The sequence below is a fragment of the Diplotaxodon limnothrissa genome, linkage group LG7 (assembly GCF_057381915.1).
Source record: "Diplotaxodon limnothrissa isolate DT_005_m linkage group LG7, D_limnothrissa_male_GT1.1, whole genome shotgun sequence".
Lineage (NCBI taxonomy): Eukaryota > Metazoa > Chordata > Actinopteri > Cichliformes > Cichlidae > Diplotaxodon > Diplotaxodon limnothrissa.
Window position 1 is genome coordinate 57,263,636 of NC_140602.1, and position 66,615 is coordinate 57,330,250.

The 66,615-nt window shown below is 40.1% G+C and overlaps 4 protein-coding genes across 4 annotated transcripts; 2 read left to right on the plus strand and 2 right to left on the minus strand.

The window, feature by feature from the left end:
- Nucleotides 1-5,403: 5,403 nt before the first annotated feature.
- mzt2b (mitotic spindle organizing protein 2B) lies at nucleotides 5,404-11,331 on the minus strand. Its single transcript, XM_085358507.1, has 5 exons — nucleotides 11,277-11,331; nucleotides 10,890-11,075; nucleotides 10,648-10,808; nucleotides 8,234-8,371; nucleotides 5,404-5,797 (listed from the first exon to the last, which is right to left on the minus strand). The coding sequence occupies exons 2-5, from the start codon at nucleotides 11,063-11,065 to the stop codon at nucleotides 5,649-5,651; spliced, it is 624 nt and encodes a 207-aa protein (XP_085214633.1). The 5' UTR covers nucleotides 11,066-11,075; nucleotides 11,277-11,331; the 3' UTR covers nucleotides 5,404-5,648.
- Nucleotides 11,332-11,695: 364 nt separating this feature from the next.
- Nucleotides 11,696-21,400, plus strand: trim23 (tripartite motif containing 23). Its single transcript, XM_085360010.1, has 11 exons — nucleotides 11,696-11,818; nucleotides 12,442-12,604; nucleotides 13,015-13,136; nucleotides 13,226-13,504; nucleotides 13,596-13,778; nucleotides 13,860-14,075; nucleotides 14,224-14,358; nucleotides 14,476-14,605; nucleotides 14,727-14,837; nucleotides 19,247-19,371; nucleotides 19,450-21,400. The coding sequence occupies exons 1-11, from the start codon at nucleotides 11,720-11,722 to the stop codon at nucleotides 19,627-19,629; spliced, it is 1,743 nt and encodes a 580-aa protein (XP_085216136.1). The 5' UTR covers nucleotides 11,696-11,719; the 3' UTR covers nucleotides 19,630-21,400.
- Nucleotides 21,401-21,923: 523 nt separating this feature from the next.
- ppwd1 (peptidylprolyl isomerase domain and WD repeat containing 1) lies at nucleotides 21,924-27,919 on the minus strand. Its single transcript, XM_085358508.1, has 11 exons — nucleotides 27,760-27,919; nucleotides 27,540-27,642; nucleotides 26,595-26,698; nucleotides 26,318-26,438; nucleotides 25,751-26,198; nucleotides 25,475-25,665; nucleotides 25,103-25,292; nucleotides 24,835-25,016; nucleotides 24,671-24,752; nucleotides 24,405-24,587; nucleotides 21,924-22,107 (listed from the first exon to the last, which is right to left on the minus strand). Exons 1-11 carry the CDS (start codon nucleotides 27,890-27,892, stop codon nucleotides 21,964-21,966), a joined length of 1,881 nt encoding a protein of 626 aa, XP_085214634.1. The 5' UTR covers nucleotides 27,893-27,919; the 3' UTR covers nucleotides 21,924-21,963.
- Nucleotides 27,920-28,386: 467 nt separating this feature from the next.
- On the plus strand, nucleotides 28,387-59,840 carry cwc27 (CWC27 spliceosome associated cyclophilin). The gene is made up of 14 exons (XM_085358509.1): nucleotides 28,387-28,573; nucleotides 28,702-28,798; nucleotides 29,210-29,322; nucleotides 29,434-29,577; nucleotides 29,740-29,838; nucleotides 29,924-30,027; nucleotides 31,953-32,022; nucleotides 32,188-32,267; nucleotides 32,358-32,400; nucleotides 32,477-32,652; nucleotides 45,513-45,616; nucleotides 53,788-53,897; nucleotides 54,001-54,104; nucleotides 59,444-59,840. Exons 1-14 carry the CDS (start codon nucleotides 28,532-28,534, stop codon nucleotides 59,604-59,606), a joined length of 1,449 nt encoding a protein of 482 aa, XP_085214635.1. The 5' UTR covers nucleotides 28,387-28,531; the 3' UTR covers nucleotides 59,607-59,840.
- Nucleotides 59,841-66,615: the final 6,775 nt, after the last annotated feature.

The window sequence follows — 66,615 nt, forward strand, 5'->3', positions numbered from 1 at the left end:
CAGGACCTTTCCATCTTGCCATTGAGCCAAGAATGAACTCCTGTTTATTCCAAAGCATTCTAGAGTCATCTCTCCGACAGGTAAAGCGCAACCAAAACTGGATCAAGCAATAATCCCAAACACAGCAGCAAATCGACAACAGAATGGCTGAAAAAGAAAAGAATCAAGGTTTTGCAGCAGGCAGTCAAACTCCAGACCTCAACCCAGCTGAAATGCTGTGGCGGGACATTAAGACAGCTTTCTATAATTGAATGCTGTTGTAAAGAACAGTGGCTCAAAATTCCTCCACAACAATGAGAGAGACCGATAAAGTCATACACAAGGTGATTATTCTAGTTATTGCCGCTAAAGGTGGTTCTAAAAGCTTTTGAATCATGGAGTGTTTTCACACACAGCGTCTGCTCTTTGGCTTTGTTTTTGTTAACTGATCACACTGTGCAATATGTCATGTGTTGTTCATCTAACTTAGAATTCATCTAATTTAAAACTTTGTAAGTAGATAATTCAATATCCAGTCCTGACTTTTTACCATCACTGTATCCACTTGTCTAAGTTGTAAAGATCTAAGTTGTTTTTTGTTTTTTCTTGGCTTACTCTATCCACAATATGCTCAATGGGATGAGCAGAGATGCTGATGGTGTCAACATTCTGGACTGGTATTTAATACATAAAAATATTATAATATTACATGTAATATTATCATGTTCATAGCATATATTATTATATTACATTAGTTATTATAAATAAATAAATACAAACTCAAAATTTATTTTGTGGATTAAATTATCTAAAGGTTCTTCCACTGACATGAAATTAATGGTCGTCTCCCCCTTCAATAGGAGTTTTACAGTACCTCAGTCAAGTCAAGAAAGCTGCCAGGTAGCAAGAGAAAGAGTTTTATATCAGAGTTAATTTACTGGATAGTGTTTTGTTGGCATTCTCCCCAGAATTTCTGTTTTCCCAAATAGAAGAACTTGAAGTCTTGTTAAGCCAAATTGTTATTTGATGATGGTCAAAATAGGTATAGGTAATAGATGGGAAAAGATGACTGTAAATCTTTGGTGACTCATACAAGAATAGAGTAGAATCAGCTGACATTTTCTTGTTAACCTTATATAAACAGAAAGAAAATCTGTGGGAAAAGGTGTAGCTTCGCTTTGCATAAGAAGACAGAACACAGACAAAGCAGCAGGGAGCCTCTGATTTTTTTTTCTCTGCACTGTCTACCATATTCTGACTATTTTGTGTTTTTTGTGGTTTTAACTTTCTTCAATTGGTTTGACATTTTATGAACTCACAGCAATTTTAAAGTAAGATCAACTCCAAGTCACATTTTAAGGTGGTCAGTTTAAGTGATTCACAATGGATACGTTCTTGTGGGGGTTTTTAAGTGTGTTACCTCTTCTTTAAAGCTGCTTTAACATCACACCTGAGTTTTCGTCCTAGAATACAAAAGCAGCAATGCAAAACAGTATTTTAAGATACCCTTTACACTATATTACACACACACACACACATACACACACACACACACACACACACACACACACACACACACACACACACAGAGACACACACATCATTATCTTTTCTCACTTATCTCTAGTGGTATCTAGCCATGTAGATACTCTTGTATTTGAAATATCTTTCACTGACTTTACTGCCTACATGCAGAAACAATACAGGTGAACCTGTCTGGTGTTCACATTCAAGGCTGTAGCTATAATTGACAATACTTAGGTCATGTCCTTGAATTTTCTTTAAGGAGTATGGTGTTTTTAGTCATCCCAAAGAAATGTATTTTTTTCTTTGAAACCACATTTTGTCTTGTCACATGTTATTGCTCTATGTGTGACAGGATAATGTCACTTCAAGGTCTTTAAGGTCTATTTTTTTATCGTATGCAGGAATGCAATTTGACTGTTGATTTTGGAGGAGGTTTCCTGGAGAGAGGTACTGAAGGTAATGTAATTACTTTAAAAAGGGAGATTTCTGAACTCAGCTTTTCTAAAAATAGCAGCTATTGCATAGCCTACACAGACTGTATATAAAAAATGGATGCAGCCACGCGGATGTGACCCAATGGTCACCATTTTTGGCATTTTGAAACCAATTGTGACTAATAATGTGGGGTCTGACTGTGAAAATGAGACACTGAAGGCTCATTGGCTAATAATTATGACTCACAAGGAGTTAGTCAAACTGAGTAGTCACAGTCCTGATGTGTTAGCATCATTTTTCAGACCAAGAAAATCCATCTATGTTTTACTAAGATTTTAAAATGTGTTGCAAATCGCAACAAATTCACACCATAAAGTGTGGCCACATTGTGACATTCTTACAATGCTCAAAGCTGAAAAAGCAGTCATCAGTGTTCTAGGAATCTCAGGAGATTTAGGTGTTCAGAAGATAGAACAGACATTTCCTGATTCGACTAAATGGACAAATACGTTGTTTTATAACTTGGACTACTGTTAACACTATTACTGCTTTTGGCAGAAATAACAAGCAAGAAATAAAGCGACTTTTATGGTCCTCTAGTGCTGATCCAGCTATAAGAGGAACAATGATGGAAGGGGAGGATCAGTGGGAAAATGTTTAGCTGCTGGTTGAAAGACTATAGTGCGAGGCGGGTATAGAGAGTGAATGGAGATAGAGACAGAGGATAGAGGGAGGTGCTGGTGGTGGTGGTGGGAGGGTGCAACAAGATGGAGAGAGACTGCCTGCACATACTGTCAAGGCAGTTAATATAAGGTGTGGAGATAAGGCCCCACAGACAAACATTGACCAAATCAGGCATTTCAGCAGCGCAGCCTGAACTGTCAGTCAGCCTGAGAGACAGACCAACAATCAGCACTCTACCTCTGATAAGGGCTCTACTGGGCGCGTGCAGGAAATAGCCAATCTGCAGCCGGCCTGGCAAGGAGGGAGGATGGCGGGGAGTGGGATGATGGAGAGCAAAGGGGTTAGAGGGAGGGAGTGGATGTATAGACAACAAGTGAGGGGAAAGTGGCCTATAAATTTCCAGAGAAATGTGGACCGAGAGTTCACGGAAAGTGATAATACCTGAGAGAAAAAAGGGGAAAGAAGGAAAGAAGAGAGAAACAGGATATTCCTGCGTACCACACCCAAATCCTTTCAGAGAGAAAGCGATTCAGTAGGGAATATAAGTGACTTGGTTAAAAAAGAGAGGGAGAAAGAGAGAGAGAGAGAGGGAGAGACAAGAGGTGTGATATCGACTCTTAAAATAGCGTCTCTCCCCAGTTTTTTGTCACCTGGGAACAGCTTGCACAGAGAATGTGAGAACTTGGTTTAGACCAGCACCTTACATTAATGATTTGCCAACAGCTTTGACTAGCTCATTCTTCAACATGCCATTCGCCTTGCCTCGCACACAATAGCATCATTTCATCCTCTCTATTGATTAATGGAGCATATAGTGTGTGCAGGCGCTTGCACGTGTTTGCAGGCCTGAATGTTTTTCAGCGTGCCTGAGTGACGAATAACGCTCCCTATTTAATGAAAGGCTCTGTACAGGCTACGAAATTCCCTCATAACAAAATAAACACATCCAAAATACTGGAGCGGATGCCAATGGAAATCCAAGTCAGTTGGAAGGCCACTCCTCGTATCTTGGATCCACACTGGCCCCTGTAGGTGACATCGAGGCACTGCAGGCTGGCAGCAAGTTTGAAGAAATAAATTCCCAGCTGTTTACCTTTGTCAAACACATTTAGGCTCCTCCAAGCAAAACAGTAAGGAGCCCCAACAGCTGGCGAGTATTTATTTTCAGAAGTGGAGTCAGAGGGGTGTCTGAGCTTCCTTGATCATGAACCAAACTGCCATTACCATGACCACTGATAACAGTAGGAATCGTAAACAAGCTAATCACCGAGGGCCTATTTGTATTCTCGTTTGTGTTTGCACACGCTGATGTGCAGGGGGGAGGGCGCAAAAACTAGAGAACAGGCGAGGGTGGCAGGGGAGAACGGGGAGGGTCTCCGATGGAGGGTGGAGTGCGTGTGAAAGGGTTAAGTTCCCTCCCTGGCTGCATGCTGCTTTCCCTTGCTCTGTCAAGCCCCATTAAACCTGCTACACCACAGCAATATGGTGCCATCAATTACAGGCACGCTGCCATCAATGCAGAGTGCAGAGGAGAGGAGAGGCAGGAGCACATAAACAGGACAAACGGCCACATAAAAGACATAAAGCCCTGCAGCCTGCCTCTCTCAAACACACACAAACACTCTCTCTCTCTGCACCTTTTACCTTTTTGAGGTGTCATTCTGTTTCTGAATGAGTCTGGGTTTGTTTCAAATACAGATGGGAAAGAAAAAAAACTGCACAATGCATGCATTCCTGACTCTTTCATGATACTGAGGCAAATTTATGAAAAAGGCTAAAAACTATGTGAAGATTTAGGCTCACTGTGTTAACTGCAGTGTGCTTCTACTGCCCCCGTGTGACAGATGAAAACCCAGTCACCAGTACAGAGCCAAAATAAAAGTCCAAACTTTTAAAAGCGCATATTAACTTTACAGCACTCCATGCTCATCATCAAAACACCGAAAGATCCAAAAGCAGTGAGAAATCTTCAAAGTGACACAAATCTGCATTTCATCTCTTTTGCATGTCTCAAATTCTTTGCTGCATTTCTCTCTCGGGTTCAGACAAAGAACCATTTGTCTGAGATGGAAAGCCATTTTTACTGACCAGCGAAGAGAAAAAGAGCCACTCTTTACCTTTGGGTGCCGTACTGTCTTCAGTACAACAGGTCAGTGAAAGACACTGACAATGTCACAAAGCAACTGAAAATCAAACACTGGGAAAATCGTGAAGATGCAATGTTGCTGTGCACCACATACTGCTGCTGCTGAGAGGCATACCTCTGCACTCACTTTAAACACCTTCAACATGTCTCTGAGAATGAAATCGGCTGAATTTGAATCAGGTATCTTTTTTTTTTTTAAATTACATCAAATACAAGCAACTATTCCAGTACATATTCTTTGCATGCTATAAAAATGTGGAATTGGTGTATGTTGCCGCAGAGTAAAAGAGACAAATCTGATAAGTAAATTGTTAGATTTTTTTAAAGATGTGATATAAAAAACAAAAACGTTCACGATGAATAGACATTTCTCAGTAGAAAATATTCAAATTAAAACATTTATTTTTGTCTTCTTTTGTGTCTCACTCGTTTGATAGCAACTGGGCAAAAAGCTTTACCCACCAAAATCTGACAGAGTAATAAGGAGACACACCGCACACCCATTTTGAAATAGTTAGAATCTTAAAGAACTGGATTAGGCAATTTTTTATTTATTTATTTTTTACTTCTTTTTTTTTACATCAATGACACTTGATTAAGCGATGTAGGCAGCTTTAATTTTTCAATACAGCAGACACTCCCTCATAACATATCTTACAGTTAATTGTCGGTGTCTGAACCACATAAAAAGATTAACACTGATTATTTACACCAACCATTCATCTTTTAAAAGGAGGAGGAAAATGATACCAGAACACCTATATTTATTTGTAATCTAGGTAAACCAGTCCTTTAAGATGTAAAACAGAGAAACGTACACACAAGTTAAACGTAAAGTAACCTACATATTTACAAATGGCCTCCAACTGCCAGAGTTTTAGGTCGAGTTTATCTGTGAGGAAGAACTACTGCTGCCGGAGCTCTTGGTTTTCTGCCCTCTAGTGGCACTGGGCTGCCGCTGCACTCTCTGGCTGGAAGCCTCCCTGCTCTTCTCACTGTGGCTGGTACCGGCTTTACTGCGCACTCCTGAAACGAAGCAAAAAAGAAAATGCACTCAGGGAAAGGAGGAAATAAATGTTTAGGTAACTGTTATAGGACTGCTTCGCATATACCATGCAATATGGCATTTTAGAAAAATAAAAATGGAAATAATAATGACGGGGAATGAGAAAGTGCAGCTGATAAAACAGCTAGTTTTCTTATATACTTGACACTAACTATGAAGTGGCGAGAAAGTGCCCTCAGAAATTATGAACTGCAAATATAGCATGTGTCAAGAGACCTGACTATTTTACTGGTGAAGGAAGAAAATATTTTTTTATTTTTTTTTATTTTATTATTCTTCAGCACAACTGAAGAATAGACAACCCGAACTCTCTTTAGCTGTTTATTTAAGTAGCCTTCAAGAACATTTCTCTAGGCTTCTGAAGAACATTTGTTTTCTTCTCTGTCGAGATGATTCAATACCACTTCAATAATGGTGAGGTCAGAGTTTTAGGAAGGCCAATCCATGACCGATTTGTGTTCTAGTTTGTGTTTTTCTATCCAGGTATGATTGTGTGCATTGGCAGTATGTCTGGGCTCACTGCCATGTGGGAAAAATAAACCTGTTGGCAGCTAGATTTCTTTCTTTCTTTTAGCTTTCCAGATGGGACTGTATGGTGGATCAAAAACTGACGGTACTTTCTATGTTCTCAATTCAAGAGAATATTTTGACACGTTTATTTAAAGTTTCACATTTGATTCATCACTCTATAAGACCTGATGCCACTGATTTTCAGTCTAGGTCTTTTGAAATATGGCATACTTCTGCATTTTCTCTCTGTTTCCCTTCCTTAAGAATGGCTTCTTGATGGCCACACGTTCCACTGAGCATATTTCAAATGAGGCTTCAGCAAAGAGTAGATGGATCAGCTGAAGGGCCAGATCCACCTCTCAGGTCCTGTGTCAGTTGTTTCTGGAACTTTTTCCCTATGTCTTAAACATATGACTGTCAGATACTGTCCATGTACCGCAGACAGTTTTCTGACCCGCCAACTTCTTGGTTTGTCCTTCACTTCTCCAATGTTAACTTTGGCATTTTTTAAAGATCCAGACAAAGAATTGTTTTCTTGAATATTTTACAGGTCAGTTTCAACTGGCTCAACAGGAAAGAAAAATAAATAAATCACACCTTTAAAGATGATCAACTACAAGGACTGGACTGAAAAGGAGTGAAAAAGCAGTCAAAGAAAAACTCTGAAGGACCTTTAGAAAGCCTGGAGCAATATTTCTTAAGACCACTTTAAAAATACTGGAAATTACCAGTACTACCCCTCAGATTCCTAGAAGACATGCCTACAGAATCAATTTCAAAACCCTACATCATTATATTCTTGAAAAACCTTTAGGTCAAGGTTAGTGAGATTAAAACTCACCCGAGAGTTTTAGTAGAATCACCTATGGTATCAATTTGAAGGTGCTATGTCGCTTCGTTCTCAAGTTATTGCATTCACAAACTTAAGTGTCCACACTTAAGTCCACAATATCCCATAAGCCTTAGCAAAAATAATAATACAGGAAAAAAATATATATATATTGTTCCAGCTGATAGTGATATTGTTCATTGTTTTACAAAAAAGTATTTCTATAGCGTTTATACTCTCCATTTGTACTATAATCACAGATTTTAGCATTCTTTTTTTATTTTGAAATTGCTTCTTCAAGTTAAAGTTCTGTGTGTGTGTGCATATATATATATATATATATATATATATATATATATATATATATATATATATATATATATATATATATATATATATATATATATCACTAAACTGATTTAACCATTTAGAAATACAAAATCAAGCCATTGGGGTTGCTTAGGGTTAAGGTTCTTAGCAAGTCAAATGTTTAATCTGTTATTTAAAAAGTCATAAAAAGCTTGGTGCTCGCACACTTTTCTCCGCTTTATTTGTCAAGTTTAAGTTTCTGACCATTTATACTGAAGAACACTTCTTCAGTAAGTGAAATCCTGAAAATAGAACTCAGTAAGTGCATATTGTATGAACCAAGTCAAGATCCTCTTTTCTTGTTCCGTCACAGGTTAACCATCACACAGCAACATAAAAGACTTTTTTTTTTTAACTTGTAAATTTAAGCTACTCTTGTGTAAAAGAGTCAATAAAAAGAGTACTTCAGAGTTTCTTTTATAACTTTCTAGCCACTTAAAAACAAAAGGGAAAAAAAATCCACTGCACGGTGAATAAATCTCCTTGAGTATGAAAACATCCAAGGGCAAATTCAATTTTTGCGATCCACACACAATTGCATGCATGCACATATAACGAAAGCACAGCATGCAGTTTGTTTTCCAAAATCCTGCTCCATATCAAATGGCACATAAATACAACTTTTGTTAATGAGTAAGGCAAGCAAGTTGGCAGATGGAGGTGATGGACAGAGTGCAGCAAAAGGGACCTTGAGAGTGAGGAGAACTAGTGTCTTGGGGGCCGTAGACCACAATCTTAGTGTTGACCCTTGTGGCTCTGGGGCCTGCTGCTGTGGGGGGAGCTGCGGCAAGTTTAGGGCTCTTTCCAGAGGCCAAAGAGTCCTCTTCTTCAGGAAACAAGACACACAGAAAAAAAGACAGAAAGGAAAGAACTGACCGGGATAGAGAGGAAATCAGAAAAGCCTGCAACACAGTGAGGATGAGCAATTTGTAGATGAGTTTGCATGACTATGCCTGTCTTCAGATGCCCTCCTTTTATGTGGAAAACTGTGCTGTGTGGGGTGAAGTGAAGATTGGATTTAGTTAGTGAGGTGGGGTAAGGGAAGAGTGCAGCACAGAACCTCTGCTACAGCACGTACAGAACTTAAATGGAGGAATGTGATTATTTCACACACTTAAAAAGCAAAGAGAGGAGCAAAGAAAGGATATAACATAAATTGTTAGAAAAAAAAAACAACTTTAACATTCTGAGTCTTTGCATCAAAAATCATATCTGTAGCCACACACACGCTTGTTGTTATCAGAAATTACTGTTACCAACAACTGGGCTTGTTTGCATTGGAAAGTAGGTTGGTCTTAGGATCCCCTCTGACCAGTCCTCTTCCCTAATGTTCTATTCTTGGACCTTTGATGTTGTCCATTCCCACCAGATCATACACCAATCAAGCATAACATTATCACCAACTGCCTAATATTGTGTTGGTCCACATGGACTCCACTAGACGCCCTAGAGGTGTGCATTGGTATCTGGGACCAAGAGGTTAGCAACAGACCCTTTAAGTCCTTTAAGCTGTGAGGTGGGGACTCCATGGATCAGACTTCTTTGTCCAGCATATCTCACAGATGTTCGATTAGACTGAGATTTGGGAATTTTGATAGTTTATACAACAATAGTTTATATATCGATTAAAAAAAACAAAAAAAAACGACATACATAATTTATGCTAATATAATAATGATTTGTGGCATAACTATGCTACACTTTACAAAAAACAGTGATGAGTTCTTTCTCCTTCTAGCCTTGGCTTTCATTAAAGGTGCAGAGTTTTATATATAACTCAACACCTCAAAGACTAAGGAACTGGTTGTGGACTTCGGGAGGTCCAGAGAAGGTCCACTGCCGGTTCAGATAGAGGGGGAGGAGGTGGAGGTGGTCAACAAGTACAAGTACCTCGGGCTGTGGGTGGACAATAAACTGGACTGGTCATGCAACACAGAGCATCTGTATAAAAAAGCCCAAAGCCGACTGTACTTCCTCAGGAGGCTGCGGTCTTTTAACATCTGCAGGAAGCTCCTGAGGATGTTTTACCAGTCAGTGGTTGCTGGAGTACTTTTCTATGCTGTGGTGTGCTGGGGGAGCAGCACAGCAAAGAAGGACTCATCCAGGCTGGAGAAACTGATCAGGAAGGCTGGCTCTGTGGTCGGCATGAAGCTGGACACTCTGGTGACAGTGGCAGAGAAAAGGACACTAAAAAAAACTGCTGGACATTATGAACAATGCTGGGCATCCTCTGCACACGGCCATAAATAACCAGAGGAGTCTGTTCAGTGACAGGTTGCTTCTCCCAAAGACAAGAACTAACAGACTTAAAAACTCCTTTGTCCCACACGCCATCAGACTGTTTAACTCCTCTCTGGAGGGGAGAGGGAGGGGAAACAGGAGGACAAAGGAGGGGGGAACAACTAAGCTGTAGTGCCTCTTCACCTCACTGTGCAATACTTTTGTTAATAGTCAATGGTGCAATAGACCTCAATACTTGAAATGTGCAATTCACTTGTATTTTTATTTTTATTCCTATTTATTCTATTTATCCCCTTCATATATTTTATTTATATATGTCTCTGTATTTATATATGTGTGTGTGTATATATATATATATAATATTCTGTAACTGTAACTTCTGTCGGTGCTGTGCTTTTGGAAACCGAATTTCCCAGAGGAACCCACCCGAGGGATTAATAAAGTTCTATCTTATCTTATCTTATATTGCCAAAAATGTGAACCCACAATGATTAAAAAGAGCAAAACACATCCTGAACTTTTCTGACTTTCAGAGGGTTAAACTGTAGGTGACAAATGACAGCCCTCTTTTCCTAAGTCAATTGTGACCTGGGGGGTGACATCTGAATCTTAACTAGTGTTTGTGGCTGCTGCATCCTGGACTGACCAATGGTGGGTTAGGAGGACCCAACAGAGGGGGAAAACAGGAACGGACTACAATAAAGCAGTATAAATGGGGAGACTAAAACTTCCCAGCCTGATTTCTGCAATGTTTCTTAGTTAAAAGAAGGTAGACTATGTGAGCTGAAAGATAGTCAACATTTAAATGACAAATATACATATACTTTCAGTTGCATTACATCCCATTCTTCAGATACTAACCTCTGGCTTCTGTGTGCGCTGTGGTCATGCTTGTGGTGTGGGCGCCAGCTGAAAGGTCTCCACCACAGCTTTCAGCTACCCTCTGTCCTGCACACATTGCCTTCAAGGTCTGGAAGACTGCTTGAGGAGCCACATTCATCTTCAGCAAGTCCACTATGATTCTGTGAGGAGGAGGAAGGGGGTGAGGACATAAAACCATGGTCTTCCATGTAACCCACAGATAAGGCTATTATTAGACATACTTAAAAACCTCCTGATCCACAGTAATTCCTGCAGCCTGAGTAAGTTCGAACAGCTCCATTTCTTCGGCGCTGAGGACTTTCTTCTTCTTTATTGCATATTTCTGCACGTTAGATGTGACAACCAGCGCAGGGGAGTCAGGGGCGGAAGGAATCGTTTGTTGTGCTTGTTGAGACATCACTAATGAACTGAGGGGTTAGATTAAATAAGAAAGTAAAATAAGGTGCAATGACTAAAAGACAATACAGCGTAAACAATGAGAAACACGGCGTAAGTGAACTTCCTCTCCGAATCAAAAATATCAAAATTTATCAAAAATATAACCACAATGAGACTTAAATGATTAACACAGCAAACGCCTGGTTCCTTAAAATTAAAATTATACCTACCATTACGAGCGAAATGCTCAACGTTTAGTCGCTTCTGTTTGAGCCAAGCGTGACGCGCCAAAAATACGTCATTGTCATGCGTTTCATACGTAATCCTCTCAAAAATGAAATAAAATAAAAAAGTATGTTTTAAAAAGTTACATTATTCAGTTGTCCGTCACGTCTTCATTTAAGATTTTAAATCCGTGCTTTAAAACCCCATATTAATTTTAAAAACTCTTTCCAGGAGAAAATCTTGCCGCTACTCAGCTATTTTCAAATGCCCCTGGTTGTTTTTGGGGGCAGGGTATTTTTTCGTAAATTGAACATAAATGACTGTAAATATATAGGCACGGTAGCCTATGCTAGTAGAGATGCTGAAAGAGCGAAAAAGAACAAAACCGGAAGTGCTTCTGGGGATTGTCCTCTCAAACCTGCTCGGGTCTCTGCGCCGTCGTCCAAGAATGGCCGCTGCTGCAGCAGGAATAAACAAGCAGGGCGCCGTAGCGACGATGGAGCCCTGTATCCGACACGGGAGAGGAGCTAATGGGAGCACGGTTAAGGTTGTAATGTTGTCACTGCAATCTTAGATCCAACTACATGTCGATCGGTGGTGTTTGGCTATTTTGTTATGTTGAGCGAATGACCGACATCAGGCTTGCCTCTGACGCTTTTGATTTTGGGCGAACGCTGCTGCGTTGGCGTCGTTGGCAGGAGGATGTCAGAGCTTTATTTTATAGATCGGACCAGAGTCATGTGTAAACACTGTTTCACAAGACGATCTTTTTTTTTAGCGCTGCATTATAAACTTAGACTGGTGCACGTTGACATGGCTGGTATTTGTGCCCGCATCATGCTAGCAGATGAGCTGGCTGGTCTTCCGTCGGTAGTTGGCGTCAGTGCTAGCTGTTGTTCACTGCTGCAGCTCCTCTGTGAGGGAGCCCAGCTCAGAGTGTGATCGTGTCAGAAGATGCTTTTCGTACTGCTTTCAATGTATTCACTTAAAGATCACTGAAAGTAGAAATCAGAAGTGTTATCCAGCTGTAACGCTACAGGTCAAGATGACTGCATCCGACTAGTTATTGTTCTGTCTGAGACCTTATAGAGCATCTCTCTGCAGTAACCCAGAAGCATCTGTACCCTCCTGTGATCGGGTGCTTTAATACTGGTATTGGTTTATTTGCAGGTGCTGGAATGTGGTGTTTGTGAGGATGTCTTCTCTCTCCAGGGGGACAAGGTCCCTCGTCTTCTGCTCTGCGGCCACACAGTGTGCCATGACTGTCTAACCCGGTTGCCCCTCCATGGCAGAGCGGTCCGCTGCCCCTTTGACAGGCAGGTCACTGAGCTGGGTGAGTGATGTCATCACGCTTTCCAGCATCGTGTATATAGCGGACACTATATGTGTAATACCTGCTATATAAATCGTTGTAAGTGAAATTCAGTGGCTGAATCCTGAGACTGATCGTTCTTCTAAAAACAAGAGCATAAAAGAGCTTTCAAAACCAACTAAGAACCTTAGAACAACATCCTGTGATCTTCACATTTCTCTTTATTTGACTTCATGCAAGCCCCATTAAAAAAGAGACTTTTACCCAGAAGTTGTGAAAAATTGAAGTTGTCTTTATTACAGAAAACATTATTCTTGCTGCAGAAATCCATCATCCAGTTGAGGCTAAGGGTGTTTTTGAGGGCATGGAGCTCTACAGTACTTGCATTATTTGCCTTTCAAAGTGAGTTTGCTTTCTTCACATTTGCTTAGGGGACTCTGGAGTTTGGGGTCTAAAGAAAAACTTTGCTCTGCTTGAACTCTTGGAGAGACTCCAGAATGGAGCGACTAACCAGTCAGGAATGGCAGAGGACGCCTTGAAAGGCATGGGAGAAGTAAGGCAGCTATGATTTTACTGATAAGAGATGTGTCACCTTCACACCTTCTGCATGCTTTATCCTCAATCCATCTTTTTATAAACTAGTGTATAATTCGCTGCGACGAGGATGAGAGCCACACAGCCTCCATGTACTGTACCGTGTGTGCCACCCACCTGTGTGGCGAGTGCTCTCAGCTCACCCACTCCACTCGCACACTGGCCAAACACCGGCGGGTGCCACTGGCTGATAAGCCCCACGAGAAGACCTTGTGCCCTCAGCATCAGGTCCATGCCATCGAGTTTGTCTGCCTGGAGGAAGCTTGTCAGTCCGGGCCCCTCATGTGCTGTGTATGTAAGGAGTACGGCAAGCACCAGGGCCATAAGGTAGCTGGAAAACTTGTTCCCATATTAGATATAGTCACTGAAAAAGATATGGTTATATATATATGTTATATTGCCCTATTTTCCCTAACAGCATGCTGTTCTTGAGACTGAAGCCAATCAGATTCGTGCATCCATTCTGGACATGGCCCACTGTATCCGAACCTTCACAGAGGAGGTGTCCGAGTACTCGAGGAAGTTGGTGGGCATCGTGCAGCAGATAGAAGGTGGCGAGCAGATAGTTGAGGATGGAGTAGGCATGGCACACACTGAACATGTAAGACAAAGGGCTTCTTAATAAAACACGAATGATCATGCTTCTGTTTTGGCTCTTAGATCTTTCCCATGTGTGCTTCAGGTCCCCGGCACAGCAGAGAGCGCCCGCTCCTGCGTCCGAGCTTACTTTGCAGATCTGCACGAGACCCTGTGTCGGCAGGAGGAGATGGCGCTGAGCGTGGTGGACGCCCATGTAAGGGAGAGGCTCATCTGGCTGAGGCAGCAGCAGGAGGATATGACCATCCTGCTGTCTCAGGTGTCCACCGCCTGCCTGCACTGTGAGAAAACACTTCAGCAGGTAGGAGATGTGAGGAGTACTGGTGAGTTTAGGAACTTGTTTCTTTCTTTTCCTCACCCCAATTAAGATCAAAGCTGTGGTGATTTTGGGGAAATGCTTGCGTAATGCCGTTAAAGGTGTGATGTGCGTTGCTTCTTTTGTCTTTTAGGACGACTGCAGAGTTGTTCTGGCAAAGCAGGAGATCAACTGTTTGCTGGAGACGCTTCAGAAGCAGCAACACCAGTTCACTGAGCTGGCAGATCACATTCAGCTGGATGCCGGCATCCCAGTCACCTTCACTAAGGTACACGCTGTCGCTGCTCATAGAAATTTGCTTCTGTAAACCAAATGTGTCGCAAAAAATGGAAAGGCCTTGGGTTTTCCTATAAATGTAGTAATGACACTGAAAATGTCTTTTCAGGACAACAGGGTCCACATTGGTCCAAAGATGGAGATCCGCGTAGTGACTCTGGGGCTCGATGGCGCTGGAAAAACCACCATCCTATTCAAGCTGAAACAAGACGAGTTCATGCAGCCCATCCCAACCATTGGTAAATGCACTTGCAGTTTAATGGTTCACAGAGTCACTTTAGAGTCAGGATAATACAAGTCTTTCTTTTTTTATATATATATATTATCCTATATAAAGCTTGCTTTTGATCTTTGTCCAAGGTTTCAATGTGGAGACGGTTGAATATAAGAACCTAAAATTCACCATCTGGGATGTGGGTGGGAAGCACAAGCTCAGACCCCTCTGGAAACACTATTATCTAAACACTCAAGGTATGTTTTGTGCTTTCTGTGCTTTGGATATTTATAGCATGTTCTTGGATTTAACTAGTACTTTTGTGTGACTTGGACCACTGACAGGTGAAGTGAATAACTTGGAGCATCTAGTTAAATGCACAGTTTAGCTGGGAAATCTTGGCTTTGTGTGTATTTCACTTTGACGCTCACAGACGGTATATAAAAGACAAATGTAGTCACGGTGCCCATTGGGTCCAGTTTTAAGGCAGAAGTGAGGTCCAGCAGAGAGCTGATTGCAGGTGGTGTGGATACCCAAGTTTGTGAGGCGATGTAGGATTTTTAAAGTCATTCAATACTGTATTTGCATCTGCTGAAAACCTCTGGGAGTTTTAATCTTGGTAACACTGACTTTAATAGCAAGGTCAGTGGTCAACTTTCAGAAAATAGCATATGATTTTCAAACATCCATTTATCCATCTGCTAGGTGTCTAAAGGTTTAGCACTGGTGACCACCAGTATTTTTTTGAATGAAGCTCTGGAGATAGTGGATATACTTGACAAAAGATGTTGAAGATGGAGCTGTCAGCAGGGGGTATATAGGAAGTTCACAGAGAACACTCATAGATGTAGTGAAAGATGACAGGGTTAAACTGACAGAGGAGGATGCTAGGGTAGGGTGACATGGCAGATGATCCCCTGTGGCGACCCCTAAAGGGAGTAGCCAATAGGAGTTCTCTACAGATTGACTCAATTTCATAGGCAGGCTCAAGGGTGTGGTGCCAGTGAGAGGTCAAATGCACTGTGATGTAAGGAAACACCAGCAAATGGAAAAAAAAAACTGTCCAAAAACACACAACCGAAATGAAAATAAACACAACAAAATATCTTTACGGCGACAATAATGTGACTGAACAGCTGCAGAAGTGACAGAAACCAAAGCATGTGTAGGGTTGAAACGAAACACATGTAAAAGAAGGGGAAGATTCATCAGTGATTTGAGGGAGAAAATGTTGCATTGTAGTGTTTGTTACAATCACATAACTCACATAATACTCTCGATACATGTTTGCTATTAGCCGTTTGCTGTCACTTTCGCAGCAGTTCCATCACATTATCGTCTCCCCAAAAACACTTCCGTTTAGTTTTGTGATTTAAAGAAAAAAGTTAATTCTTTTATTGATTGATTTTTGGTGTGAGCTTTGCACAATTTGTTTCTATTTCCATTGTGTCTTATTGAAATTATGTTTTGTGAGCTTTTGTAGCGTTTTTCTCGTTGCTTGTGTTTTGTAAGTTCCAGTTTGTTTGACCTCTTAGGGCCAACGTAAAAGTGGCTATTTGAGTTACTTCAGTTTTTTGAAGCTCTGAGTTTGCTTCATTTTTCAGCCCTATAAACTGCTGCTTTGTGCCAGCTTCTTAAACATTTTTTAACAATTCCTCCTGCCACGGTCTAAAAACTGTTCCGGTATGGCTCCGGGCATACAACAAAGAGCATAAGGCACTGACCGAGAATCCAAACTCCCCAGATCCCTATCCAATCAAAGGTCTGTGGAACAAGCCTGATCCATGGTGGCCCTATCTCCCCACCCAAAAGATCCTAGCTAATGTCCCAGTGCATGATTCCACAGACACTGGGACTGTATCTGACTGTTCAGAGCTGTAGGACTTACAGTGTATTAGTGTGTGATTTTACTGTTTCCCTCGATCAGTGTATGTTGACTTTAAGGTTTCTGAGAAACATTTGATCCCTATCATGTCACTAAAGCATTGCAGGTTTGAAGGAAAAATCATTGTTGTTCATGAGTAAATAGACCTTTGCTTGCCAGACAAGCTTTTTGACTCCGTGCATTAAAAAAAAAAAAAAAGAGTAATTGATTGGCTTTTTTTGTCATCTTTTTCGCAGCCATCTACTTCTAACCCACAGTACTGTGTAAAGTGATGGAATCATTAATGTTGTTACACTGTATCCTCTGCAGACCTGAAATATCTCCGGGAAATGTCAAGGCAATCCATCAGATAGTTGACATTTATGGTACAGACTGAACCATAAATGTCAACCTCTTTGTGGTGTGAGCGGAAAAGTCAGAGGATCACCAAAGTCAGCCGGTTTCATCCTTCGGGATCCATGCATATCAAACCAAAAAAAAGAACGGCTGACAGTGGCCACTGATGGGTTAAGGGAAATCACGGCACACCACAGAGTGATTGGTCAGACAACAGACCACAATAGTCTAGAGGTACTAGTAAAAGAGAGATTTTTTTATTTTTTATTTCAAATTCCTGGCGGGGTCTAAAGAGATGTCTTTGTTGCACCTTCAATCTGTGTGTGGTTTCAGCACAGGGAGGGAATTAAACAAAGTTAGAAAAATATACCAAAATAAACCCATCGGTTACATTGGCTAAATGAGAAACAGGTTGATTTACAGCCTCACTAAACTGTGAGGCCACACAGCGTGGTTCTGGCTAACAGCAAAGCAAACCCTCATTTATCTTGCAAAATTTAACATATTCCAGCTATCATGAGTTTATTAACTTTAAAGTGTAGGCATGTGAAAGGCTTGTCGTTTACTTTAAAATAAATTGAGGACAATACAAGCACACTGGCTGAAGTACATCAAGCATGGGTTCTGTTCAGAAGGAAGAATACCAGACACATTCACTTGGTCTTAACATAATCTACAAATAACCTTTGATTTATATATTAGAGAGCTCCACATTTTTTGTCTTGGACTCTACTGAAGTAGCTTTGTGCTTGACTCACAGTTTAAAATAATCCTTATTTTATGAGGTGCGGTGATGGGCCTCAGGAAGTTTTAGCTGTTTTCCTTTAAGCAGGCTTTATTGTGATCAGCTGCCCCTCAGGAACAAGATTTACCCCTCACCCACCTGCATAGCATGTGGCCATTTTTCAAACCTTTGTGGATATTGTGTTTTTACTTGATTTGTTTTTGTTTTACATTGGTTGCTTTCCATTTTTCATTTTAGGTTTTACCTTTTTGGGCTTTTAGTACATAGGACAGTAAAGACAGGAAAATGAGCTCTTACAGGTTGGCTAAATGATGCCCATGTCAGGCGGGGTCCCTGTATAATAGGCTGACTTGGTGCCAGATGTGATTAAAAAAACATAGAAGCACAGAAGCCTGTAGACAACTGTGCTGTTAGGTGCTAAGCTAAACTGTCCACAAATTCAAGTGAACAGCTCTGTCACCAGGCGCTTTGTTGCCAACATTTCAGTTGTTCACTAGCATACAAACAGTTGCATTACTGTCCTGTTGCTGGTGTTTAGTAGCAATACTTTCATCCTGGGAAGTAGCAATAGTTTCCCAGAGAGTTTGTAGTGCGGAGATCTGGTGGAAGTGTATTCCAAAGTCTTACGGGTAGGTTCTGTGTCCCATGGTAGTCGGGTGAGCAGGTATAACAGACAAAAGAGAAAATGAAAAAGAGCAGAGTGGACAAAAGGGTGAATACATATGGAAAAGATCAGATAAATATGGAAGAGCGAGGTTATGAAGGGCTTCGAAAGTAAGAAGGAGGATCTTAAAATTGATTTGTAGGTGAACTGGAAGCCAATGGAGCTGTTTAAGAACTGTTGTTATATGTTCAGTGGATCTAATTCTGGATACAATACGAACAGCTGAATTTTGAATTAACTGCAGTTTATGGAGAGATTTATGAGGTAGACCATAGAGAAGAGAATTATAATAATATAAACAAGATGTGACAAGAGCATTGATAAGTATGGCGGTAAAGTGGTGCTGTTTGGAGAAAGTGAGGGATGCCCAGGGATGCCCAGGCTTATTGCATGTTTGGGCCGTCTTGACATCCACTCATGAGTGTATCCACTGTGTGGCTTTTCCATGCAAACTACTCCACTGCAGGCTAGCTTGCCAGGCTAACCTGTTGGGCAGCAACCTTTTGCTGTGTGAGGCTGCTACAGCACAAGGAGAAATTGTGATGCGCAATGATTTGGCCACAATGCTGTGCAGAGACAGACCCTCAGCCCATCGCTACTGCTTTCCCGTTGCTGGAGGTCCACGGAGTATGTGAGGGTTTCCCCCCTGCTGATGTCACCCTGGGAGGTGATGCTAATGAAGTCTGAACTTTTAGCTCATAGGAAATATTTGAATTTATTTTTGTCACATTTATACGAGCATCACCCTTCACAGCATTTGTATGATGGAAGAAAGGGAAAGGCATCATAGGTCTGCTTTAACAGTAAACCAGATGTAGACAGAAGCCGCAATCTAACTGTTCTGAACTGAGCCTACTATGACTGCACTGGGGAGAAAGCACCTACTGCTCTTAACAGAAGAGGGGTGGTGTCAGCCTTTTAGTGCTACATGTACAAAACGTTGTACCCATAGCCATAGTTGTTGTCAGTCTTGATGAGAAAGGCGTACAGACCACTATTGGTAAATCTCTTTCTTTCAACTCTCATATTTGTGCAGCGGTGGTGTTTGTGATTGACAGCTGCCACCGGGACAGACTCATGGAGGCCCACAGTGAGCTGGCCAAACTGCTGACAGAGAAGGAGCTGCGAGATGCCTTGCTGCTCATCTTTGCAAATAAACAGGTAGTGTAAAGAAAAAAAAAAGACACGTAATCTTGATTAAGCTCAGATGCCAGGTTGCATCACCTGTCCACTTTACAGGACGTTCCCGGCGCTGTGTCTGTGGAGGAGATGACGGAGCTGCTAAGTCTGCACAAGCTGTGCTGTGGGAGGAGCTGGCACATTCAGGGCTGTGACGCCCGCAGCGGGATGGGCCTCCACGAGGGGCTGGATTGGCTCTCCAGACAGCTGGTAGCTGCCGGCGTCCTGGACGTCGCCTAAATGCCGCCTCCCTCCACATGCGGACTCTTTTCACTCTCCCCCCCAACCCCCTGAAATCTGAACACAAACCCCCAGCCTCTGAGCCTGGTTCATCAGTTCTCCAAAAACTTTTTAACATGAGCTTCACTACAAGGCTGCAGCTTTAAACCCGACTTCTCCACCTTTCCATCTCTGAGCACCATTGTCCACACAGAAAACAAAAGACGTATATATCTTCTCTAGCTTCGTAATATGGGAACTACAAATATGTCTTCAAGCCTGCCCTTCCTGCTACTCCCGACCTCTGAGAAATAGTCACTGGACCTAAATCCTGAGTTGAGACTACGTCCTCCCATCCTGCTTTATGCCTTCATGTGGCTTACACACTTCATTTTTTCTTCATAGTTTAGGTGATGAGCTGTTTATCTGGCATTTATAGCTTTTGAACTTAGGTCCAGTTAAATGTTAGACATGCTCCTTGTGCCCTGACAAAGTGAACTGTGTCTGTTTTTTCTACCCCACATGTTAACTCACCATAACCCTCCAAATATGTGACCTTGAACTGAACTAAATGCACACCGGTCCATGTTGTGATGATAGTATCATTTATGTATGCTTTTTAGTGCGCTTCAAATCGTCCTGACTGTTTAGTCCCCTTTCAGTTTATTCCAGTACACTTGCAGGTTAAGTGAGATGGAACAGAAACATTGCTATGGTGTAAAGGGGACCTCTTATGCACACTTTCAGCTCCATAATTTTAGTCTTGGATTAAATTTGGAGTAGCTTTGCATGATTCTCAAATCAGAATACTACATAGTCATCTTATACTGGGGCTTTGGTGACAGTCTGCCCCACCACTTGGACTTTGCTCCAAAGTAAGGTTTCAAAAAGCTTTTTATTCCCCCATGGAAGTTCTAGTTATTCCACTTCCTTCCATAGATTTCAATTCAGGATTCTTTGGCTGCCACACGTCTGCAACAAGCTGTTTTCTTCTGATTCACATCCTTACACATTACACAACTGTATGCCTGCCATGACCATATTAGGATATCCTCTCACGCTGGCATCATAAAGAGCCAAACTTATTATAATGTCACCAATAACATACAAATAGCAGAAAGGAAGGAAAAGTATAATAGGTCTACTTTAAATGAACACAGTGGCTTCAAGCAGTCTAACGTTCAGATTTTGCCTGGTCATCTACCGTGAGCAATAGCAGCTGATTTTTTTCTTTGGATCTTTGTGTGCAAAGTTTTTTGTTTTGTTTTTAAGAGTGTGAACATATTTAAAAGCCACAGCTGGTAAGGTTTGATTTGAATGTAGTGTTTTCTGTTACTAAGAAACTGTTTACTGAGCTCACTGATGAGCGGGACGAGCAGACTTTACTTTGATACAAGCTGTTGTGGGTTAAAAAAAAAAAAAATCAGAGTTTTTAAATGCACCGACTCTGCCTCTGTTTTGTTGAGCGTACTGCACGCAGAATCTGTCGACTGCACTCGTCTGCCGCCTCGCTCCAGTTTCCATTTGAAAGCAGATGAACCACCTGCTGTTTCTTAAGTAGACTATGAGTGTTAACCTCAGTGCGAAAGAAAAAAAAAAGTCGTGAAAATATTCCTCTATCCTACACAAGTTTTCTTTTATGTTTTTGTTTTTCTGGAGTGCTTTTAAGATGGTACACCGGTAATCAGCCTTCAGTAATTCTGTAATGTGAAAGTAGTGAAACGTTAAACCTAACACTTACACTTGTCTTGTTATTGAGGAACCATCATTTAAGTTTGATCTTTATTCATTGCTATGTAATGTTAACTATTTGTACTTATGTATAAAAATATTTAAACAACTACAAAAAGAAAAATGCACGTGTGAAAAGCCTTGACGCATAGTTTGCGACATCATTTCAATTTGTTTTGGGGTTTTTTGGAAACGTAGAAGCACAAAGTGCATTGAAACCTTTGTTACCAGTGGACTTGAATATGGCTTTTGTAAATTATACATAATGTGATGCTCTATAATAAATTTATTCGACTGGTAAAGTGACTGATAGTTAAAAAACACCTCAAGATGAACATTCAAAGCACTTCTTACTACAAATATTCTTCACACAGTCACACAGCACTTGTCTCTATCATTTTCTCTCTCTCTCTCTCACACACACACACACACACACACACACACACACACACACACACACACACACACACACACACACACACACACACACACGCACGCATCGGGGCAACTCAGGGTTCAGCATCTTGCCCGATGATACTTCGACATGTAAACTGGAGACACTCTTATAACAACATTTGGTCTTCTTTAATAAATCGCTGTACATTACATGACAAAGGCATACAATTACTTTATGGTGATGTTAATAATGCTGATGTCTTCATATGGCTTGTCAGTCTTCGGGTTGACTTTGGCATTGGAGATCCTCTGGACTGCCTCCATGCCTTTAGTGCACCTCCCAAACACAGTGTGCTTGTTGTCAAGCCAGGGCTGCAGAAAAACAGAAGCACATAAAGAATTTAAAAAGAAAAAAAAAAAAAAATCACACATATGTTGATCTTATAAGCACTTGTTGTACATTGCTGACCGAGGTCATTATCCTTAACTAAATAAAAAGCATTTTAGTTAAATATAAGGCAAAAAGCAAGACATTTGAAAAACACAACTAAGTTAAACGAGGGTGGTGCAGAGGTTAGCACCGTCAAATCGAGAGGGCTTGGATTCAGCATCTGGGTGGAGCCTTCTTGTATGCTGTTTGCACACTCTCTCCGGGTACTCTGGCTTCATCCCACAGTCCAAAAATATGTATGTCTTACCTAACAGTACTGCCATCCTTGTTTACACCTTGGTTACTCTAACTCTCTTTTCTGTCTTCCTCTAATGTCCATACAACTTCAACCACTGCTTGCATCATCACCAAAACTCCTTCCATTGGATTCCACAGCCGTCCTTCAGCAGCTCCACCGACTTCTGGTAGATTTGATTACAAGATTTTGCTCCTCGCATTTAAGGAGATTCACAACCTCACTCCACAGTACCTCTCTGAGCTGCTGCCATTTGCACTCTCAGGTCTTCTTTCTATTTCAGAGTCCCTCCTTCCCATTTAAATACCATATAGAGCCTTCAACTGTTAAGCAGCTAAGAAAATGCACGGATGGATAGAACTAACCCCAAACTAACCAAATTTAAGTCTTAGTCAGATCAAATCTGTCAACACAACCTGCAAAATGAGGCTTTGGTGCACATTTATCGAGACTTAGGTGGATTTTTTGTTTCTGCATTAAACCAATGCTGAAACTATGTTATAAGTGCAAACCTTCTCAAGCATACACCAGTAACTACTCAATAACCTTTCCTGCTCTTCTGACAACTGTAGCTACATGTGGTTTGGTTCAGCCTGCAATGTCATTGTTTACTCCTATTCATGTCTGGTAAATATTTTCTCCCCATACTTTTAAATTGACTGGAAGAGATTTGCTAACTAGAGTTTTGGCACCAAAACTGCAAAGCAAGACGGGTATAAATGCTGATTACCCATTATGTGTAGTAAGCTCTGCATAGAGTCAACACAGAATCTTTATCCTGAGAAAAAATCCCCCATATAACAACAAAAAGACTCAAACTAACAATTCATAAAAAGTCAATTGAAAACTATATAAAAAACAAACAAACTCAAAATTAAAAAAAGAGAATTACTATAGTTTTGTTTTATCTCAAACTTCACCCCCCATTTAGAATAATTTGCGTATTAAACCGTGAGTCTGGCTCATGTAGTGATGTTGTGGATTTTGAAAACTTTGGTAAATGTGATGCACCAGGTCTGTGTAGGCTTCCGTTACACTCTGAGTGCCTGACAGTATTCGTGTTTACTGTTGCCATGTTACACAGAAACAGAATGAAACCCAACACTCTGCTTGGTCATTTACATGTAACGTTACAAGATTGCTGACACTGATGCTGTTCCAGGAGCGACACCAGACTTTGCTGAATCCTGCATTTTCTGCTGCATTGCAAACGGTGTGTTAATATAAATTAAAAATGACTTCATCTGTAGTTATGGTGATGCACAGGAATTTTTAAGGTTTTACATATCAAGATGTAATAAAACATTATCTAGGTGTTATGAGCACTTCGGTAAATACAACCTTTCAACATTTCAAGCAGGTTGAGGTGTGGACTTTGGGTGGTCCATGGAAACACCTTGATTCTTTTCTTTTTAGTCATTCTGTAGTAGGTTTGCCACTGTGCTTGGGATCATTTGCCTGTTGCACAACCCACTTTCACTTTAGCTGTCAGACAGATGGCTTCACATTTGACTCTAGAATAACTTTGGTTTACACAGAAGTTTCACAGTCAAGTGAATGGCTGAAAGATGCCCAGGTCTAACCATCACCTCACCAATTACATGTTTAGGAGCTGATGTGAGCGGTTTGCGCTGCCATGCCATTTGGTTTCACCAAACCTGACACATTATGACCATAAGTCCTGAGATTTGTTAAATGAATATGAGACAGTGTCATATTTTGTTCTTCGTCTGCGGTTGTTTTGAGCTAATTTACCCAATTACCTAAATTCTTTTTATTATGACCTGTTAAATAAAATCTTAGAGCCAATAAAGGGTGTAATTTATATAATCTTCTTTTTACCATAATTCTAATTATAAGTTTGAAACGGTAATATCACCATCTTACATGTAGCTGTCGTACTTTTTCAGAAAAGTAAATTGACATCTTATTCACACGATGATAAAATACACGTCTGAAAGTGGTTTTAGTTGGGCTACTTACAGTGGGTACCACGGTGATAAAAAACTGTGAGCCATTGGTGCCCGGGCCTCCGTTTGCCATGCTAAGTGTGTATGGGCGGTCGTGTCTCAGCGTGGCGTGGAACTCGTCTTCAAACTCCCCTCCCCAGATGCTCTCTCCTCCCATGCCTGTTCCTGTGGGGTCTCCAGTCTGAATCATGAAGCCCTGTCAACGACAAAGAGAAAAACACTCAGAGCCAGAATCCCACAGTTGATCGCCAAGCTTCATAAAGAAAAAGGACAACGTACCTTGATCACTCTGTGGAATATGTGGCCATTGTAGTATCCATTCCTGCTGTGGACGCAGAAGTTCTCCACAGTTTTGGGGCATCTAAAACCAAAGAGAGGAAAAGTTCTGTTCCTGTCTTCTAAAGTGAAAGGAGGAGCCAAAAGCATTCACACTGAGGACTTACTCCACAGGGAAAAGCTTGATGTGGATGTCTCCCATAGTGGTGTGGATGATGGCACTGTCAGACACTCTCTTGGGGCCCTCGGCCTGCGTGGCGGCCATCACCTCTTCTTTTGAGGGCTTCTCGTTAAAGATGTCTCTGTCGGAATCGGCGCTCTTGGTATCCTCTGGTTCTCTCTTCGAAAACTTCAAAAAGAGACGACAAAAAACTTATAGTAAGATAGGAAAAAATGCAGCGCTGTCACTTTGAAATGAATGCCTTTCTGTCTCACCAAGTAAAAGCGGTTCTTCTTAAAAGCACTACAGAAGATGGTTGGGTCAGGCTCTACGTTCTGTAAGGCAGGGTTGTCAGAAGCTTTCATCTCCACAGTGGGTGCCACTTGCATGGCCTTTGCAACACCTTGGAACAAACTCAGCTGAACCACACGGATGTTCTCCAGCTTCCCAAGGATCCGCACACATCTAGAAAACAAGAAACACAGGGCTCGGGAGTTATATGTCTATATAACTCTGTATGTGACGTTATCACATTTGATTTCATTAGTTTGTATACTACAATTAAAATACTCGTTTACATCTCTTAAACATTATTTTATTACGAAACACAACTGTGATTCAGTCTCCACCTTCATTTGTGAGCATACCTGTTAGTTTCCACATTGATGACCTTGATGCCCAGCATGGTCCCATACAGAACAAAGTGGCCAGTCTCATCAAAGATGATGTTTGCCAGCCGGATACCATCCACCTTCTCTAGTTCTCTCTCCACAGCCATCCGCCTCCCAAACTCCATGTCAGGAAGCTGCTGTCTCATCTGCTGCAGCTCTGTGAACATCTAAGACACATATAGCAGCTGTGATTGGTGTGCAAAATTCATAACGCTAGCAATGATCCAGGCTGAAAGGTGAATGGCAGGTTACCGTTAATGATTCATCAAACACTCGCATTAGTTTTCCTGTTAGGAATCGGAAGATCCTGACTTTCCTATCAGAAGCGATGGTGGCCATCTTCTTCCCATCGGGGGAAAAGGCAAGGCTGGTGGGATAGGTTTTGTGTTTTGCAAATTCATACAAGTCAGTGTCCGTTTTGTATTCCCAATCCACATGTTTGGGGAACTTGAATTCATTTGGAAGGCCTGTCCAGTACTCCAGCATTCCCGCTTTGTCAGCAGACACAATGACTCGAAACTTGGGATTCAGGCGGATTTGGGAAAGCGGTGCGGAGTGCATTTTGTCAAAGACATGGAGGGGGTCGTTGCCTCCCCTGCCATCATAGATGAAGATTTTCCCTGTGGACTTTTCTGAGCAGGCTACTGTGCAGATGGCATCTCCAGGATTATAGATCCACTCAGACTGGCCTGGATGAAAGCTACATATAGACAGATCACAGTAGAGAAACCAATCAAATTAAAGGAGAACTTGCACTCCAAATCTATCAGCAGTAAAAACATTATTGTGTCTGGCCAGAAAATCTTCATTTAGACTCACCCCAACTTCAGCATATTGATCATGTCAAAATTGACCACGTCAAATACTTTCATGGCCTGATCATCACCAACGGAACAGAAAAGGGCCCCTTCCGCACTGACCGCAATGCTTTCTATCACACCTGGGCAAAAAGCAAGAACAGTGTTTATACACATCCTTTTCACTCATTAAAGACATGTTATATTATAAGATACAATGCACTGGGTCTCCATAACTTCCTCTCAGTCCAGTGCCACTAAGAATGTTAAAAAGAAGTTATCACAAATTAAGTTCATACCGAGATGACTTCGAAAGTGTTTGACAAACTCTATCCCCTCGTCCTCCTTCTTCTTCCAAAATTTGACATGGCCATCCTGGCTGGCAGTGAGGATGAAGTCTGACCTGAAACAGCACAATGTTATGGCGTTATTTCAGCTTCAGCCCACTTTTCCCATCCACATCCCATCTACTGATGGAGTTAGACAATCTTTATCTGAAGTAAAGAGAAAATAAAAAATCAGGATTGCGAATATGGATGCATCAAAGTTTTTCTTTGTTTGCCTGATTTGTTTTGGGGGGGGTTGTCATTCAATTTATGCCAGGGAAACAGATAATAATACAATAATACACTTTCAGGCTAAAAGTGATAAGACCCAACAGATAAATGTTAGCCATTACTGATAAAATGTCATCTTACAAGCTTACAGGTCAACAGCAAACAACACAGCTTATATCAGCTGATGGAACTTCATTGTTATTACAGATACAGCACTCAGTGGCTTTTCAAACAAACAATGAACAGACACAACCAACTAATAACATGTAATACAGCCTGCAAGGTTCCTCTATAAACAGAAGGCTGCAGGAAATTGGCATGCCTTGTCACTGGAATGATAGAAAATACATCAATAATAATTATTAAAACGGCTGCCCACTCTTAAATGAAAGAATTACTAAATTCTGGTGCTTCGTTTAGATTTCCCAGGTGATGGTATCATACACGTCACCATTTTAGGTTGACTTTCACGTTGGCACAAGCATGAATGCTAACACTGGATCAGCACAAAGAAAATCCTGGAATATGAAGTATGCTGGCAATACTAATAATTGATAGTTTAGGCATTTTAACATTGCATCGCTTTTATTAAGGTGGTTTAATAAGCTGGATGTAAGCGAGTAGTGCTGTAAAGTGGAAACGCTTCCTCACGTATAAAGGAACGTTTCCTTGTAGCTGCTGACTTACTTTGTACAAACTAAGTGTGTGATGACGTCCCTGTGCATATAGCTCCGTTCATACATTGCAGCCGACGGGAGGTTGTCCAGATAGACACGCTCGTACTCGAGTACTGAGAGAAACAAACACACACAGAAGTTAACGGACGGCGTTTGGCGCTTTATTAGCAGTGATTAGAGAGCAGTCGCAAAAAGCTGCCAGTGTGCCGAATGAACAGCCAGAATCCCACCTTTCCTTTTCTTTGCCTTTGTGGCTTCGCTTGGCATGGGTCCAACCCACTCGGCATCTTCTTCGTCCCCATCCCCATCATGATCATCATCTACTTTGCGCTTCAGTTCCACATTCTTTTCAGTAGCCGCCATTGCCGTGATCGCCCGTGTGGTCCTTCCGTAAATACAGTACTTCCGTTCAGCGCCTAAATCTCTGATTTCTTTGTGCAGTTGTTTTTGTTTCAAGTCTAAGTTGCTAAAATTCTACAATTATTAATTATAAACAACATGTTATGTGTCTCACCTTTTCTCAAGAATGCATAATTATTAGGATTAATGAGATTACGCTGTAATTACACGGAACTTGTTGTTTCCAGAGGGGCTGTTGTGATAGCGCACTAGGAGCGATCCAAAAATCTGTTTCTCGGGGTGAAGTACCGAGCTAGTTTTGGATTGTTTTGTCATCAACACTCTCGGAGTTTGATTCACGTGCGAATAAAAGCTTTTTATATATTTTATGGAAACAGAAAAAAAACAAATTAAGTGACGTTCTTTGAAAAAAACGGAACAGAAAATCAATAATTAAACCGAAACCCCCTATGTTCTCGGAAGTAAACAATCAACTCATGTATCGCCAATATGGCTGTAAAGAGTGAAATGTGAAATGTATCACATTTAAAGTTACCTACTGTAACAAACTTTACTATCTGTATTTTCGAGGAACCCAAAGTTCAGATCGTGTGAGAATATATTTTTTATTCTGCTAACAAAACACAGAAACGTAGCGGCAGGATGAGCAACATTTACATTCAAGAGCCACCAACAAATGGGAAGGTAAGCGCCCGTTTACAATTTGAACTTCAGTTTTTTCGTGCATAATGTTGCGGATTTGTAGGCACCATTAGCTAGCCACTCCTAACACTGTTTAGCTCTGAATGTATAATTTCGTGGTCTTTTCGCAGGTCCTGTTAAAGACAACAGCAGGTGATATTGACATTGAGTTGTGGTCCAAGGAGGCTCCTAAAGCATGCAGGAACTTCGTGCAGCTGTGCATGGAAGGTAAGAATTCACCAAGGAAGTGCAGAAACCACTGGAGAACAACGTCAAATTCAGTTTGCGCTAAATTAGGCCGAATTATTCCAGGCGTGCCCTTAAAATATATTGGTTTGGTAAAACTAGCCTCTTTAAGCATTAGGCCATGCGCGTGTAAGTGTCATATTTTTATCTTATTTTGAAGATTATTGATGGACTAAATGTGAGTAAATGTTGAGTCTTAGCCATCGTTACTTATATAATTCTTGTAAGCAGAGAAATGGCTGTTATGAGTGTACATAAGACTTTATTTAATCCCAGAAACTATATTCAGCTGAGCACTGTCTTTATTTAAATGTCCTTGTTGGCTCAGATTTCTTGAGGGAACTGTTGTTGCCTTATTGTTTATTTAGTATACAGTATATCTTGATCTTCTAGGTTATTATGATGGTACAGTGTTCCACAGAGTGGTGCCTGATTTCATCGTTCAGGGGGGAGATCCTACTGGGACAGGGGCAGGCGGAGAGTCCATCTATGGCCGACCATTCAAGGTGAGGCTGCTTTTCTTCTCATTTTATTTTTAATTCTGAAGTGGATTTCTAATTCCTATGAGCAGGTGACACTAAAATACGATGTCTTCTAAACTTTCTTTCGCCTTTCAGGATGAGTTTCACTCTAGGTTGCGCTTCAATCGGAGGGGTTTGGTTGCCATGGCAAATGCAGGGCCACATGACAATGGCAGTCAGTTTTTTCTCACCTTGGGACGTGCAGATGAACTCAACAATAAACATACCATATTTGGCAAGGTAAATCTGTAAGAACATGATGACTTATTCTCTATCTGTATTCATGATTGAATGCTGTCTTCAATGAATATATGAATATACCAAAATGAGTGGCGTTTTCCCCAGGCAGGATGTGCTAAGAGTGTGCCTGACCATTTCTATTTTCTGCAATCCCCACTCCAGGTCACTGGAGACACCGTGTATAACATGCTCAGATTAGCAGAAGTTGAGTGTGATGGTGAGGAAAGACCTCTGAATCCTCACAAGATCAAATCTGCTGAGGTATTTTAGTTCATTCTATTTTACCTGCTCAGCAATATGTTTATCTAGCTTCTGTAATTTAAGCTTTTCTTTTTGTCTGTCCTAGGTGTTACATTCTCCATTTGATGACATCATACCTCGTGAAATAAAGAAACTCAAAAAGGAAAAGGATAAAGAAGAGACGAAGAAATCACAGTCAAAAGCCACAAAGTGAGTGCTCGGCCTTCATCTGTCTTTCTGATTGAAACAAGATCAAGACTGTACCCAGGAGCACCTGCATTTTTGTACATAAGGGAATATATTATGCTTATTTCCATATCTATATATAGATATATATTTTCTTGCACTTTACTAGAGTAGCTTTGCATGATTCACAGTGTAAAATATTACTCATTTGTCTTATACTGAGTCTTATACTGGACCTTGGTCTATGGTTCATCATTTATGTAAAAAAGGTTGAACCTTTAAGGTAACCCATTCTATATGCCAATGTTTTTAGTTACCCCCAGTGTTGTTGCTCCTTTAGCTTATCACCTGCCAGAAGACTACAGAGGTCATAGACCACAAAGTTATTCTGAAGTGAAATCAAGTGTTTACAAACAGTGAAAGTGTCCACTGTAGCTGCTGTTTATGCTTCTCATACACCGATCAGGCATAACACTGACAGTGGTCACACTGATTATCTCTTCATCATGGCACATGTTAGTAGGTGAGATATGTTAGGCAGAAAATTAACTTTTTCCCCCCAATTGATGTTAGAAGCAGGAAAAATATGCAGTGGTCAGTGTCATTGGCGGCCTGGCTTATAAGGCTTATTGAGGCGCGAGTGATGGCTGGCCCGTGTTTCAATCCAACAGTTGAGATACTGTAGCTCAAACTGCCAAAAATGTATTGCTGTTTCTGATAGAATCACAATACACTGTACAGTTGTGTATGCATAGGCACAGACCAGTCAGCATGCCCATGTTGACCCCTGTCCACCACAGAAAGCACCAAGCAGTAGTACTGAACTACAGAGCAATGGAAGAAGGTGGCCTGGTCTGATGAATTACGTGGATGTGCATCGTTTACCTGCCTTACACCTACAATCAGGCCTGTTTCATTTTTCAAAAATGGTGTGAGGACAAGAAGCACAACAGTGAGTTTTAAGTGTTGACTTGGCATCCAAATTCTATTTAGAGGATCTGTTGCTAGCATCATGGTGCCAGATACCATAGCACACCTTCAGCAGTCTTGTCGAGTCAGGGACCGACACAATATTAGGCAGGTGGCCATAATGCCTGATTGGTGTATGTGCTGTTATCCCTGATCTTTGGTGTTTTGTGTATATGTTGGTGTTAAAATGTTAGAAAACAATATATTCACACAGATTGCTTAGGTCAGTATGAAACCTCTGCTTTTGGTCTCTTGGCACCTAGGGATTTATTGTACCTGTGCTAACATCATTATTATTATTATTATTTGAAACTTTGGCTCTGGTTTATACACTATATGGACAAAAGTGTCTGGCTACTTACACGCTACATCTACAGGAGCTGATCGGCCATTGAAACCCATGCCACGAAGCCAGTAGCACGTCATAATTGTGCTGATGTGAGGCTGAGAACTCTGTAGTTTCTAGGTCAGCAGAGCATTGATGATTACAGGCATTGTGCCTCAGCATCTCAGTAACTTTATATGGTCTGCCACGCTGTGATTGAGTTGCTGTGGTTTCTAAAGCCTTCCTCTTTGGAATAATGCCACTTACAATTGATCATGGAATATCTTGGATGGAAGAAATTTCACAAACTAACTTGCTGATCCTAATTCAGGTCTATGCTCCGTGTCATGAAGCTTTTTAGAGCGACCATTCTTTCACAAATGTTGTGAAGGCAGACTGCATGGCTTACATACACCTGAGGCAATGTGACTTAAAACACCTGAATGCAAAGATTGGCAGGTCCAGTATATTTGGCCTCTCTTTGAAGAACCTGAATGATAGCCTGAACTAGAGGTAAAAAGTTTAATAGGTCCTCTTTAAACTCATTACTGTTTGCTACATGTTTAATTTATTTTTAGTGCCAATAATGTTATTGATAAAGATTTATAACAATATGTTATTTCCCTGCAATTACCCATGTTGGTGTGTTTTGTAGGAATTTCAGTCTTTTATCATTTGGAGAGGAAGCTGAAGAAGATGAGGAGATGGTGAACCAAGTCAGCCAGGTACTGGATCATAAAACCATTATATGTGGGCACCTCTGACATTTACTCTTGTGCCACTCACACATCATAACTAGGTGTATATTAGAAATATTAAAAAATTTCAAAAAGTACATAGACATGTAAATAACTGTTGTCTGGGCATTTTTCTTTTCTTTTTTTAAATAGACATTCAAGGGAAAAAGCAAAAGCAGCCATGACCTTTTGAAAGATGATCCCAGACTGAGCTCTGTTCCAGCAGTTGATAAGTAATTCATTAATAGTTATAAAACTATTTTAATTTCCTTTTTAAATTTGAATTATTAAAAAGTCTGAACCTATGTTTGCTCTGCTCACAGGGGTAAGAAGAAAAAAGCATCTGCATCTGGTGATGCAGCTTTGGTAAGTCTTTTAGATTTTCCTCCATTTGCACTCAGAGGCGAAGTATCAGCGTTAAGTGTTTGATGTGTTTCTCCAGTCAGGTGACGAGGCTGACGATGATGTTGAGGACGACATGGACACAGATGAGGAATATGACTCGGAGAAGAAAGAGAAGATCAGAGAGCTCATAAGTAAAAAGCTAAAGAAGGAAAAGGGTGGAGAGAAAGTGGCAGAGCCCATTGAAGAGGAGCAAGAAAAAAAGATGAGCCGCAGGTATGTTTTTTTTCCTTGGTTGTTTGTTTGGTTTTTTGCAACCCTGCTGCAAATAAATTAAACTAAACTACTAGAAAAATTTAAAACGTAGCTACTGCATAATGATCTCTCTGAAATTATGTATTTTGAAAAATTTTACCACTAAAAGCTGTTGTGTATAGTTAAAATTACATGGCTGCTAAAAACAAAAAAAATAGTATTTCATAGTTTTTTCAGCAGCGTCTTATGGTTGTTGTTGAACTTGTAATGTGGTGTGACATCCTGGTGGGGGAGCTATTGGACTATGTAATATATAGATGATGCTAAACCTTACCTATTGCTGATTGTTATTGTAACTTTTATTTTTCTGACAAGGAAAATATTTAGTAAGTCCAAGAGACAAAATGTTACTTTTCAATGTTCATAGCTGCATATTTTTTTCTTTTTTCAATTAGGTAATTGTTAGTCTGAGATTCCTAAAGACATAGCAGTGCAACACAATGATAAACAACAATTTGAAACCCACAAATTTCATTCAGATGTGATAAATAAAAGCACCAAATTTCAGTTTATGAGAAGCAGGAAATGGTAAACCTTTAGCATCTTTACTAGAAAAATGTCATTGTTTTAGCTCCACCTTGACCTAATCTTGAAATTTCAACAACAAGAACAAATTCAAGAGAGATGAGAAGGATTTGTATAATATTTTAACAGCTCAGTGGCCTAGACACAGTAGAAACAATCATTAGCTCGTATTAATTAGTGCCTCTCTGCAGCAGCAAATCCTCTTGAACAGTCATGCTACAGTTTCTCTGATGCAGTCGTGGTTGGATTGCTGGAGGACTTTGTTGTACAAATTAATGTATATTTAACAATTTAGATTTGGTGTTACTTGTTCGTGAGCTATTTTAGATTGTCATCCTTTAGTGCCACCCTTACAGCCACTTTGATGCTGCCTTGCTCACCATACTGGAAAGAAGGTTTCCAGACTGAGGCACTTGAGGCATGTAGGGAGGAGTGGTTCATACCTTGGCGTCACTATTTGAAACTTTAGTCATGTTTAATTTGAGCACCCACCATTGTAACTATATATGTCACAGAAGATAAGAAAATGCATAATAGATACCCCTTTTTAAGTCATTAGTAGCAAAACATTTATCTTTAACAGGCATATATTAACTGGATTTATTTAAAATATTCCTCAGATGTATTTAAGCATTCTAATGTGAGAGATTTCTAACCTGAAATAGATGGAGAACCTTAATCTTTATTCGATTTTTAGATAAAAGTGAGCCCAATTAGTTATGAAAAAAAGTAATAGGGCCAACTTGGTTCTTTTTATTCATGTGTAGTGATTTATCCAGTTTCAAGAGCTGGATCCAGAGAATATTTGAAGCTTTGGCTTGAAATGAGTTAAATTACAAATACGTTATCACAATACATTTTTACAGGACCCTGTGTAGTCTTACAAAATAGTTAGTACACCCGATCATAGCTTTAGCAGCCTTCACTGGAAATAATTGTTTTGTGTTTGACCCTATCAATCTCTCACATCGCTGTGGAGGAATTTTGGCCCACTCTTCTCAACATTGCTTCAGTTCATTGAGGTTTGCAAACATTCGTTTATGCACGTTTTTCTTAAGATCCAGTCACAGCATTTCAAACAGATTGAGGTCTGGGCTTTGCTGGGCCATTGCAACACCTTGATTCTTTTCTCTTTTTTTTTTTCCCAGCCATTCTGTTGTAGATTTGCGGCTGTGATGGGGATCACTGTCCCATCGCATGACCCAGTTTCAGCAAAGCTTTAGCTGTCGACAGATGGCCTCGCGTTTGACATTAGAGTATGTTAGTATACAGAGGAGTTTATGGTTTACTCAGTGATTGTTAGGTGCCCAAATCCTCTAGCTGCAAAACAAGTATATATCATCAGGCCTCCCCCATCCTGCTTGACAGTTGGTGTGAGGTGTTTGCGCTGATATGCTGTGCTTGTTTTTTGACTAAAATAATCTCCACTTTGACCTTGTCTGTCCGAAGAACATTGCTCCAGAAGTCTTTTTGTTGTTGTTGTTGTCGTTTTGTTTTTTTAACCACAGTCTATATAAAAGACAAGCACAGCCTCCTCTGTAGTTTATCTTCATGGTAATCTCTTTCTTGATCTTCCAGTGTCAGGAGTGACCATATTTAGACAAGAGCTTCAGTGGGCTGCCCACTAGGAGCTGTTGTGACCTGAGGGTTGTTTTGGCCAGCAGGAGTAGAAAACAGTATTCTTGAACGATGCGCAGCTCTCTTATACTCACCTATAAGCTTTTCCACAGTGTCCATGGGAGCAGGTGTGGACCACAAACAAATAGAGGCAAACGTGCTTTCTCTCTTTCTCAAGAGGGCCCACTATGTCTGCTTGTCTCTTCCTACGCATAATGTTAAATCACCTCTCAACCACCTTTCCTCTCAAAAAGGAGAGGTGGTTGTGGACCAAAAAAATATGATGGAACAAAAAACAATGCAGTTAAATACTTAAAACAATAAGTATCAGTCCTGAACCAGTTGTTATACATTAAATGTCAATAAATCTGTGTGTGAAGTTTTTTGATAGTTTGATTTGATGCGTGAATGCAAAGGTATTCATTTCAGTGTTTGAGCGAATTCAGGATCTTTCTGTGTTTTTAAAGTGTGACTCTTTGTTTGCATTTGTCTTCGAGGGTGGGTCACTCTGACTGGTTAATGCTAAATGTTTGGATTTTTAATCTGGATAACTTTCATTCCACATTAACATAGTGAATACATGTCATGGAGTATGGCTATATCCTGGTAGTGGAATTGTATAATTCCATTTGTTTACAAAAGGCACCATAAATATTTCCAAACGTCCACTTTAGTGGCTTCAGTTTGCAGAGTCCTAACACAAAGCTGACAGCTGTAGGATACAGCTGTGTGTCTGTCAGAACATTTGCAGCCCTAACTAGAAGCATCAATGAAGTTCACACACGAGATATAAAGAAGAATCATCCTCATACAGTTTTTATGAAGCGAGAGAAACTTCAAAGCTATGGAAAAACTGTTCCTATTTAGGGAATACTCTATGAATTTTTATTGGAAATTTGAAGTTGGGCGATTCACAAGACAGACTAAAAAGAATGGTCTAAATCAAAGTAGCAGAGACTGAAGAATCTTCCTGCTCCTATGCTGTTAGATATAACCTGGAAGCCATACATTTTAGACATCCTGCTTGAAGAAGTATGATGGAAGTTTGAAGTTCTTATTAAGAAACTAAGACTAATATCATGCACCCTGATTTCATGAGTAGCAGTGGATGAACTTAAGAAAGTTCCTGCTCACAGCCATTTTGATTCTTTACATTTGCCGTGGAAAACTTTGAGGTCAGAATTCAGAAATTTCAGACCATAAAGTCCTAGTCAATAGTATTTGAAAAGCTCCAAACAAACCACTAGATCCTCCTTTTCCCATGATACAGCTAACTTCACATTTAAACTTTAAGCACAAGCCCAAACTTAGAATACCCAATATTGTATAACTGATAAGTGTTTTTCACTTGTTACGAAACTCTCTTCAGAGCCAAAGAGACATTAAACAACTGATTTCAAAGCCTCCTTGTGACAAGTACACTAAACTTGCAGTGGCTCTTCAAGAAAAATTGTCCACTAGAAGTCCTTATCTCCAGTTCTCCTACTTTTTCCCCAACATGATTTATTTAGTTCTCACCCAATGAAGTGGAGTCTAACCTGTTTTTTTTTACATTACCTCCAGCTCTGTCAATACACACCCACTTACTTTGATACATTCTCACAAACACATGCACGCACACACACCAAAGCTCGCACGTCTCCGTTGTTTCTCACTGGACCAACATCAGGACTCTGCTCTTTGAAGCAGGAAAATTGGCATTCAACACGAATTGCTTACTTAGCAGTAAACAGCACGTCTGTCCAAGCCAGCCGTATGAGCGCAATGGAGGTGAGAGTGATGGTGTGTGTGATAATATTTGGATGAAAATGACCTGTGGAGAATGGAGAGAGTGATTTAACAGTTATCTCTCCACAATATCCTCTTCACAGGTAGCTCTCAGCACACATAATCAACATACCCCTCTCTCATTAGTGCTAATAGGATAAAGAGTGGGCCCCCAGTCAGATGTGTGTGTGTGTGCGTGCGTGTGTGCGTGCGTGCCCTGACTGACAGCCAGCCCAATGCAGGCAGACTGCAGTATATTAAACACAAGCGCAGATTGTTTTGCTACAAGAACTGTAACCCAACACAGTGGTTTGTCTTGGCAGAGAATCAAAGAGCAGGCTGGTAGGTACAGTGTTAGTACAGGACAAAGGGGGCATTGTTGCAGGGTGAGCTTGCTCTCCCACCGTTGCTTTGCTTTGGGCTTTCAGCTACTTTGTCCGCAAGGAAGAACACCAACTGCTATCTAGTCACCTGGGAAAAAGGAGGCAGGATGTTAACAGCAGTCACTAATCTCTATTCTGTCTGATGGCCTTCACTGCTGCATGACTTCTGCTATTTGGTCTTTCATTTAATTCCTTTGTAGTTGCTATGTGTGTGAGTATGTGAGAGAGAGATATACAGGTTTGTAGTGACTTACGGAGTAAATTTTACAAAGCTCCCCCTATTGCTGAGAAAACCATGAAATTAGGAGCGTGCATGAATCCAAAATAGTTTTGACTTGATGTAAAAACTGTCTTAAGTTGCCTTCCAGGAGCCAGATGATATTCCACTGCAATATTCCGTCATTGCAAAATGCTTGGACTTGTTCATATTCAGCATTCAGTTTCCAAATAATAGTTTACCTCTGAATATAACTTTAAAACTAAGGATACAATTGATCAAAACACATTCATTTCTCTCAGAGTTTGCCTCAACTTGTTGTGTAGTCGATGTTGTGGGTACCTCTCTTTAAGCCTTTACACTTACAGTTTGACACTCCCTTTATGTTACTATTGATCAAGTGCCTTTGCTCTTTCAAGTGGGCCTCTTTGTCTTGAGTGGGAAGGTGGGGGGTGCTTTATAAAAGACACTACAGAATGAAGTCCCAAAAGCAGTGTATGTGGTAGTCGCCACTTTTGTTAAACCCGACGGGGCATGACTGGGGAAGCAAAACGCTTCCATATGGCTGTGGGACACAGGGTGAGCTGCTTCTGCCAGCATGGCCTGGCTCCCTCTGCTGTTTCTGGTAATGGCTTTTTAGTTACAGCAGACTGAAGATAATGACAGAACAGCACATCCTGTTATTTATTCCACTTGTTATCACTTATGTGTATTTGGTGACTTAGTAATACAGATGGAATGACTTTTTTTTTTTTTTTAAATTCAGTGCGTCTTCCAGATTTTCATTTTCATGTCATCTGTAGAATATTCTAATTAAAATTACATTTTGTAGGGACTTGTGTGTATTTTTAGTGTAGGTGTATACACATGATACATAGAAATGTATTTAGGTGTGAATAAATGTAGGAAAATAAAGGATCCAGTATCTGATTTACAGTGACTTTTCAATATTGATTATGATGTAGATTTTCTTCTTTAGAGTGTAAGAATACTGGATTTTGGGGCCCAATTCCAGCAGCAGTTTTGGGGTAGTAAAAAATGTATTCATCAGCACACTGCTCCTCTGTGATGCAACATGTGCTACAGACAATACTAAGTGTGTTTTAAACAAAGAAGTTGAAGCCATTCTGTATGACATTCTGTTTAATGACACTATTTCTGAAGCTACCCAAGCATCTTTTTTGAGTGTTGTACTATATTACAAAAAGAAAGTTTTACAGCCAGTATAAGAGTATGCCAATATCAGTATATTATATTGGCTGTAAATTAATGTTTAATGTTCCTTTCAAACATTCCCAGCCCAAAGAAATTTTAACATCATAAAAGAAAACCAGGAGATATTCTCATCTGAGGACATGGAACCAGTGAATTTGTATATAATATATAATTTCAAGTTATCATAGTGTCAAACTCCTCGAGAGAAAAGAAAAATCTATGTTCCCTCTGGCACTCTGCCACGTGCTCTAATAAAAGCTGTGTGTGTTTTAATCTTGTGAATGTCTTCTTAATTCGTTGAGTTGTTTAGTCTATAAAATGTTACCACAATTTTCCAAAACCTGAGAGTAAATGTTTGTGGGAGAGTCAGTTTACGTTAATATAAAACAGAGGAAAACCAAATCTTCATGTTGGAGAAGGTTTTAGTTGAAAAACGACTATAAAGATTAATCATTTTTCAAACGAGTTGCTGACTCGCTTTCCGTTGATTGACTAACTAATGAATTGACCGGCCCCTGTAGTTCTATTCTTCATCTGTTGGTCTTCTGCCACGTTGGGTCTGTTTCTCTTTCCACATTTCAAACATCTTTTCAGTATTTAAAACACCTTAAGAAAGCATTCCCTTAGCCTTGTGGACAGTTTACCTTAAATGAGACATCAGACACTAATTATCCGACCAAGCTGCAGACAGTATGTCACTGTGAATTAATTGGCTGCACTTGTCTCTTGTCATTGGTCATAACCCAGTGCGTTCTCAGGGAAAGGTTGCAGAGATCATGAAAGCATTCAGCGCTGCATTTGTACAGAAACCTGCTTGAGATAATCCAGTTCTTGGCAGCAGAGTTGTGTATGTTTTGGAACTGCCAGGTTTACACATCTCTGGACCACTGTAGCATGTCTGCACCATATGGGGCACTTGCTTGCTGGAAACAGGTCCATACAGCAATGCATATCTAAGATGTGTGAAGTTTTGAGGGTTTTTTTGTTTGTTTGTTTTATATAATTCAAAGTGAATAAAAAGCAAAAGTGAGGCTTGGAGTGAGGCTTGGACTGTAATCAACATCATCATCTGATACTGTGCACATTTATGTCTTATTCTCTCATAAAGGCAAAATATTTAAGTGAAGTAGAAAATGTGAAACTAAGTATAATTCATACAGTTAATACTCTATGACATTAATGAGTTACTTCCAGCATAACTGATTAGATGAAGGCTAAAGCATCGTTTCAGAAATTAGGCAGGTGAAGCACTCTAAAAAGGAACCTTGGTCCACTGCGTTGACCTAGATCACTTTGCAAAGTCCTGCAAATTCCTGCGTTGAGGTTAGATTCTTCAACTCCAGCTCACAGTTCTCCTTGGCTTTTGACCAAGCCATGGAGTGCCCCCCGAGGGGAGTTCACCCAGCCACCTTGTTATTCTAGCACATTCATCCACATCACTTGCTCAGTCATTAGACTGGATTTAATCCAACGTAGCAAAGAGAAGCTGCTGCTGCCACCCTTGTGGTGTACTTACTCTAAACAACTCTGAGGTGTTAAATTTTACTTTTAGACATACTTTTGACCCATCTTAATCACGCTGTGGCCACATTTTAAGTGAAAACTGTTTGATTTCTGTCAGTATTTACATTTCGTGAAAGCCATTTGAAGGCAAGATGAGAATACAAAGAAATCCAAAAAAGGATAGCACAGCGTGCTTGTCTATTTTGGAAAAACTATTGAATTTTTGATGAACCATACAGTCATCACTTTACTATTTTTAAGGTTGTCAAATTCCTGTGTCAGCCTCAGACTCCTGCCAGACACTGGAGTATTAAATGCAAGGTTCGGAATCATGAGTACTTGGTCTACTGCCAATCACTTCATATGCTTTCTTTATGAAAAGTTAATCATCCACAGTTCTCTGGTTTTCACATTTCTTGAATTTTCAGAAGGAGTGACAGTAGCTGGCAGCCCCAAAGTACACTCAGACCGCAGGGGCTAGTAGGGAGTCACAAGAAAGATTGATAATATATCTAGTCCTGCCAGTTTTGGTCTGTTTATCTGGCAACAAATGACAACAGATGAGTGCCTCTCCGATTGGCCTTGTTTTTTAAAATGATTGTTAAATTCGTCTCTCCTGCTGGCAAATAGATTGCCTTATTGAGTAAAGGGATGGGTAGACTTGCAGAAATGGGACAAGAAGGAGCTACCCTGTGCTTTGTCTATCCTTTATTCTCTTCTTCAGTTATTCTTGCCTTGCAATGAATGAAGTGTTGTTAAAGTGTTATTTTCTTTTGGGTTTTTTTCCTTGTTTTTTGCTGAACCTGAGTTATAAATGTCCATCTTAACATTGATAATGCTGGCTGCCTAAAAAAAAATCTATGACTAAAACATGCGTTTACATACATTAGACAAAACATTGTGATTCGGACTGGGCAACAAGTGTAGAAACAGAGTAGTTTGTTGTGTTATGATGTGAGGGTCTTGGGAGGAATTTGCTGAGCCCTGAGGGGAGTCCTAACAGGTGTTGGTGGGGCTTTTCCTGTCCTTTCTGCCCTTTTTTTCTTTATTGGCACCATGGTTATGGGGCTGATTGTTCAGCTGTTGCCTTGGATACATCTCCTGTTTTCCTAATGGCAACATGTCAAGGCAGGCCAAAAATGATCACGTAGTCCAGTGTGTTCTTTACTCAAAAATAGGCTTGCAAAATCCTTCCTATTAATGCCCATTAATGCCAGAGAAGTGTCAGGGATGATGTTCCTATAAAACCCACAAGATTAAAGATTAAAGGCCATTTGGAAATCCCAAATGTATGATCATCAGTACTGCCAAAACTACAGAATCTCCTCACTATTAAATGAATGGGGAGCTTCTGTATAAGGATAATATAATATAGTGTACTGCACAGCCTTTGCCAACAAGTCTTTACTATTAGAATGGTCACCTGAGCTCAGTGAGCTGTGAAAGATGGCTACTGCCACTAGTAAAATAACAACAACAATAATAATAACAAAAACTTGTGAAAAGCAACATGCCTGCAGCCTATGTGACTTTTTGGAGGCAGGTAAATTTGTGTTGACTAGGTGCACTCAAAAAAAAAAGTATTAAATAAATCATAGAAAGGATTTCCACGCGATTAAATTGCTTTATTTTAGCATTATGCAGTTCTATTATTCCAACTTAATGTACTTCAGTTGGACCAACTTATGATGAATCAACTTATTTAATGCAGTTGAGTCCAACTTAGTTTAACCCATGCAAATTACATTAGTCCAACAAAAGTAGTTGCTGCTAATAGAAAGCCATTTATTAATGCTGAAATCCTTTCCATGATTAAGTTCATTTAAAGGGTTATTTTTTTGAAATGTTAAAAAAAATTAGAGTCTGGATAACATAAAACTTGCCGGTCTATTGCAGGGCTAACACAGAGAACAATTTGCAGTCACATTGACACTTATGGGTAATTTAGAATTACCATTTAACCTAACCCCACTAACTGCATGTCTTTGGACTGTGGGAGGAAGTCAGAGTATCCGGAGAGAACCAATGCAGGCCAGATGGTTGATTTGAACTCAGGACCTTCTTCTTGTGAGGCAACAGTGCTAAGCAGTGCACCACCGAGCTGTCAATGATTATTTACAACAAGTACACAAATAACAAGGAAAGATATAGATAGATATAGATTTTTTTTTATATATATATATATATATATTTTTGTCAATATACAATAATGATAGCATACACGTGGTGTGTGTAGGCTTTTCTGCCTTTTAAAACCTCAGTGATTTTCTTTTGGTTTGAAATCTCATGTGATCTTGTGGTATCGTGTCCAGGCAACTAACCACTCCTGCAAGACTGTATCATATCATTTCAACAAGATCTTATATGATTCACCATATAAACATAAAATTCTTTTGATCAAATTTAGTGCCATCAGCATTAATCTCGCTGTAACCGTGGTAACTTGTTAACGGAGATTTGCCGCGTTAATGCAGTTATGGCGTTAACGTCATTTTAGCAAGATTAACGCTGACAGCACTAATTAAATTACAATTTAGACTCTTCTAAATGTAAGAACCACCCAAATTCACTTTTTTGAGTGTTTGGCTAAAGAGGCTAAAACCTCAATCTTCAGCTGGTCAACCCTGTGATGTTTCAGTGTCCACAGCAGTATATATTCCTAGCAGCTAATTTCAATTAAAAGGTCTAATATTTTTTTAACTTGATAAACATTAGCATTCCTAGCACCAGCATCCTTCAATCCTTGCATGCCTTTCCTGAATATGGTTAGACAGTACCAGTGAAATAGTCAATACACGGAACAAAGGTTTTAGTCCCTGGCTACATTCGATACCAATATTATTCCCAAGTATTAGCCATTGTACCCAAATCGTATCAGATGATAGCAGACAAGTTTTGAAATTGTTACCAAGAAGTACAAAAAATTGCTAGAACATTGCATAAATGGGAAGAGCAGGATCAAGCATTTTTTTGAAACTTGATCCGTACTACTAGTAAGGCTGTTAAACCCTCTTTTGTTGTGTGTGTGACTTTTTTAAAACATCTTAATGAAAGTGCAATATTAAATTATTGAAGCTCAGCTTGCATTTGCACAATCTTTGTTAAATCTGACAGTTGGTATTAAAAAGGTTTGTTGTTGCCTTCATCACCTTAAAAAAAACAAAATAGTTAACTGGCCACCTACTGCAGTAATTCTGCAGTAACGTGGATGGAGAGTTTTCTGCTATCATTTTAATCAAAGAGTACCACCAGAGAGACAAAAACCCATTCATCATGTGGGAGTGTGAATGGCAGCTGGAGTCTTCAAATTATTACGTTCTTTGCCCACCTATGGGTTTTCACATCTGTGTTGCATTACAATGCTTTATGTAAAATATGTCTTAGAAAAGAGGTTTGTTGTTATTGATTCTTCTGTAGACTGAGCTGAGCAAGCAACATCCTCGCATAGGCAGTGTCTGATTCTGCCAACCAGTTTCTACCCTTGGCAACTTAGTTTGGATTCAGCTGAAGCAATTTTTTTTTCTTGATACTGACCTCAAAATAGAGGACTAACAACTGTATGTCTGACTGATTCCTTATGTGTATCCTCAGAAGAACCAGGAAAGCTAACAAGGAAGAGACATGACATCAAGTCAGACACAGCTGTTAATATTTGCTGAGCCACTTACAGTTAAAATATCACTCAGTTTGATGCCTCAGTACTTTGCCACAGACAATGTCAGAGAATTAAACAAATATAGCACTAGCTACAAACACAAGAATCAAAGTTCCACATAAAAGGAAAGAGAAAGGATATAAATGAATGTCTGTCCAGAAAAGCAGATGTAGGAAACAAAAGCAGCCATTGTTTGGTCTGGAGATGCCTCAGATGTTTCTAGGCCAGGGGCCCAGACTGTGCAGCTTACCTGTGCTTTGTGGCTCTGCAAGTGAATGGGATGAAACAGAGCTGTCAGGCAGTACAAAAATATTATCATTTCTTAACATAACATATCTGCTCTGTAACTGGCAGAAGTCTCAGTCATATGATGGGGAACAATAATCAGCATTGCTGGCCTTGTATGAGCTGGGCTGCAGGCCGCCTGCCAAAAAGGACACCACCTTGGAGTTAAGGAAGTGAGGATGTGCCTTGGCCTGCCTCTGTCATCCAGTTAAAGGTTTTACAAGGGTGGCTAGCCAGGAGAGGAGTGCCTGGGATAGTTATTGCAGTGCCACTTGAGCAGAGGAAGTATAAAGTTTTTTATTACTTCTGCCACTCAGAGCATTGTGTATTTTATGTATCGAAAAACATTCATATTTAACTTCATACAACTTGTGTAGTGCTCTGATTTATAAGCAAATTAAATATGTGCATGTTCTTTTGTACAAATATGAACATGATACTGACCTCATTAACAAATTTTGTTGAGGTCAAATTTAGCTTTAGATGCCAAAAAAAAAAAGTACTGTAAATCAGTTTTAAAAACCAACCCCAGAGATTCATCACTTTCCATTTATATCGCAAAAGGGATGAGTTTATGGTCTGAAACACAGCTTTGGTTCTTCAGCAGCTCAGGTTGAGCGGTTTGGAGACAAAGTTAGAGAGTGAGACATTTAGAACATGTGTCAAGGAGAGAGACTGAATATATTACACACATAGGATGCTGAAGATGGAGCTGCCGGGCAGGAAGAAATGAGAGGGACCTGAAGGAAGTTCATGGATGTAGTGAAGGGCATGCAGCTGGTTGGTGTGACAGAGGAGGATGCAAGTGATAGGGTGAGATGCAAGCAGATCTCTAAAGGAAGCAGTCGAAAAAAGAGGAAGATGATTTTGGCTTTAGACTGACTGGCTTTGACATGGTTCTTGTTAGTTATTACCTGTGACTTGACTTGGAAAGTGTCTAAATCATCCTGGGATTAGATTTTTGAGTTCTTGATCTTCACTTGAGACCAAAGTTCAAATTCCAGACTCGCCTTTCTCCACTTTGGTCTTGACCACAATAAAAAGATGGGTAATACCCACTGTGACATCATCCACTGGTTAGTGAAGTCCTGTTTGAAGTGTCAAGTTGAGTGATTTTGCTGTCACCATTTGGATGTTTTGAAACGCGATCAGATGAGCGAAGAACCGATTTGACTGAGAAATTGGGGGACACTGGTTGTTTGCAGGCTAGCGTCTTGTTTGACTCTAAATGGGAACTATAATTTAAAAAGTGAACATCATGTTGCATTCAGTAAGACTTCAAACAAGCAACTAAGGGCACAAACTCTCGAGGAAAGTGTTTTCTGTTTACTGAACCAAAACCAGCTTTTCCATGTGCCTTCTTTATTCTGTGTTTCGTATGTGTGCCCACCATAATGACAAGTAGCAACTTGTTTATAAAGACATTTAATATTCTTGAAACGTAAAAAAAAATGTATGCCTTGTGTTTGTTTTGCGATGAAGCCAGTGGAGCCAAATGTCTGTTCAAACTATTCTCTTCTTGTTTGTAATGGATGACTTTTTTCTTTGGGCCTGCCGCTCTGGGATTCTTCTCGTCTGTTAACAAGTGTATTCCTTTTATAACAGATGTATACGTTGAGTTTATGATCTCAAAACTGTATTTCTCCATTTACAGTGATGAATTACGGAAAGAGGCGCGACAGTTGAAGAAAGAACTGCAGGCCATAAAGCAAAGAAAAGAAGAAAGTTCAAAACCTGCAAAAGATGAAGTCAAGGAGGGTATGTGTGCAAATGTTTAATCCCCTACATGCACTCTTAAGTGTCCTGGTGTAACCCATTATATTTTACATTTATTGGTGGCAGATGATATAGTGGGTGTATATTATATGTATATAATATATATTTATAGGTTTAGGGTTTTTTTTTAATGATCTTTAAAAGTAGATTTAAGTGTGAAGTAAGTCTCTAGGAGGGTGGTCTGTGCTACATTCTCTGCTAATGGACACTGAGACAGGCAACCCTCTGATTTTGTCAATTAGTTGCAGACGTCTATTTCCCCCCCACCACCTAAACGGCCTGCATTTTTGTGTTGAAGCTTTCTGAAAATTGCATGGGTAAAAATTGTTGAGTGGCCGCCATGGTTGCACATCAAACCCAATGTGTTTGTTAGTTTGCAGCTTTGGCCCAACTAAATTCTGTACAAATCTGCCCCCAAATCTCCTCTGGTCTTCACCACACTCCAGTCTGTCATAATGCCGTCAATCACTGGATTTTTGCTGACGCTGAAACGCATTTTTGAGAATTACAAAAACCACTCAGACACAGAAGTTAGCCTGAGGTTGTGTGTGTTGTTGTGCAACAAAACAAAGTGGTTTACAGGGGGTGTCTGCAGGGAGCAGCCTAAGTGTGGGATTACCACCAGCCAAAATTTACAAAAGTCCACGAAGAGCTCAAACATTGTTTTTGTCTCCACAAACACTGATGGAGTCATGCTTTTAAGTAGAAACACAGACCCTAATGTTTATTTGCTGCCAATTGGCGGCATGATTTTAGATTAAAGAGGACAAGATCCAGTCACTATGTTGTACTCCAATACTATCATTAACTACAATTCTTTTGCTCTCTCTAAATTTGAGTTGTTCTCAATTATATCTCTGTTCTAACACTCAAGAAGACGTAGTCTCTAAAAAAAAAATCCACTTATTGATTCAGGTGTTGAGACGGTAGCAGCCTTGCATTGTTATACCTGATGGCGAGTAGCCTAAGCTCCTCTATTATCTTACAAGGTATTTAAATTCAGCCAGGGGCCTTTGTTTTGTTCTTTCCTGTCAGCTTAGCCAGAGGCAGGCGTTTCTTTTAAAGAGTTCCTCGTTACATTTTTGTGTTGGAAACAAAAGTTAATTCCATTAAATGGAATGGATAGATGTCACGGCCCAATGGCCGCTGCAGGGGAGACGGATGTCTGCTTAAGCTAAAAATTTTCTCCTGATTCTGCTTTGACCACTTTGTTAAGGTCAGCGTCTGGTGCCATTCACTCACATGTCTCTTTAATTGGTCAGTGCTGACTCAGTGAACACATGATGCTTGTTTGAATTATTTTGCATCTGTAACAAATCATTGGGGGGGTTGTCATATAATCCACTAGATATGTTCTTGGTAAATTATGTCATCTGAGATATGGCAAAACAGGAAAGTCATGATGGCATCTCCAAATTCCCATTTTCTGCAGCTGACAGTGGAAAGTCCTAGAGATGATCAGTTTACTATCACTTACAAGGCAGTTAAGATTATCAAAGATTATTCTACTGCAAGTAATTGAATACTTGAAATAACATAAAAATAAATAAAAATAATAATAATAATAATAGTAATTTATTGTGCCTGCACTAAAATATTCTTAAATGCATATTCTTCAGCCTGTAATATACCATCAGTGTGTATATGATTCTTGATCTGCATGCCTGCCTGATGTCATTCTGTGTCCATTCATTATCCTCACTCACCGTTGTGCCTGGCATTAAACTTGATTGGCCTGAAATGCAAACCGTCTCTTCAGAATTCACCTTTAACACACAGTTTAGTTCATCACAATCATCACTTCAGTTTTCTCTTCAGCTTTCACAGAAATTATAGCATGTTCCTGCAGTCTGGATTTCTCTTTCTTGGCATGACCACTGGGTACCAGAGCCAAAAATAAGAGAGGCATTCTGAAACTACTGTCCATTCAAAACCCTCTAAAATGATGTGGCAGCATACTGTATCCCACTTAGATATTATACAGGTCTGCGTGTGTATTCCTGGCATTGTATTACACTGGTGGCTTGTCAGTCATGTTGTTCATTTTTAGGACATGTATCAATTGAATGCTATATGAAATGCCAAATACTGTGATTGGAATTATTATTTTAACTGCTCAGCAGATCAACTGGGAGTCTTAGACCAGCTTGATTGTTTTTTTTTCAAAACACATCTCTGGTATTTTCATCCACTTTAAACCCTCAAAAGCACTGCTCAGATAAAATAAGGTAACTTATTGCCTTGTTTTTTTTCTTTTTTTAGTCAGATATTTTCCTAATTTGATAGCATGCGATCAAATTAGATGTTTTTACTGTTTGATTACAGTAAAAACATCTATTATGTCATCTCAATGACACCCAGGAAGCAAGTACAAGTACAACATGGTGACCAGAGGACACAGAAAACTGATAACATTCAGTGACAACGGGCAACATAACCACTAGAAACATTATGTTGCCACTTAAACATTTCTCTGCTTTGAGGCAAGCAATTGAACCTACTGCCAATTAGAGGGTTACCTAGGCAACTCGAGACAAAAATGTTCGCTAGCAACCAGCAGGTACAGAGCAATGCAAGTCAGGGAATTGAATCTGAATTGCCAACGACTCTGAAACCTGCCAGTAGGGGACATATGATAGAGTAGTATAAATTAGAGGCTTACCTAGGCAACAGGAGCCTGGGATGTCCACTAGTTACCAATCATCAGCTACAAAGTGATGCAAGTAAATCACAAGCACATCATTTCTTGCATGTACTCTCAATGATGGAGTCCCTTTAGTTTTCGTAATGTCTTGCTTATTTTGTTTATGAATCACAAAAGGCAGTATATCACTGAATTGTGGTTACTTTAGTAAGGCATGTGTCATGCATCTATACAACAGCAACACAAAGCCATCTAAAAATTCATTTCAGAGAGGTTTTTTTGTGTTTCTTTTTAAACAATCAGCAGAGCAGCTTTTAAGTTTACACAGTTTACTCAGTTTAACTACCTGTATTTATTACTTCTTATTGTGCCACTTGGACTTTGTTAAAAACTCCTGATTGTTTAACAGAGAATGGGGAAAACTTGATCCTGTAAAAGGGGCGTTTGTCGTCCACAACACACCTCGGTTGCTATAACAGCAGCTTGATTTGTAGCTCTCTAGATCCCAGGTGACAGGAAAGGGGAGGAATATAATTTAAAATGTCATCAAACTCAGGGATAGTCAGTGACAACAGCTGGAGAAGGGATGTGTGTTCTTCGTGCATGACCTCAGGGCATCATCAGTCAGCATCCGGCATGTCATAGGTTGCAGCAGAGGTGACTGGGCAAGAGATGGAGGAAGATCACGTGTTTGTGTCATAAATCAAGTCAGAAAAAGGGCTGCCCCTCTAAGCAGCACAACAGACTTCAGTAATGACACCAGTCAAGTGGGGGAAAGTGTTATACTTAGATTTTTTCCCCCCTTTTTTTGTGATCTGTGTGCATTTGGTTTGGAAATTAAGTGATTTCTTATTTGGCGTTATTTGCAAAGGATCCACCAGAATTTCACTCACCAAAACTGAAGCACTCACTTCTTGAATCAGCTGTACTGTACCACGAAGCAAGTTACATTATTCAGTTCAGTTTTTGTTTGTATAGCACCAAATCACAACAACAGTTACTTCAAGGTGCTTTATATTGTAAAGTAAAGAGAGAAACATCAGACAACTCCCTTTGAGCAGTTGGTGACAGTGGGAAGGAAAAACTCCCTTTTAACAAGATAAAACCTCCGGCAGACCCAGGCCCAGGGAGGGCGATGTCTTAACATTTGGTTTGGAGCAACTCCTTCTAATTTTCTTAAAGTGCATAATGAATTATTGTTTAAAGACACACAAATAGTTTTTTTTTCTTTTTCTTTTTGTAGTTATAACACATTTGTATTTGTCTTTTATTCAAACCAAGATTGACCAATGACTTACATGAAACATGACCTGTCCAGTTTGTTATTCTATTTTTTTTTAATCATATCCTCCTGAGAACCAAGGAAAAGGGAATCTCCCCATTGCACTTTTTTGTGATTTCTTTCTTCTTTTACAGCTAAAAGACGCCACTCAAACACATGCGATATCAATGGAAAGCTCCTCTATTTAGTACTTTAGGACTTAGTAGGTTACCTGAAATAAGTCAAAAGATATAGACCAAAAACAAATATCCATTACAGAGGACATAAATGAACAGCCTGGTTCTCAGGAGGATATTTAAGGGTTTCAGTTGGTATAGTCTCTAGTTAGTTGTGCATGCTTGGGTCATTTAAACAAGCTTTTCAGTAAGGTCTGGTTCATATGCCTGCCTTAAGTTCTTTGTTGTTCTGTTAGTTTATTTTGGGAAATATGTTGTCTCATGAACTCATAAAATAGCAGCTCTCTCCTAAATGACAAGCAGGGGCCTCGTGTGTTTTCTCTGTTGCATCATTTATTTAGTGCAGCTGAATATGTCAGAGCATCCAGTCAGGAGTGGCACAGCTTGGCGAGTGAGGTGACGGTGATCTGGGGCTTGTGTCTGTGTGTGACATCACATTTTGTTGTGGAAAGAAAGTGCTCAGACAGCCAGCAGACTGTGCTCACTGTCTGCCACTCTGTGACTTCACAGACTGTACGCCTGAACTCTGAGATTTACAGAAGCACATTAACTGCATGAGACACCGATGTCAGCACGCTGATTGTCTCTCCTTCTATTCACGATGAGAGAATTTTTCACACATACTGCAGAGAGGACAGTTTGGTGGAAAAGTATTCCCAGCATACTGTGATTTTACCCTCTCTGTCTGTACTTTGTGACACACACAGCTCATACAGTACATCTGTTGCATTAGACGGCTACAGTCTAGTTTCCTTCCTTTTATTTGTATTAGAGATGAAACTAAGGAATATCTTCATTATCAGTTAGTTCAGTTGGTTGTGCTCTCACTTATATTTTATGTCTGTAAATTAGACAAAACATAGAACATACAGTGGGGCAAAAAAGTATTTAGTCAGCCACCGATTGTGCAAGTTCCCCCACTTAAAATGATGACAGAGGTCAGTAATTTGCACCAGAGGTACACTTCAACTGTGAGAGACAGAATGTGAAAAAAAATCCATGAATCCACATGGTAGGATTTGTAAAGAATTTATTCGTAAATCAGGGTGGAAAATAAGTATTTGGTCACCTCAAACAAGGAAAATCTCTGGCTCTCACAGACCTGTAACGTCTCCTGTAAGAAGCTTTTCTGTCCCCCACTCGTTACCTGTATGAATGGCACCTGTTTGAACTCATCATCTGTATAAAAGACACCTGTCCACAGCCTCAAACAGTCAGACTCCAAACTCCGCCATGGCCAAGACCAAAGAGCTTTGGAAGGACACCAGGAAAAGTATTGTAGACCTGCACCAGACTGGGAAGAGTGAATCTACAATAGGCAAGCAGCTTGGTGTGAAAAAATCAACTGTGGGAGCAATCATCAGAAAATGGAAGACATACAAGACCACTGATAATCTCCCTCGATCTGGGGCTCCACGCAAGATCTCATCCCGTGGGGTCAAAATGATCATGAGAACGGTGAGCAAAGATCCCAGAACCACACGGGGGGACCTGGTGAATGACCTGCAGAGAGCTGGGACCAAAGTAACAAAGGTCACCATCAGTAACACACTACAACGGCAGGGAATCAAATCCCGCAGTGCCAGACGTGTTCCGCTGCTGAAGCCAGTGCATGTCCAGGCCCGTCTGAAGTGTGCCAGAGAGCACATGGATGATACAGCAGAGGATTGGGAGAATGTCATGTGGTCAGATGAAACCAAAGTAGAACTTTTTGGTATAAACTCAACTCGTCGTGTTCGGAGGAAGAAGAATACTGAGTTGCATCCCAAGAACACCATACCTACTGTGAAGCATGGGGGTGGAAACATCATGCTATGGGGCTGTTTTTCTGCCAAGGGGACAGGATGACTGATCTGTGTTAAGGACAGAATGAATGGGGCCATGTATCGTGAGATTTTGAGCCAAAACCTCCTTCCATCAGTGAGAACTTTGAAGATGAAACGCGGCTGGGTCTTCCAACATGACAATGATCCAAAACACACCGCCCGGGCAACAAAGGAGTGGCTCCGTAAGAAGCATTTGAAAGTCCTGGAGTGGCCTAGCCAGTCTCCAGACCTCAACCCCATAGAAAATCTGTGGCGGGAGTTGAAAGTCCGTGTTGCTCGGCGACAGCCCCAAAACATCACTGCTCTCGAGAAGATCTGCATGGAGGAATGGGCCAAAATACCAGCTACTGTGTGTGCAAACCTGGTAAAGACCTATAGTAAACGTTTGACCTCTGTTATTGCCAACAAAGGTTATGTTACAAAGTATTGAGTTGTATTTTTGTTATTGACCAAATACTTATTTTCCACCCTGATTTACGAATAAATTCTTTACAAATCCTACCATGTGGATTCATGGATTTTTTTTTTCACATTCTGTCTCTCACAGTTGAAGTGTACCTCTGGTGCAAATTACTGACCTCTGTCATCATTTTAGGTGGGGGAACTTGCACAATCGGTGGCTGACTAAATACTTTTTTGCCCCACTGTATAAAGAAGTAAAAATCCAGGGTGGCATCTTTATACACCATTTTTGGTGCTGTTTTGTCTGACTTGCAGTCTAAAACTGCTTCAGTTTTCAGAAGATTATGAAAAATAAAAATATTTACATTTAAGAAGCTTTATTAAGTGGGTTTTTTTTTTTTCAGTTCATGGGTTTTGTCCAGCCGGTGATGTGAAACAGAAAAAAGCAAAAAAGAATGAATCAACAACATGATTAATCCTCTTCTTTTCAGTGCAGCTTTATTTCCACATTAGAGATCAGCGATGATTAGCTAAAGAATCTCCGGCTCCTGCAAGTCAAGTTCCACATACGTTATAATTTAGTCTAGTATATTTTGAAGTAGCCTAACAGTTGTATCAGTTTCTGTTTGTAGTCAACAAAGGCTGTTAAGTACAGTCAGTGCAGTATTTCGACATTTATAGTTTTCATTATCAACTGGAGGATACGCTAATAATAAAACAACAAAATAATGAGTCTCTTTGTCTTATTTGAATTCAAAAGTTTAAAAAGAGCTTTTGATCTTCAAATAAACTGCTTAATTTAAAAAATAATTTTAAAATGTACTCCTGTTCAGTCCTTTCAAACAGGTTCAGACACTTGGAGATTGTGCAAACCACTATTTTCCTTACATTTGTCACCTTCTATAATCATTAAAAAATAATAATAATAATAGATTTTTTTTAATTCCTTGATAATATTTCAGTAGGACCAGTTAAGTGACCTTCACTCCTCTCAAATCAGCTGAATGTGGTTCACACTTGCTCTAATCTGTGCTAAAATTTAACTGACTCGGTTAAATCTTAAGGCTCGTTACGTATGTCATCTTTGATCAGGAAAAAAATAAGGGATGATTATTTAATTCCTTCTTTGTGATGGTGAGCAATAGCATGGATACGTACAGAGCATGACAGTCTGAGATGGACGGACTATCTTTTCAGTTTTCTGGTAATCATGGTCATGGAGCATGTACAGCAGCATCTGTGAAGGCTTTTCCTTTTATGTTTTCTTGCTGCTCTTGTTCTGTGGTTTTTTTTTTTTTGTTTTTTTTGTTTTTTTTAACCTGTCGTTTGTTAAGTAGCAGTTAATTACACTTAAAACTGAACATCTAAAAATAAATATTTATTCATTTATTTTAAATCTGGTAAAACATCCCTGAATTCTGTTCAGTTTAGGAACAGTTTCACAAGTGGTCAAAAAGAGGAAAACAAAGACTATTATTAAAAACCTCTCCAGTTATCTTTGCATGAACCAGTTTGAATTTTAGACCATCCAAATAATGTAATTTTGTAAAAGTTAAAACTTCTTGGCCGGCTTTCATTCTGGCTCCCTCAGGCCAGAGTCGCTCATCCAAACAAGCTCAAACTTGGCAGTGCACTTAACTCATTTCCTTGGCAACACAGCCTGCAAGCTTGAAGTGGTTTGGATAAACAGTTGTTGAGATAGGTAAAGAACAGTTGGAAGTACGGACATGCAGAGATTTCTCAAGTTGTTAGTTAAGATTTGTCTGATTTCTTGCTTTGCTGCTATAACAGCTGTCTACTTTGTCTCTTTTGACTCTCTAAAGTGGAGAAAAAGCCAACCAGTGAAGCTGTGGCTGAGTACTTGGAGGGAAGAAAGAAATATGAAGGGCTCAAGAACCGAAAACTGAAAAAAGGCTCAAGCAGAGAAGAACAGGCAAGAGGGCACAATTTGTTGCACTAAATTACTGAAATTGAAATAGACTGTAAATTCTGTAGTTGTTAACGTGTGTTTTAATGATGTCTGATCTTTACGGTAGACGCTGGCCCTGCTCAACAGCTTCAAGTCCAAGCTGTCATCGGCCATCACTGAGGGTCCACAGGAGGACATGGAGGAGCTGGCAGAGGATGATGACAAAGGATGGTCAGTGAGCTTGACACTATTCGAGATAAATGAGCGGGATATTTTCATTTTCTTCTTTCATGGTCATCTTTTAGGAAAGAATCCAGACATTGTTCATTTATTTCAATTTATGCAACTGAATAAAGCAAAGTCAAGCATGATCATGAGCCTATCCCACCTGTCTTAGGGTGAGAGGCAGGATACACCCTGGACAGGTCGCCAGTCTGTCACAGGGCTACCATTCGCACTCACATTTACTCCCGCATTGGGCAATTTAGTGTTTCCAATTAACCTAACCCCGCTAACTGCATGTTTTTGGACTGTGGGAGGAAGCTGAAGTACCTGGAGAGAACCCACACAAGCATGGGGAGAACATGCAAACTCCACACAGAAGGACCCTGGCCTGACACAATTATGTTAAAAATGACTATTTAGTTCTTTAAAATTTGAAGACATTTAAAAGATTAAATGGAAGACGGTTAAATTTTCATTTAAATGTTGCTTTTGGTTATTTTTTTAGTTAAAACTTGCTGATTATAGTGTTATACTCATAGACAGTAATAAAGTAATATGATGTCAGCCACTGGTGTCTGGATTCCCATTTTTCAAGATTACCGTTTTCCGCCATCAACATCTTGGTTGCAAGAAAAACTGATGTAACAAGAAGAGGTGGGTCTGAGTGTAAAACCACTGACTCATCGGCAGATGGTTTGTGACTGACAAGTCAATGAGCAAAACATGGTATGAGCAAAAAGGTCAACAAAGAAAGCCTTGTCTCCGCCCACCCCCATAGCTTTCTATGGAGGGAAAAGGCTCGGGCTGGACGTTTGCAACCCCAGCTATCGCCATCTGGTGGCTTTAAGACAGAATGCAGTTTTTAAGGCACTTCCGCAGTGGCTTCATTTTTCTGACAGGGAATCTTTGTCCATGTTTTTCGTTTTCTCTGGTTAGACTACTTTAATATAATGAACAAACTTACTTGTCCAACTGTTAACAGAAATGCTGATTCTATATCAAGAAAAGAAAAGTACCACATCATTGGTCTATAACTTAAATTCACTGTTCACTGCAGTCAATAATAGTAGAAACTCTGAGCAATACGTGAGCACATCAGTCCTCCCAGAGCCCAAGAAGCAGTCCGGCATACACACCATTTTGTGGACAGTGAAGTTTAAGCATGACAGGCTAACTAGAAAAAAGATGTTTTATTATTTCATTGATATTATGATGACTATCGCTAAAAGACAACATAATATCAGGAGCAACAAACATGAGACACTGGAAAAACAAAATCCTTCCTTGTACAGATGAACCTGAACTCTATAAGATCTAAAGCTCACTCCAAGTTCTGATAAATGTGTGTGAAAGTTCAGGTTGTGTGCTTGTGTATGTGTGTCACGTTGGGATTTCAAGCCACAGCCACCAGATTGGCCATCAGGAAATCAGGCCTGACTGTGTGTTTTCCTCTCATATTCTGTTTTTCACCAAAGATCTCAAAGTCTAACTGCACAGAGTGAGGGTTTGAAATGAATACCATGTGTTTGAACGTGAGCAAAGTGTCTGTGTGCAAGAGATTTAGAATAACAAAATCTGTAGTTCCTATTAGTCTCAAGAAGCCTCCTTGAAGTTCAGTCTGGGTGTGCGTTTGTGTGTCAGCGTGCATATGTGGGGGTCCTAATGAATTTGAGAGAAGCCTTGGCTGGCCTCTCCCGGCTGTAGACACCTCACGGTGTTGCCCCTGCCAGGTATGGTGAGAAAGGAGGGACGGGGCAGTAGCATAGCAGTCCTAGAAAAATACCAGTGGGGAAGTCTGTGCCACTCTAGGAGTACTGCGAACAGAATGTGGGTTACAACAGGTCAGACATTGGAAGTCAAGTCTGGGCCAGAGGAGGTAAACTATTCCATCTGTGTCTGTGTCTCCAAATTCTGACTCTCCCTCTACAGCCCCCTCCTCCCCCAACTCCTTCTGCTTTGCTAACACACAACCTCAGAGCCCACTCTCTCAAAGCAAAGAGCCCTCCATTGCTTTCACCATTCCTCCATATTCAGTAAATCCCACCCCCTGCTTGAGTAAAAAGAATGCAAGACAAATAAATAGAGGAAAAGCTTCTGTAGACTCGCGTTATGGCAGCACAGCGGTTTTGATAAGCCCCTAACGCTGCCTTTCCACATCATGTTTCAGAGCTGGATGACTCTGAGGCTGTATGACCGGCAGACTGTCATCACAGAGACTGCTAGACAAATTATCAGAGGCGGCATGCTCACGCAGCAGGAGTCCTCAGGGCCTGCCAGAGTCTAACCGTGGCATTCTAGATGAGCTGTCACAACTCCTGCCGATTTCAAATGAACACAGGAGAAAATCCAGATCGTACCAACATACTAAAACACCCTAACCGCACAGACACGTAGAAGAGGTCATGCACGCTAGAACAACCCTTGTTTAAGTTTACAGCATGGAGTTTTGTTTTTTTAATACAGGCATGTGGAAACACACTGAAACAATCTGTTAATCGTGAACTTTGAAGGAAACATTTAAAGATTTTCTTATTTTAGGTATGAACAAAACTACGTTTGCATTTCCTCTGGTTTGCTCTGGTTTCATACGACAAGCATAGCATGAGCTGATTGTAAATAGAATTTGGCGCCACAATTGTTCCACCATGTAATGTTGGTTGGTATTTTTCATCGAAGGATTGACTCAAATAATGCACATAATATGTGTACCAGCTCAAGTTTGGGTTTTCATACATGAATTCAGTTTATTTCCCTAATTAAATCTCAAGTTTTAAACCAGTTTTTGACAGATTTCTAAAAGTTGTGTCGTCGTCTTTTTATGACAGGTTGTCTAATAGATTTTTTAAAAAATTAAATAAAACACTAAAGCACTGTACCTATATGGTGGGTGTGTGTGGTTTATATTTTACTTTCCCTTCCCCCAATTCCAGTACCAGCACCAGGGGGGAGATGGGGGGGTAATAGTTTATAAAGGTATCTGAGTATCACACAACCAGTTCTGAACCAGTTACAGTGTAAAGCCACCTTTGCAGCAACCCTGTGAGGCCATAATTAGGCACAAGTTAACATGCTTAAAGTGATGCTTAAAATGCTTAAAACATTGTAATGATGTACTCTTGTGTGAATTCAGGTTCACAACAACAATTAAGCCAGTCATTTTAGAACTACCAGTTATCCTAAAGGTTAACTGCTGGACAAAGCTGGAGTACCTGGGGATGATGGAGACCATGAAACTCCACAGATAAAGGCCCAAAGCTTACCAGCAGGTTAAAAATGCAAACCTTGCTGCGAGGGAACTGTGCCATTCATTGCCATTGCAGCTATGCTGCAAAACTAACTGGAACCATTACCGATTAAGATAAAAATGTAGTGATTACAGTTTTGCATTTTTGCCTTTTTTACATTTTGAAAAAGACTTGAAGCTGGGAAAATTACTTCTCAGCTCAGGAAATGAGGCTAAGAAGAATGTGAATGCAAGTTAACCATGATTATTATGTCTGTTCTTTGTGTTAGAGTGCTAATGTGTGGGTCTGTGGAAAAACTGTAGCAAAGTTAGAGGACCACCAGAGTCACTAGGGTTAAGCCCCCTTGGACTTCACCTTGGTATTTTTTTTTTTTTGTTGGGAAATGCCCTCCTCCTTGTATCTGGTTTTTTAGAAAGCCACAGTGAGGGTAAGCCACACTAGGTAAATAAACACAATACTATAGGCTTAATGTCAAAAAACACTGGTGATTTTAGAGCATCTATTTAAGTCATTTTAGCTACCGTTTAAAGAACACTATTATATTGACAAATTAGACTCTTAGTCTTGATTTAACATTTCAACTGGGTTTAAAGGTTTATTAAGTAATCCTTTCAGATCCTTAAATAGATAAAATAATGTTGTAGTTTCAAAATATACGTTGATTAGTGTGTAATTATCTGCCAGAGAGCTCGATTTTGGTTTCATCTGACCAAAGGACGATTGATTGTCAACAGTTTGCACCTTTTCTTTTTTTCTTTTTTTTTTTTTTGCCTGTCCCGTTTGGCTCTTTTGCCATCAGAATTGTTGTCTAAAGGCAAAGAAAGATGCCCAACGGATTTACTTTACCAAATTGACCATCCCAGCCTTGCCGTAATGGTCCATTTGATTCACCTTTTATTGTTCATTTTATTTTCACTTACTGAATACGGGACAGACTTGACTGGGGGAAAGAAGGGGAGAAAGAAAGAGGGAAAGAGAAACAGCTGAGAAGAGGGACGGGGGAGAAGGGCAAAAGACAAAAACCAACAGAATGAGCAGAAAAAAAAAGAAGAAGAAAAAATGCATATATCAGTCACCTGCTGAGAAAGAAAAAAGAAAACAAGCAGAAGAGAACAAGAGTAATAGAATAAACAACATCACAATGATATATGGGAATATGACAGTAAATACTAAATATTAAACATTATTGTGCAGCACATAAGATCAACAGAACACAGTGTGCTTTGAGGTAGGAGCCAAAAAGGGTGTAGTTTGTGGGTGTGATCACCCGTGTGTACACCTGTGAGCATGGACGCGCTTGTTTTTTTAAAAGGTTCCTTCATGTAATGATCTGCTAGAGGGTGTGGGGGGGCCACAGCCCCGTTTGCACCTTTTCAACCAGCTTCTTGATCTTGTAATCCATTCCAGTCTTGTGTAGGTCTACAGACTTGTTCCTGCCACCCTCTTTGGTTTTCCCCAATGGTGATGCCATTGCAGCTATGCTATGCAAAACACATTCATACAAGCACTATTTTCTATGCCTAAATGCTTTCTATTTAACATTCACACATTTTCACACTCCAATGATCACATTGGAGTGCAACTAAAGGTTCAGTATCTTGCCCGAAGGACTGAACCACCAACCTTCATATTGGTAGATGACCTCTGTCTACCTCCTGAGCTACAGCCACCTATCAGGAGTATCTGTAATTGATTCTTTCCCACACAGCCACAGAGCCGATCTGCAGGAGCCCAAATTCTAGCTGGGTTGTATGGCATCGAGTAGTTATTTCACTCAATGAAATGTAAATCCATTTATAATTTTTATGTAATATTTTTTTCTGGATTTTTGGTTTATATCCTGTCTCTTTCCATTAAAATGAAGCAACCATAAAAATTAAAGACTGTTAATTTCTTTGTGTGAGCAAGCTTATGAATTCAGCAGGAGATCAAGTAGTTATTTTCCCCTGCTTCAACTAATTATTGGGTTTGTTGTTATGAAACTTCTCAAAGCAAAAGAGAAACTGGCCTCTAGGTAACGGTTCCACAGAGCAGTGATTTAGTGGATCCTGTCCTGCTGTTCTTTGAACTCTCTCCACCTCCTCTCTTTGTCTGATTTAGGATGGCCCATGTTCTGCAGTTTGATGAGCAAAGCAGAAAAGTCAAGGATGCCAACATGCAGGATGAGGACACCTTTGAGATCTATGACCCACGCAACCCCGTTAACAAACGCAGGAGAGAGGAGAGCAAGAAGATCCTGAAAGAAAAGAAGGCCAAGAGGTGAGGTCACAAGGTCATAGGTCGTGCCGAAGCCATGTGACTAAAACCAAAACTGGCCGTACAGCATCCTGGCAGTCTACCTTTTCATTGCTTCAAACCCGGCTTTGTTGAACCATTTCCTGGTGCGAACATTACAAATGAGGATGCTGAGCAGAAAACACGATGTCCCCGTTTTCTGTGAGGAAACGGCTTCTTCACAGCTTCACCTGAACAGTTACTCATCAGGAGAAAAAAAATAGTGAACCTTACATGTAATGTTCATTTATATGACTTTGTATTTTCTGTTTACAGTTAAATGTGAGCCTTTGTTAGAAAAATAAATACCAATCATAAACAGCCTGTAATGACTCTGTTCTGTTTGATTTTAAACAAATGTATCACTAAGGAGCCATTTTTCAGGATAAATTGATACTCTAATGCAGTTTGTGAGGCCTTTCTTGCTTACATGGAAGGGCTATAAAACCTGGTGTATGTGCCCACTCTCTTCTTTCCATCTGGCATCAACTATTCGTGTTTGGACAGCTCATCCATCCTCTGCTTGCACTGGTGCTATGGCTGACTTCCACATTCAAGTGTTTCTTCAGATTTAGTTTGAGCAAATATGCAAGTAAATCTCTTGTGTGGACACCCTACTATTCACTTAGCTTTCAGCCAGTCTGGGACAAGTAAGGCATATAGACCACAAGAATACTTGCACAAAAAATGCTTGCCTAATATCATTTAGGTCAGGGTATGGATACGGAAAAGCTGAGTGTCCTGTGGTTTCTGGCACAAGGATGTTGACAGCTTCTTTTGGCTTGACGGTGATGGTCTTTGTCATGTTACTCAAGCCTTTCCTAGATAGTTTTTGTGGTGTCTGAACCCGTTATCACTTCTGGGGAACCCTTGTGCAGTCAGGGAAGGTGTTTGATGGTCAGCATCAATGTTTAGGTGAGCGGTACATATCAAATGAATGCTATGACCTTCATGAACCTCAACAGAATATAGTATTGTTATGTAAAACGTTTTAGTCAGTCAGCCTGGCTCTGGATTTAATGTTGAGGCTGATCAACGAATGCACATGCTCCAAATCAGCTATATATTATGGGTCTTTACCATTGGAATGCTGTTTCATGGTTATAGCCAGTTAAAACAGCAGAAAGTACCACATTCTGTGGGTCTTTGGATATGAAAAATGAATGAAAGAATGATTCAAACCCAAGCAACAGGGAGTAACATTTCACAGGTATCCTAATATGCAGATTTCCAAATGCTTTAAGTATGTTTGCATGAATCTGAGTTCAAATAAAATTCATCTATTTTATACTGGGCATTGGTGCAGTCCCTTAGCTCATCCTCTGTCTGGAGAAAAAAAAACATTTTAGCTCCCTTTCCCCCTGTCTTTAAGCCAGCTTTCTTGGCAGCCCTTGCTAACAGAAGATTGGCAAGGAGCAGGTAGAAGGAACAGCAGGTGGGAGGAGCTTCTGTGCTTACAACTAGAGCACCAAAGTGCTCTCACTTACCAATCAAAATCAAGAAGGGGTGGGTCTTAGAATATCAGCTCTCAACAGTTGCAAAGAAGAAACTGATTGTAGTTGTCACTGAGGAGCCAGTAAATTGCAACTTAACACTGAAGAAGTAGCCTAGCAATGATTACAGCGCTTGAGAGAAGCCCTCTAAAACTGAGGTCATGGGGGATTTCAGTTAAAAAATGGCTGGCTGTGGACACAGACCCTAGAATGGACAATTGATACCACACTTTTCCGTAAGACAAATATGAATCTACAGCTGTTAGTGGCTCAGCTTAGCTGGAACTGGCAACACTGTGCCACTAGTCTGGCACAGTCCACAGAGCAGATGTAAAAACATCATTACACATTTAATGAACAGTTACGAGAAGTATTGATTTTCTCAGTGAACTTTCTGCTATGATTGCGTACTTCACAAAATATTAAATAGAAAAACAACTTTTTAATGCTGGGGTAAAAACCAGAGACAGCTCAGTCATCCGAACACATTTCTTTTTCATTGTCCTGCTCGGGTCATCACTGGAGCAGTCAGGGCTTGTTGAAAGCAGAACTGTTCAAACACTTAACCCAAAATGATCAGCTGCCGTGTGCGACCAGGAGCCGCACACTTCTTTTTTAACTGGACTTGTGGGATTATGCTTAAATTTCAATATGAAACGAGACGTACAGTTAATGTTACATTAAGAGGCCAGCTCTGCCCAAGCTGCTGAAAATTTAAAACAGGTGATACAGTGGCCTGACCGACTCTGTGCTTCTGGGTCTTGCTCACGATTAAATGTGCCAGTGTTAATAACTGAGATATTCTGAAATGTAACGAGAGATTCACTTTTTTCTTGAGTATGTCATAAAACAAGCCTTGTAATACTTCCATGCTCTTTCGCTCTAATTTCTAATGGCCACACTGGCCTTGAAGACACTCCTCAGATAAATTAGTTCTTTACAAGGACTCTGCTTGCCAAGTAAATCGGTAATTTATGTTTGAAGGGAAGCCAGAGAGAAAGACAAGGTGGAGAATATTTAACATTTCTCTGCGTCACTGCACCCAACTTCAAGTAGAAAATACCCCTCTTTTGCTCATCATGTGATTCTGGAGGAATGAGATGGGAAGGTAATGGCATTATCATGCTCTTCCACTGCCTTCTCCTTCTGCCCTTGGGTGTATGCATTAAAAATGACAAGCTAATTCTTCTAATGTCTAAAGACATGACTAATTAAATTAAACATTCATTTTGGAACCAGGGCGTTTTGTTCTTCTCTTTCCATGTAACTTGTATTTATGACATTAAAGAAGGGATTTACCGTAAAGCCCATAAGAAAGCAAGGTTCTTTAGATTTCTAGATTGCAAAACCACTGGGGGCATCTGATCAGTCCCAAAAGTCTGTATGGAGTCTTTATTACAATGACAAATCCAGAGTCAGATAAACAGCTATCTCAAGCAATGAAAAGTACAAGGAGACCTGGTCTGGCCCCCTCAGTGCCCTTATCTCAGCTTGATGGAGTCAGTCTGGGATTACATGTGGAGACAAGACAGAAGAACTGTGGCAAGTTGTCTCAGTTGCTTTATCATATGTTGAATAGCTATGCAAGAGAACACATGTGTGTTACTGTGACCATGAGTCCTCCCTCTATAGCTAACTCCTCTGGGTGCAATGGCCAGAAGAAAAATGCAAGATCAAAGAGGAGATGGTTTGTACAGGCACAGCAGAGTGTCATTGTTAAGCTCTGGCAATTCCCAGACGTCCAAGGACAGAGCAGTGAGTTCATTTGTCTCTGCTGTCAGCTTTTTGTCTGCACCTTATTGTTGAAGGACAAATTCAAAATTTTCTCACTCTATCCTAATACAGCGCTTGCATACACATGACTACACTGAAAGATTTGCTGGTGCTCAGACTGCTCTTCTTGTCCATACATCAGATAAAGTCATTTCACTGTCAGTGATGAAAGCTTATGTTGTATCAGGACTCTGCAGTTTAAGTTAGTTTAATTAAACATGTATCATTGAAACGTGGAATATGGGGTTTAGGAACAAATTCTTTCTTCCTCCTCAGACAGGGTTTGCTTGTGAAGGTGAAATAGTGTGATAGTAGATACCAAAATGAAATTTTATCAGATGCATGAATTTAAAAGATAACCAGACAACAGCGCACAGTGCATTGGTTTACAATGCTCAGAAGCAAGATTGTGCACTTTCAGAAAACAATGTTTATTTGTGTAAAATAGTGTTTTGTTAGAATAGAATGTCCTCCATCCAGGATCCTAATTACATAACAGTTATGTTATATTAACAGCCAAATGTCTCTAGCTGTTTAAACTGCAGCATATTAGTTTTTCTAATCAACAACAAACAAATTTGATGTAAAAGAATTTCATTCATTTTGGTTATAGAACTTAAAGGCAGTCACTTCACCACATGTTTCATGCTCAGTAATGCTCAGTGGGATGCAATTTAATATCTATAACCTGGTACTGTGTGATGTTAGAATAATAAGGAAAATGCTGTTTCTGCAGTAAATCAGACACTCCAATTAAACATTATAAATTATGTAATTAATACTGATGTTGTTATAAGCAGAATTTTACTGTTTGGGAAAATGTAATGAAAAGAAGGATGAGCGCAAGTAGCAACCTTTTGAGGTTGTGATATCACAGAGAATCACTTCATCAACACTTGTGAAACAGGACAGCAGGACAGCATTACCCTGTTGTTTAAATATAGTCATGTCCTCTTTTAACCCTTGGTAGTACCTACGGCCATTTATCATCCACAGCGTTTTTTAATATTAGGCCATTTTCACTGTGTTGAATAGAATATAGCCAAACCTTCCAACCCTTTTTTTTTTCATTTTTCTTTAGAATTGCCGTCTCCGTTTATTCGATTAGCTTAAGGTGGCTAAGCTAAAAACCGCCATCCACATGAGGTCCTAGAGCCATAAATCGCCCCATTGAAACCCTTTATAAACGCTATTTTTCGCTATTTTTCACTGCACAATTATTACCGTTAATATCTGTGTGACGGCTTAGGTTTCGTTTTCATTCTGGACTCAAGGCCTTAGAATTGTAATTTTTTTATTTGGACACCGGGTGGCGCCCTTGCTCCACATTTGATCCCTGCTGGAAAACAGCGGGCTTCTTGGAAAGACCTGCGGGAAATGAAGCCTCATTTCCGGCGTGCAGCAGCGGCCTCGCCCGCTGATCGGACGGGACCATTTTTTGGTCCCTAGGACCACGAGAGGGTGCATTTTTTTTTTTTAGTCAACAGGAAATGACGTATTTATTGTCACGTGGTATCGGACGTGTGGGCTGGAAAAAGCAGTCCCCGGTGATCGTGCCCCGGTGATCGTCGCGACGTACCCCGGCAACATGCACTTATTTCGGCCTAGAGGAGGAGCATTTGCCGCCTGGAGACCATTTTCTGGTCCTGAAAAAAAAAATAAAAGGCGATCGAAATGACTGTTCGTGCCAATCTTTAGTCCATCTAAAGGCCTAATTATAATAACAATTGAATATTACCTCAAATGTTTTTTTTGGAAAATATTCAAGTTTTATGTTTTTTGGGGCAAAAAAAGCAGTGCGCTCATGTGACCAAACCGGGATATAAAGGGTTAAAATCCGCGAAATGTAATTAAAACTTGACATGAATATTTCAAGGAGAAGTAGGTCTAAAAGATTGGCTAATTTAAAGTGGAATAAAATATTAATATAAAAATTTTTTATAGCACTTTTTTGGGCGTGGTCGATTGGGACCGATAGTGTGTGCATTTTATGAAATGCGCTCCTGCAAAAAAAATAAAAGGCGATCGAAATGACTGTTGGTATCAATCTTTGGTCCACCCAAAGGCCTAATTAAAAGTACAATAAAATATAACTTTCAAATGTATTTTATGGAAAATATTTAATTTTTTCATTTTTTTCGCCAAAAACGGCCGTGCGCTCATGTGACAAAACCGGGATATAAAGGGTTAAAATCCGCGAAATGTAATTAAAACTTGACATGAATATTTCAAGGAGAAGTAGGTCTGAAAGATTGGCTAATTTAAAGTGGAATAAAATATTAATGTATAATCTTTTTATAGCACTTTTTATGGCGTGGTCGATTTTTGGCTCTAGGACCTCATAAGGGGTACGTTTTTTAGGTACTACCAAGGGTTAAGCAAGAAAACAAAATGCCAGTGCCAAAATTGCTAAATTCAAGGCTTAAATAGTAATATCATAGTGCAGCTATGCAAGGTAATAGACATGAGTATGACATCTGGCACAAACCTATTATACTACAGTGGCACTACAGAAAACGGCGACAGGACCAAAACTGTTGTGAGCATGTGCATTGGACTTGTGATCTTGTTGCTTTTGAAATGGTTGCTTGAAAGCATGGGACCACACCTGCAACCACCTGCAGTCAGCTGCCATCCTCAAAGCAACATATGTGCATCAGTTTGCGGTTGAACTAAGTAAAACTGGAAAGAAAGTACAGCAAATCTTTTGCAATTTTTGTTATGTTTCCAAATCTGTTACTGTCTTCATATACAGAACTTCACATTAATTGTTTCCTTTCCATGTCTAGCAAAACCTCAAAGAGTTTAAATATATAGTGATTGCAGTCACTTCGAGTCAGTTTGAAGTTGTTTGGAGATAGGTTGCCTCCTACCAGGCAACCTTAAGACTGAAAGTGGTCATCCAGAGGTTGAAGGTGTTGCACGCTCAGCCTCTGGTCAATAAGTTGTTTCATCCCAACTATTTGCCGTCAGTCACTGATAGCAAAAAATTCAACACAATCACCAAGCAATTACCAATTGTTCCTAAGAGGTTCCTGTTTTAGCTTTAGTCTAACTGAGCCATTACTGGAATTGATGCTAAAATGTAAAACTATGAATCTATTAATTATTAGCTTTAGCTGTCAACTGAAGTGGTGAACACAATAAATCAGTCAGTACATGAGCAAATTAGAAAGGATTTCTACACTACACAGACAGGAGGAAGAATTACAGTCACCAATAACTCTTTTGATGTACATATGTGCATGTGGGTATTGTTTTAAGGCAGAAAAATGTGAATTGGTATTTTAACATCTGCTGAATCAGGGCTCCTTCTCCTTTAATATGCTTTGCTTAGATTAAAGTCCTCATGTCACTGATCATATTTCACAGCTACTTTATAAGATTTATTTTTCATATAGGCCAAGTCTTTCTCTTCCCTATTACAGCGCTTCCTCTCTTTTTTCCCTCTGTATGAACACAATATTCTCAAAAAGTTCTTCTTGTGTTACACCAGACCAAAATTAGCAAGTGCTTTTGTTTTAACATACTAAGCTGATAAAGTAACACAGAGCAGTCTTTGTCTGGCAGTGTTGCTATGTTCTTTTTGTTGCTGGTATATTTATGGATCATAGTTGAGACTACTTAGACACACCTTGAAAATGACATGCCAGAGCAGAGATGCCAGCCAGTGCTGGGTGATGCAGAGAACTGCCCGGGTGTTGGGATATGAGCAATAACATATTCATTTTG

Bases quoted from the DNA above. Each gene is read 5' to 3' on its own strand.
- mzt2b (XM_085358507.1), bottom strand. From the start codon at position 11,065: ATGTCTCAACAAGCACAACAAACGATTCCTTCCGCCCCTGACTCCCCT. The intron at 8,372-10,647 runs GTTAGTATCTGA...TGTTTCCTGAAG, and splicing joins AGCGCACACAGAAGCCAGAG to AAGAGGACTCTTTGGCCTCT. The intron at 5,798-8,233 runs GTCCCTTTTGCT...GCTTCGTTTCAG, and splicing joins TAGTTCTCCTCACTCTCAAG to GAGTGCGCAGTAAAGCCGGT.
- trim23 (XM_085360010.1), top strand. From the start codon at position 11,720: ATGGCCGCTGCTGCAGCAGGAATAAACAAGCAGGGCGCCGTAGCGACG. The intron at 13,505-13,595 runs GTAGCTGGAAAA...TTTCCCTAACAG, and splicing joins GCAAGCACCAGGGCCATAAG to CATGCTGTTCTTGAGACTGA. The intron at 14,606-14,726 runs GTAAATGCACTT...TCTTTGTCCAAG, and splicing joins GCAGCCCATCCCAACCATTG to GTTTCAATGTGGAGACGGTT.
- ppwd1 (XM_085358508.1), bottom strand. From the start codon at position 27,892: ATGGCGGCTACTGAAAAGAATGTGGAACTGAAGCGCAAAGTAGATGAT. The intron at 25,666-25,750 runs GTAACCTGCCAT...TATGTGTCTTAG, and splicing joins TGTTTGATGAATCATTAACG to ATGTTCACAGAGCTGCAGCA. The intron at 24,588-24,670 runs GTACGTTGTCCT...TGTCGTTGACAG, and splicing joins TATTCCACAGAGTGATCAAG to GGCTTCATGATTCAGACTGG.
- cwc27 (XM_085358509.1), top strand. From the start codon at position 28,532: ATGAGCAACATTTACATTCAAGAGCCACCAACAAATGGGAAG. The intron at 29,839-29,923 runs GTATTTTAGTTC...TGTCTGTCCTAG, and splicing joins ACAAGATCAAATCTGCTGAG to GTGTTACATTCTCCATTTGA. The intron at 54,105-59,443 runs GTCAGTGAGCTT...TGTCTGATTTAG, and splicing joins GAGGATGATGACAAAGGATG to GATGGCCCATGTTCTGCAGT.